General features: G+C 43.0%; 2 protein-coding genes across 4 annotated transcripts; one reads left to right on the top strand and one right to left on the bottom strand.

The window, feature by feature from the left end:
• The first annotated feature begins 24,510 nt into the window (after positions 1-24,510).
• Positions 24,511-35,671, top strand: LOC107401187 (disks large homolog 5-like). Its single transcript, XM_076544325.1, has 7 exons — positions 24,511-25,073; positions 27,674-27,836; positions 29,064-29,192; positions 29,851-30,034; positions 33,793-33,908; positions 34,858-34,954; positions 35,116-35,671. Exons 1-6 carry the CDS (start codon positions 24,944-24,946, stop codon positions 34,943-34,945), a joined length of 810 nt encoding a protein of 269 aa, XP_076400440.1. The 5' UTR covers positions 24,511-24,943; the 3' UTR covers positions 34,946-34,954; positions 35,116-35,671.
• A 21,001-nt stretch (positions 35,672-56,672) lies between these two features.
• Positions 56,673-66,961, bottom strand: LOC143267240 (disks large homolog 5-like). 3 transcript variants are annotated; one of them, XM_076544293.1, is made up of 7 exons: positions 66,598-66,905; positions 65,512-65,946; positions 62,021-63,551; positions 60,989-61,169; positions 60,029-60,162; positions 57,891-57,987; positions 56,673-57,729 (listed from the first exon to the last, which is right to left on the bottom strand). In XM_076544293.1, exons 3-6 carry the CDS (start codon positions 62,122-62,124, stop codon positions 57,900-57,902), a joined length of 507 nt encoding a protein of 168 aa, XP_076400408.1. In that variant the 5' UTR covers positions 62,125-63,551; positions 65,512-65,946; positions 66,598-66,905; the 3' UTR covers positions 56,673-57,729; positions 57,891-57,899. The 3 variants fall into 3 exon arrangements, 1 of the variants encoding a protein (XP_076400408.1); XR_013042193.1 differs by lacking the exon at positions 65,512-65,946 and having other exon boundaries at positions 66,598-66,961; XR_013042192.1 differs by lacking the exons at positions 65,512-65,946; positions 66,598-66,905 and adding an exon at positions 64,410-65,504.
• Between the last annotated feature and the right edge of the window lie 4,803 nt (positions 66,962-71,764).

Raw genomic sequence — 71,764 nt, 5'->3', positions numbered from 1 at the left:
AGTGTTGTCCCTTGCTCCCCATTCTTGCCAACATTACCTGTCATTTGTTTTATTAATCTTATTCATTCTGACTCATGAAACATGAAATCTCAAAATAGTTGATTTACATTGCCCTAAAGACTAAGGATACTGCACATTTTATGTGTTTCCCATACTCTAGAATTTCCACTAGTGAAACTTCTTTGTTTATATCTATAGCTAGTTTTTAATTGTTAGTTATTTTCTTGATATACAGTTCTTTAGTTCTATATATACTTTGTATATTAGCCTTCTATTGGATATGTACTTGATGAAAAACAAAAACAAAAACAAAACCTTTTCCCATTTTGTCGGCTGCCATTGGAAAAAAAACACTATTAATGGCAGAACAGATAATGCTATGTGAGTGAACCCACAAGTTGACAGACATATTGGGGTTTATCAAAATTCATTAAAGTTATATAAGAAAATATCCCTATAAAATAATACATTTTTACAATAATAATTTAATGAATATACTTTAATTTGTTCTTACTTGTTATTTGAGAAATGCATAGGATGCATTTTGAAAATATTCACTACCCAGTTCCTCTCATTTTGTCTCCCCAAGTCTGCCTCTACATCTGTGATGCCCAATTCATATTTTCTTCATTACATTTTAATTACGTTTTAATAATCCCAGGGGCAGACTCTTAAAGAAAACTGACCCAATTTGCTGGAAGCCATTATTTGTCCAAAGCTCATCAGTTAGGAAGGAGTATGGACTCAAGGACCCTACCCACTCAATGCTTGAATATTGACTGGCTTGATATTGGACAAGTGACCACAGCAGCTATGAGTCAAGAGTGCAATAGTCCTGTCACTCATGGCCAGAAGACACTGTTTACTCTAATCCTCCCTGACCTCTGGCTCCTACAGTCTTTCTTGCCTCATCTTCCATGATGGTCTTTGAGCCTTGTGGAAGGTTGTGATACAGATCTTCCATTAATTATGACTGAAATCAATGAAAGAAAAACAAAAATATGAAGATACAGTGAAACAAAGAGTCAGTTCTTTGAAGACATTAACAAGAAGGGCACACCTTTAGCCAAATTAAATAAAAGGAAGAGGAGGATGAATATAATGAAACAAAGGAGGAAAAAGGAGACATGGAGGGTATTTAATGCTTTAAAAATTTACACTCCACCAAACTGGAAAAATCTTTTTAAAGAACTGATGAATTTTAGATGCTTGTAATCCACCAAAATTATATCAAGATAACATTGAATGGTTTAAATAATCTAATACTAATAAACGGTATAGAAGCCATAATTAAAACCCCCCCAACTAATAGAAGCCCAGAGAAGGACAAATTCAATGTCAAATTTGAACAGACTTTTAAAGAACAACTAACAATCCAGAGATTATTCCATAAAATAGAAAACGAATGAGCTCATTCAAATTCTTTTTTAAGCCAGGGATACCTTGGTGTTAAAAGAGGAAGACATATAGGTAGGGAGATAGATAGATAGATAGATAGATAGATAGATAGATAGATAGATAGATGGATAGATTTTATACATAGATATATATATATACATACATATATATAGATATATATATACATAGATATACATACATAGATAAATAGATGTATAGATAGATAGAATTATAGGCCTATTACCCTGATGAACATATACACACAAATTCTCAATTAAATACTTGTATATCAATTATAGGATCACATCCAAAAATATAATCCACGATGGTCAATTTGTCTTCACCTCAAACATGCAAGGATAATTCAACATACACAAATCAACATATTTATTCTACCTCATAAAATGAATAAAGGACAAAAACATCATGAGCATCTTTGTATATGAAAAAAAGGCCTTTGTTTAAATTCAACTTTCACCAATCATAAAAGTCCTGGAGAATCTAGGGATATGGAGGATATAATTCAACACAATAAAGTCATCATCCAACAAACCCACAGCAACTTATTGCTAAATAGAGAAAAACTCAGAGCAATTCCAAAAAAGCAGAAAGGGGAAATGATGTTCACTTCTTCCACTCCTATTCAATATAGAATTTAACTCTTAACAAGAGCAATTAAGACAAGTGAAGGAGATAAAGGGGATACAAATGGGAAAGGGAGAAGTCAAAATGTCCTTATTTACAGATGATATGATTCTAAGCGAATAAAGCTAAAAATTTATCAGAAGTCCCTTAAGCCTGACAAATAGATTCATAAAAGTGAAAGATTCTAAAATTAACACACAAAAGTCAGTGTCCCTCCTGTATACCAATCACAAACATCCTGACAAAGAAATCAGGGAAACAGTTCCACTCACAAAAGGCTTAAAAATGTATGACAAGCCATTTTATATAAGCACACTTTAAAAGCATGCTATTAATAAAATTGCTATGAAGTACTCAAAAGCAATCCTAAATACATGCAAGACATTTAAAGCTGATATTCTAAATGATGCTAAAGACTTAAATGAATGGAAGCTTTAAAAGTTTTGTGGATAAGTATGTAATATAAAAGGTCAATTTTGCTAAATTAATAATATAAACGCAATAGATACTGAAATGTAAATACAATATATCACCCATTTCTGTGGAACTTAATAATGTGACCATAGATGTTTTATTATTGGGAAAAGGATAATTTTTTAAGTGGAACAGGCAGGAACATCCAGAGATAATTGCAAAAAAAAATTAAAGTAGGGAAGCATGTCATATTAGAGAGAAACATGGCATATGAGATAAAAATAAAAAAATACTTTAATAGAGATGTTTAAGCAGTGGGTGCATGATAGAGTAGATATTGCAAGTTTCCAGAAATTTTGTAATTGTTGAAAAAAGAGCTACAGGCTGGAAGGATGAGGATGGATATGAGAGCATGCCTTGAGAATATGGCAAGGGTTCTAGTTAAGTTTATATTGTGATGAAAGTCTAAAAAGCCAATCTGGGAAAGTGAAGGATTTATTCATCACACAGTTTGCAGTCTATCATCAAAGGAAGCCAAGACAAGATCCCAAGGCAGGGGTTTGAAACCACAAAGAATGCTGTTTAAAGCTCTGTTTGGATAGCTTTCCTCTGAGGCCCAGGATCACCTGCCTAGGAATGGCACTACCCACAGAGGGCTGAGCCACCCCCCATTGGTTAGCAACAAGAAAATGCCAAGGAATCATGGTTGCAAGCCAGTTTGATGGAATCCAATCCTCATTTATGTGTCATGTAGACAGCCAAGATTAGCCATTACAGCAAGCCAGAAGGGGAAAATATAAACCTCAGCTTATTGCAAAGAACATTAACCCTCCATGAAAAGGATTCTATGTCCATAGTGAAATTTCACCTGTAAGAAGGATAATTTAAAGGGATTTATGTCAGAAATGAAATAATAAGTCAAATAATGAGTGACAATAAACACAAGTCCGAAAGGAAAAGTTGGTAAATTTGACTATTGAAGCCTCTTCTGGAGGCTGCATTGTGGACATGGGGAGAGGCTGCTGGCTGACAGTACCTTTGACCACCCTTCCAGTGTTTTGGTGGAGGAGTTCTTATCAAAAACCCAACCTCTTACTACAGAAGCTAGGTCCCAAATACAAGCCTGAATTGTCAGCTGCATGCCAGAGCTTATGTTCTAGAGAAACAGAGAAGTCCATTCTGCTTGATGATTTGGGGAAGGCTAGATCCCATTTTGAGGCTCATGGATGTTGATTTGTTTCCTATTGCTGCTGTCTCCAAATCCTACCTCTTTGACCATCAGAGAAATTTCAAGTCTTAATAATCCATTTTGCTCTTAAAGAAACAGAAGGCTTCTAGCTGCTGTTTATAATGAAGACCCCACAGAGGGGGTTTCCTGAGTCTTCCAATTTAAACAGGACTTTTTTCTTTCTGAAAAAGAATGGAGTGAGCAAGATGTGTTCTGGAGGAGTTCAAGTCCAAATTCATGTGGCCCTTCCTGACACCCCACTCTTTCTTAAAGATACAGTGTGTTTGTATTCTTCTTTTTTCTTTAAAGAAAACCCATTTTCTATTTCTTGAACCCTTTCTCACCACAATTACTATCAGCCATAACATAATTATTTGAATTTCAAATCTATAATTATAGAAAGAGACCAGATAGTTTTGTATTTGGGTTTCTAGCTAATCCCCCCCTACCCACGAAAGCAAAGACTGGTATCTCATCCTATAATAGCCATCCACGTCCAAAAAGGCCACTAAAAGTCATCATGACAATGAGATCTACAGATGACTCACATGTGATCTTGATTACTGTTACTCCTTCCTTTCACACTCTACGTGAGCCTTTTTCTTATGAGTATTAGTGAAGATGGGAATAAGACTGTGATGGGTATTCTTGGTTGTCAACGCAACTGTATCTGGATTAACAAACAACAAAAACCAGAGGGCACACTTGTGGGAGATCTCTGCTTATTTTGAAGTATGAAGACCTAATTCTAGTTTGGATCTTTGAAGGAGGAAGTCACAGCTTTAATTCAGATCTTTAATCCAGATTATATCTGGACAACTCCTTTTGTTGGAAGGCCTTGGAAAAATGAAGTTCTTACTATTTCTCTGCTTGCTCTGGCCTTGTTAGCACAACCATTCCTTTACTGGCATTAGAGCCTACTTCTTTAAGATTCCAGCACATACTGCAGACCAGCTGAGACATCCAGTGTTGTGGCGTGATCATCTACTGGATCTGTGGCCTTTCCATTCACAGCTACATATTGTTGGATTAGATAGAGCACGGCCTGTAAGCCATTCAAACAAATAACCTTTCCTTAAAGAATCATTGTATTACTTCTGGAGAATGCTGGCTAATACACCAGGCTTGTAGAGAGGACATTCTAGAGCAGTTAGGGTCTCATAACAGTCCCAGCTCACTTACAAATTCCCAATAGTCACCTTCCCTTAACCTTAGCCTTCCCCACATGCTTGTTCACTTCAGAGAACTCAACCCTCCTCCTCAATGATCATGACCAAATTCTTTGGCATGCTTTATTTTTCATGTTATTGGGTTTGGATGTGAGGAGGATAAGTGCCAATGTTAGGCAGGGTTTGTAAAGTGAGACTTCAATTCCACATGGGTGAATTACTGAAAAAAATTCTTATGAAGCAGAGAGAAATCACTAGGTTTGGATTGAAGATGTACTGAATGACTTCCCCTGTGTCACAAGAGAGACTCCTGGAAATTAAACCACAGCTTCTGGTCAGTTCATGGAGAACTAATTAGCAAGGAGGCAAAGTCTGTACCCCATGACATCAGCAGACCCTTTGCTGGACATTCTATTGTATCCTGGACAGCTCTTGGAATCCCAGTGATGTCAGTAGTGTTGTAGCAACACTGACTGCCTTGAGGTCAATTGTTCAGTGACCACAAGCTTGGCCTCTAGACATGCTTTCCAGACTCAGAGGTCTGTTTGGCAGAGGGAATGGACAGCATGGAGAGACCAGAGCGAGGCAGAAGGAAGCTGGTACAGAGTCTCTCTGGAAAACATGGAGAAAATGGTCCTGGGGAAGAGGCAGTGAGTTTTGGGAAGGGTCTAGGGAGCTTTCTGGATGTAGTGGGCTTCAACTTTCCAGAGCGAGGGCTCAAGAACTGGGAACTTCTTGGAAGGAGGCAGAGGAATTAATGAGATTTATGTACCATGACTGTGTTTCCCAGCCACTGAAGTCCTTTAGTTATGTGCCAGTGATAATAGGGAAAGGAGAGTACCCTGGAAACCCTGAGGTTCTCATACTTGACATCACAATCACTAGTATGGCATGATAGATGAGGACATCATGGGAATAGGAAGAGGCAGGGTGCTGGGGAGGCTCTCAGGAATCCACAAGGATGACCCCACCTGGGAGTGCTGGCAGCGGTCTAGAGGGTACCTGGACTGGTCTACACTGGTGACCGGTCTAGTGAATACCCTAACCGCCATCATGGAGCCTTTGTTCAGTGACTGATGGAGGCAGATGCAGAGATCCACGGCCAGGTGCCAGGCTGAGCTCCAGGAATCCAATTGATGACAGAGAGGAGGAAATTTTTTTTGCAGGCGAGGGACTTCGAGAACATGATAGGAGGATGTGCAGAGATGACCTGCCACATTAGTGTAAGCCCCTACACTGTAGACTAGTGGCTGTGGAGCCCCCATGGGACTGGACTAGGCCCTCTGGATATGGATGATGGTTGTTTGGCTCGAACTGTTTGGGGGGCACCCAGGCAGGGGGATCGGAATCTGTCCCTGGTGCATGGGCAGGCTTTTGGGAGCCCGGGGCCTGTGGTGTGATGCTTTGTGCAGCCTTGGTACAGTGGGGAGGGGCTTGGACCTGCCTAGACTCAGTGTGCCGGGCTCTGCTGACTCCCCATGGGAGACCTTGATTTGGGGCCTGTGGGGATATGGGGTGGCTTTGGAGGGAGGGTTGGGTGTATGGGAGGAGGGAGGAGGTGGGATCTGTGGGTGGTATGTAGAATGACTAGAAAATTTCTTAATAAAGAAAAATCTAAAAAAATTAAAAGAAAAGATTTCTCAGATCCAGAAACTTCACCCAGATTGGACTCTTAGTAAGCTATGGGCTCTGAGTGACAATCAGGTAGTGTGTTCCCCAGTTGTGGTAAATACAGCATTAAGAAAAAGGGGGTCTTACCAAATAACAGAGGTCCTGCTACTGTAATAATGCACTCAATAATGCAGTCAGTTGACTAATAAATGAAATATATATGAATGAGAAAGGCACATGAAAACAAAACACTGTTTTGTTTTTTGTTTGTTTGTTTTTAGGAAATGAGTTTATTTCAGTTTACAGTCCATCATTGAGAGAAGTCAGGGCAGGAACAAAATCAAGGACTTGAAGCAGGAACCATGGAGGAATGCTGTTTGGTGGCTTGCTCAGTTAGCTTCCTTACACAGCCCACAATGGAGTAGGCTACCCTAAATCAGTGGAAATCAAGATGTCCCACATAGACATGCCAAAGGGCACTCTGATCCATGTAGGCTCTAGATTGAGATTCTCATCACCATTGTTGCTGGGCTGTTTCAAGTGGACAGATGAAGTTTTCTAGGACTCGGCATTCCTTGTCAGCATGACACATACACACACACACACACACACACACACACACACACACACACACACACACACCCTGAATGCCATAATCATTTATTTCTTGTTCTCCAAATTTTTGTGTTAATATCATAATATAAAATGCAGTGTACACTTTTAAAACTCCACACACTTTAAAACTTAAAACATTTCAAAAGTCCAAGGTCGCTTAGGAAAAAAGTATCTTAATTTGGTCTGGTCAAACAAACCAAAAAAATTAGATATTTTCTTATTCTACAATAGAAGAATGGAGCACAGAAATATTCAGTAGGGAACATTACCAAAACCCAGTTTTAAATACCAAATTCCTATAGCCCAATGCCCACCATCTGATATTCAGGAGATCTTCTGGGCTCCAAATGGATGGGGCATTTCTCCCTCTCCAGCTACGCTGCATGCAACATATTCAGTGCTGTGGGATGTTAATGTATGTCCTGTGGGAGCCCTTCTTGCGTTCCTTGTGGCGTTACCCAGCAGGTTTGCATAGAGGATGATTAGGACCATGGGCCTGAGTGCAGGTGTCTGAGATGGTCTGCACTTGGCTGTACTGGGGGATGTTCTGTATGTCAAGTTGCTCTGATTGGTCAATAAATAAAACCTGATTGGTCGTGGCTAGGCAGGAAGTATAGGCGGGACTAACAGAGGAGAAATAAAAGAACAGGAAGGCAGAAGGAGACACTGCCAGACACTGCCAGGACAAGCAGATTGTGAAGATGCTGGTAAGCCACGAGCCGCGTGGCAAGGTATAGATTTGTAGAAATGCGTTACTTTAAGATGTAAGAACAGTTAACAAGAAGCCTGCCACGGCCATACAGTTTGTAAGCAATATAAGTCTCTGTGTTTACTTGGTTGGGTTTGAGAGGCTGTGGGACTGGCGGGTGACAGAGATTTGTCCTGACTCTGGGCAAGGCAGGAAAACTCTAGCTACATATTCAGTGCAGCTTTTCTCGGGGTTAGGCTGGCCCCACTCCATATCTGTGCTTCCCCTCAGTAGATGGACCATGGTCTTGCCATCTGCAGTATTCTGTGGCACTATTTTTACTTCCTCTTCCACAGGGTTCCTCTTCCAAAGTCCTGAGGGGAGGAATTGGAGTGGATATGTTCTGTTTAGGGTTGAGTGTTCCAAGATATCTTACTCTCTGCCTATAATCTACTGAGGGTCTCTGTATTTGTTCCCATCTGCTGCAGGAGGAAGCTGCTCTGATGAGGGCTGAGAAAGGCATTATCTTTGTTACAGCAGAATATTGTTAGGAGTCATTTTATTGCTATGCTCCTTAAGTACAACAGTAGTATTTGATTTTCACTGTGGTCCCTGGCCTGTCTAGTCTCAGGCCTTGTCCACCCACACAGTGCTGGTTATGGGTTCCATCTCATGGAATGGCCTTTAATCAAGCCAGATATTGGTTGGTTTCTCCCACACACTTTGTTCCACTACTGCACCAGCATATCTTGGATGTGGTCACTATTGTAGCTGGGTTGGTGTTTACCTTTCTCCTTTGATAGTGAGCAGAGTACTCTTCAGTGCCATGAAATCTAGTCCGTAAGTGGTGAGGGCTCTAGGGAGACACCAGCTTGACTTCTCCATGGTCAAAGAGTTGTGTCATTATCATCTTCAGGAACAGCACCCCGCTGTCAGTTTATGGAGAGCAACCAATAGACTTGCAATACCTTGGGTTGTTTGGGATCACCATTGGACACCTTTCACCTACAACTTGACTAGATGTAACCCATTGCCAGTACTGCAAGCTTCATTTGGTAACAAGAGATATCCAGTTGGGGCTCTGTGTCCTACACTCTGGTTTCTGTTTGTTTTGATTTGTTTATTTGGGTTTTTGGGTTTTTTGGGGGGAAAGTATTTCTTCTTTCTTTCTTTCCTTCTTTCTTCCCTTCTTTTTTTCTTTCTTTCTTTCTTTCTTTCTTTCTTTCTTTCTCTCTCTCTCTCTCTCTCTCTCTCTCTCTCTCTCTCTCCCTCCCTCCCTCCCTCCCTTCCTTTCTTCCTTCCTCCCTTCCTTCCTTTCTTTTTTTTTAAAATAGGGTTTCTCTGTGTAGCTTTGGAGCCTCTCATGGAACTCACTCTGTAGCCCAGGCTGGCCTCGAACTCACAGAGATCCACCTGCCTCTGCCACCCGAGTGCTGGCATTAAAGGCGTGCACCACCTCCACCAAGCTTTCTTTTTTTGGGGAGGGGGTATTTCATCTAGATCTGCTTCATATATGTATATATTTTAGAGTGGTTCTACTCTATTAGTTTTCCATAAGATCCCTCAAATGGCCCTTAATTTTACATCTCCCTCCCTATATTTATTTGCCCCTTCACTCTCCCTCCTCATTTGACCATCCTGTTCCAGACTCCATTCCTCATCCATCCACAACAATCTATTCTATTCCCCCTATATGGAAATCTGTACCTCCCCCCTAGTCCCTTACTCTATACCTAACCTGTGGTTATACAAATTGTAGCTTGCTTATCTTTGACTCAAGAGCTAATATCTATATATAAATTTAAACATACCATATTTGTCTTTCTAGTTCTGAGTTATCTCAATCAGGATGATTTTTTTTCTAGCTGCATCCATTTACTTGCAAATTTCATGATTTCCTTTTTCTTTCTTTTTTTTTAAAATATTTATTTGTTATGTATACAGCATTCTGTTTGTATGTATGTCTCCATACCAGAAGAGGGCACCAGATCTCATTATAGATGGTTGTGAGCCACCATGTGGTTGCTGGGAATTGAACTCTGCACCTCTGGAAGAGCAGTCAGTGCTCTTAACCTCTGAGCCATCTCTCCAGGCCAAACCTCTGTCTTTTTTTTCTTCAAGACAAGGTTTCTCTGTGTAGCTTTGGAGCTTTTACCTGGAGCTCACTTTGTAGACCAGGCTAGCCTCGAACTCGCAGATATCCACCTGCCTCTGCCTCCCAAGTCTGGGATTAAAGGTGTGTGCCACCACCACCCGGCCCCTTTTTCTTTTTTTAACTGCCGAGTAATAACCCATTTCTGTAACTGTACCTAATTTTCTTTGGGCATTCATCTGTTCATGAATACCTAGGATACCTCCAATTTCTGGCTATTATAAATAGAGCAACAATGAACATGGTCGAGCAAGTAAGTGTCTCTGTGTTAGGGGAAGCATCATTTGGGTGTATGCCAAGAGAGGTATAGCTGGGTCTTGATCAATTCCCAGCTTCCCAAGGAACAGCCACACCTCTTTTCATAGTGGCCATACAAGTTTGCATTCCCACCAGCAATGGATGAGTGTTTCCCTTACTCCCCATTCTTGCCAACATTAGCTCTCATTTGTTTTATTAATCTGATTCATGTATTATCTATTCTTATTCATGTAAAATGAAATCTCAAAATAGTTTTGATTTACATTGCCCTAAAGACTAAGGATACTGCACATTTTAAAGTGTTTCCCAGAAACTGGAATTTCTACTAGTGAAACTTCTCTGTTTAGATCTATACCTAGTTTTTAACTGTGTTATTTATTTTCTTGATATACATGGTTTTTTTGTTTTATATATAATTTGTATATTAGCCTTCTATTGGATATGTAGTTGATAAAAAAAACCTTTTCCCATGTTGTAGGCTGTCTTTTGAAACAAAACACTATTAGTGGCGGAACAGATAATGCTCTGTGAGTGAACCCACAAGTGGACAGACATATTGGTGTTATCAAAATTCATTAAAGTTATATAATAAAATATCCCTATATAATAATACATTTTACAGTAATAATTTAATGAATATACTTCATTATATTTTTAATTAATCTTTGAGAAATGCATAGGATGCATTTTGAAAACATTCACCACCCAATTCCTCCCATTTTGTTGTCATCCCAAGTCTGCCTCTATATCTATGATGCCCAATTTGCATCTTCTTCATTACGTTACTTTTTAACAAACCTAGGGGCAGACTCTTTTTTGTTTGTTTGTTGTAGATGTAACCAATGATCTTATTAATAAGAAACACAGAGCCAATATAAAGATAAAAGCCCAAGAGGTCAGAGCTAAGAGCCTTATCCTTCCTGCTTCAGCAATCCTCTTCAGCCAAGAGAGACCTACTTCCTGTGTGTTTGTCATTAGATAGACTTTCTGTTCTGCCTTTTCATTGGTTGTAAACCCAACCACAGACCTCCTCATCCCTGCCTGTCTGTAAAGGCCTCCATGTCTTTTATGGTTGGTATTGAGATTAAAGGCATGTGTCTCCAATGCTAGCTGTATCCTTGGCCACACAAAGATCTACCTAGCTCTGCCTACCAAGTGCTGGGATTAAAGGCGTGCACCATGAACGCCCAGCTCCGCTATGGCTTACTATTAGCTCTGATCCCCAGGCAACTTTATTTATTAAAATACAAATAAAATCACAATTCAGTACAAATAAAATATCACCATAGTTTGTTTGTTTTTTTGTTTGTTTGTTTGAGACAGGTTTTCTCTGTGTAGCTTTGCGCCTTTCCTGGAACTCACTCTGTAGCTTTGGCTGGCCTTGAACTAACAGAAATCCACCTGCTTCTGCCTCCCGAGTGCTGGGATTAAAGGCGTGTGCCATGACCGCCTGGCCAGAACCAGACTCTTAAAGAAAACTGACCCAATTTGCTGGAAGCCATTATTTATCCAAAGCTCATCAGTTAGGAGTAAGGGCTCAAAGACCCTTCCCACTCTATGCTTGAACATTGACAGGCATTGGACAATAACTACAGCAACTCTGAGTCATGAGTACAGTGGTTCTGTCATGGTCAGAAGACACTGTTTGCTCTATCCTCCTGACCTCTGGCTCCTATAGTCTTTCTGCCTCATCTTCCCTGATGGTCTTTGAGCCTTCTGGAAAGGGTGTGATACAGATGTCCCATTAAATAGGACTGAAATCAATGAAATAAAAACAAAAACATAAAGATACAGTGAAATAAAGATTCAGTTCTTTGAAGACATTAACAAGATGGGCACACCTTTAGCCAAATTAAGCAAAAGGAAGAGAAGGATGAAAATAATAAAACAAAGGAGGCAAAGGGAGACACGAAAGGAATTTAATTCTTTAAAAATTTATACTTCACCAAACTGGAAAAAAAAATCTTTTTAAAGAACTGATAAATTTTTAGATGTCTGTAATCCACCCAAATTATATCAAGATAGCATGAATATTTTATTTTTATTCTTTTCTTTTTTTCTTTTACAATACTATTCACTTCTACATAATAGCCACAGATTCCCTTGTTCTCTCCCTTCCTGCCCCCTCCCCTTCCCCCCAGCCCACCCCCTATTCCCACCTCCTCCAGATCAAGGTCTCCCTGGAAGACTGAGATTGACCTGATAGACTCAGTCCAGGCAGGTCCAATCCCCTCCTCCCAGATTGAGCCAAGCATCCCTGCATAAGTCCCAGGTTTCAAACAGCAAACTCATGCAACAAGCCCAGGACCTGGCACCACTGCCTAGATGCCTCCCAAACAGATCAAGCCAATCGACTAAATCACCTATTCAGAGGGCCTGATCCAGTTGGGGGCCCCTCAGCCTTTGGTTCATAGTTCATGTGTTTCCATTCGTTTGGCTATTTGTCCCTGTCCTTTATCCAACCTTGGTTTCAACAATTCTCGCTCATATAGACCCTCCTCTTTCTCACTAATTAGACTCCCAAGGCTCCACCCGGGGCCTAGCCGCGGATGTCTGCATGCAGATTCCTCAGTCCTTGGATGGGTTTTCTGGCACAACTATTAGAGTGTTTGGCAATCTCATTACCAGAGTAGGTCAGTTTGGGCTGTCTCTCCACCATTGCCAGCAGTCTTTTGTGGGGATATCTTTGTGGATTTCTGTGGGTCTCTTTAGCACTTTGTTTCTTCCTTTTCTCATGTGGTCTTCATTTACCATGGTCTCCTATTCCTTGTTCTCCCTCTCTTTTCTTGATCCAGCTAGGATCTCCCACTCTCTTTCCCTCGACCGTCGCCCTTCATTGCTCCCACTCATGTCCAGGCTGTTCATGTAGATCTCATCCATTTCTCCGTGTCTTTCTTGGGGTCCCGTTTTCCAGGTAGCCTCACTGGTGATGTGAGTAGCAGTCCAGTCATCCTTGTTCCACATCTAGTATCCTCCTATGAGTGAGTACATACCATATTTGTCTTTCTAAGTCTGGGTTACCTCACTCAGGATGATGTTTTCTAGATCCATCCATTTGCCTGCAAACCTCATGATGTCATTGTTTTTCTCTGCTGAGTAATATTCCATTGTGTATATGTACCACATTTTATTTATCCATTCAGTTGAAGGGCATCTAGGTTGTTTCCAGTTTCTGGGAAGACCTGACCAACTTGGCCCCAGGTTCTGGACACTGGGCAGGTTCCCTTCTAGCCCTACCAGGAAGGCTCCTCTTTTCCAAGACCCCCAGCATTGTTGGGAACCAAAAAATGGATGACTGTGCCTTGACCTTTCTTGCTTGGATGATATGACGTAACTACACCCTTGACAACCATTACTAAGTTATTTGGAACCTGGGGCTTATGCAGGGACACTTCTCTTAGCCTGGGAGGAGGGGAATGTACCTGCCTGGACTGAATCTACCAGGTTGAGCTGAATCCCCAGGGCATTCTTTGCCCTGGAGGAGATGTGAGTCGGGGGTGGACTGGGGGGAAAGGCAGGGGCAAGGAGTGGGGGAGGACAGGGGAATCCGTGGCTGATATGTAAAATTAAATTTTTAAATAAAAAATTTATTATTGTTATTATTATTATTATTATTATTATTATTATTATTATTATTATTTTACAATACTATTTGGTTCTACATAATAGCCACAGATTCCCTCGTTCTCTCCCCTCCAGCCCCCCTCCCCTTCCACCCAGCACACCTCCCATTCCTACCTCCTCCAGATCAAGGCCTCCCCCGAGGACTTGGATCAACCTGATAGACTCAGTCCAGGCAGGTCCAGTCCCCTCCTCCCAGATTGAGCCAAGCATCCCTGCATAAGTCCCAGGTTTCAAACAGCTAACTCATGCAATGAGCCCAGGACCTGGTACCACTGCCTAGATGCCTCCCAAACAGATCAAGCCAATCAACTGTCCCATCCTTTCAGAGGGCCTGATCCAGTTGGGGGCCCCTCAGGATTGTTCCACGGTTCATGTGTTTCCATTGATTTGCCTATTTGCCCCTGTTCTTTATCCAACCTCGGTTTCAACAATTCTCGCTCACATAAACCCTCCTCTTTTTCATTATTTAGACTCCCAGCACTCCACCCGGGGCCTAGCTGTGGATTTCTGCATCCAGATTCCTCAGTCCTTGGATGGAGTTTATGGCACAGCTATTAGGGTGTTTGGCCATCCCATCACCAGAGTAGTTCAGTCCCGGCTGTCTCTCGACCATTGCCAGCAGTCTTTTGTGGTGGTATCTTTGTGGATTTCTGTGGGCCTCTTTAGCTCTTTGTTTCTTCCTTTTCTCATGTGGTCTTCATTTACCATGGTCTCCTATTCCTTGTTCTCCCTCTCTTTTCTTGATCCAGCTAGGATCTCCCGTTCTCTTTCCCTTGACCCTCGCCCTTCATTGCTTCCACTCTTGTCCAGGCTGTTCATGTAGATCTCATCCATTTCTCCATGTCTTTCTTGTGGTCCCGTTTTCCAGGTAGTCTCACTGGTGATGTGATTAGCAGTCCAGTTATCCTTGTTCCACATCTAGCATCTTCCTATGAGTGAGTACATACCATATTTGTCTTTCTGAGTCTGGGTTACCTCACTCAGGATGACATTTTCTAGACCCATCCATTTACCTGCAAACCTCATGATGTCATTGTTTTTCTCTGCTGAGTACTGAAAGAAAAAAATTTTTAAAAATCCAACTTTTATCAACGATAAAATCCTGGAAAATCTGGGGATATAGAAGATATAATTCAACACAATAAAGTCATTGTACCACAAGCCCACAGCAACATGATGCTAAATAGAAAAAAAACTCATAGCAATTCCAGAAAAGCAGGAAGAAGAAAATGATGTTCACGCCCTCTACTCCTGTTCAGTATAGAACTTTAACTCTTAGCAAGAACAATAAGACAACTGAAGGAGATAAAGGGGATAAAATGGGAAAAGGAGAAGTCAAAATGTCCTTTTTTGCAGATGATATGATTCTAAAAAATTAAAACTAAAAATTTATCAGAAATCTGTTATGCCTGATAGATAGATTCATAAAAGTGAGAGATAGAAAAATTAATACACAAAATTCAGTGGCCTTCCTGTATACTAATCACAACCATACTGACAAAGAAATCAGGGAAACAGTTCCACTCACAACAGGCTTCAAAATGTATAACAAGACTTTTTATTTTATTTTATTTTACAATACAATTCAGTTCTACATATCAGCCACGGATTCCCTTGTTCTCTCCCCTCCTGCCCCTCTCTCCTTCCCCCCAGCTTTCCCCCATTCCCACCTCCTCCAGGTCAAAGCCTCCCCCAAGGACTGAGATCAACCTGGTAGACTCAGTCCAGGTAGGTCCAGTCCCATCCTCCCAGGCCGAGCCAAGGGACACTGCAGAAGCCCCAGGTGTCAAACAGCCAACTCATGCACTGAGCACATGACCCAGTTCCACTGCCTGGATGCCTCCCAAACAGATCAAGCCAATCAACGGTCTCACCCATTCAGAGGGCCTGATCCAGTTGGGGGCCCCTCAGCCACTGGTGCATAGTTCATGTGTTTCCATTCCTTTGGCTATTTGTCCCTGTGCTTTATCCAACCTTGGTTTCAACAATTCTTGCTCATATAAAACCTCCTCTTTCTCGCTAATTAGACTCCCAGAGCTCCACCTGGGGCCTAGCCATGGCTCTATGCATCCAGATCCTCCAGTCATTGGATGGGGTTTCTAGCACGACAATTAGGGTGTTTGGCCATCCCATCACCAGAGTAGGTCAGTTCGGGCTGTCTCTCGACCATTGCCAGCAGTCTATTGTGGGGGTAGGTATCTTTGTGGATTTCTGTTGGCCTCTCTATCACTTTGCTTCTTCCTATTCTCATGTGGTCTTCATTTACCATGGTCTCCTATTCCTTGTTCTCCCTCTCTGTTCTTGATCTAGCTGGGATTTCCCGCTACCCCATGCTCTCTTTCCCTCCAAACTCACCCTTCATTACCCCCACTCATGTCCAGGTTGTTCATGTACATCTCATCCATTTCTCCATCATTGGGCGATCTCAATGTCTTTACTTGAGTCCTGTTTTCCAGGTAGCCTCCCTGGTGATGTGAGTAGCAATCCAGTCATCCTTGTTCCACATCTAGTATCCTCTTATGACTGAGTACGTACCATGTTTTTCTTTCTGAGTCTGGGTTACCTCATTCAGGATGATTTTTTCTAGATCCATCCATTTGCCTGCAAACCTCATGATGTCATTGTTTTTCTCTGCTGAGTAGTATTCCATTGTGTATGTGTAACACATTTTATTTATCCATTTTATTTATCCATTCAGTTGAAGGGCAACTAGGTTGTTTCCAAGTTCTGGAAAGACCTTACCAACTTGGCCCCGGGTTCTGGCCATGGGCAGGTTCCCTTCTAGCCCTACCAAGAAGGCTCCCTGTCTCCAAGACCCCCAGCCTACACTGCAATCCACCCCCTGCCCCTTTGCCCATCTGCCCGAGACTCCAGCCACTTCCTGAGACTTAGAGACTGGCCCCTACCTCCCATCCTGCCCCAGACTTCCCATCTGTACAAGAGCTCCCATCCTGCCCTGGACTTCCCATCTGGACAAGAGAATTCCCATCTGGATAAGAAAGAGAGACTTCCTGAATCTGTCAGCTTTATCTGGACCATGTGCGCTGATAAGACCAAGAACAAACCACAAGGAGATGGGCAGACATCAAGGCTGAAGTACATACACCAAAATGAAGAGCAATACAGCATCACCAGAACCTAGCCCGCCTCCAACATCCAAACCTGAACATCAAAAAATTGGAAGAAGCAGAAGAAAACAGCCTTATGAATAACATCATGGAGAAGGTAGAGGCTTATATAGAGGAAAAGACAAACAAAAATGGGAAGAATGCTATAAAAAACTAGAGGAAAGGACAAATAAAGTAGAAGAAAACAATAAAGCCCTGGAAGAAAATCATGAAAAAGCAATGAAACAGATGAAGGAAATAGTCCAAGGCCTGAAAAGGGAAATAGAAAAAATGAAGAAGACACAAACAGAGGGAATGCTCAAAATAGAAAATCTGAGTAAACGATCAGGTACTTCAGATGCAAGTATAACCAAGAGAATGCAAGAGATGGAAGAGAGGATCTATGGCATTGAAGATATGGTAGAAGAAATAGATTCATGGGTCAAAGAAAACACTAAAGCCAACAAAGCCATGAACCAAAATGTCCAAGAAATTTGGGACACCATGAAAAGACCAAACCTAAGAATAATAGAGAAAGAAGAAGGAGAAGAATACCACCTCAAAGGCACAGAAAATATATTCAACAAGATCATAGAAGAAACCTTTCCCAACATAAAGAAGGAAATGCCTATGAAGATACAAGAAGCCTATAGAACACCAAACAGACGAGACCCCAAAAAATCCCCTCACCACATAATAATTAAACATCTAAACATACAGAATAAAGAAAGAATATTAAGAGCAGCTAAGGAAAAAGGCCAAGTGACTTATAAAGGCAAAACCATCAGAATAAAACCTGATTTCTCAATGGAGACTTTAAAAGACAAAAGGACCTGGACAGATGTAATACAGACACTAAGAGACCATGGATGTCAGCCCAGACTAATATACTCAGCAAAACTTTCAATCATCATGGACGGAGTGAACTGGACATCCCCAGACAAAGCCAGATTTAAACAATACTTATCCACAAATCCAGCCTTACAGAAAGCACTACAGGGAAAATTCCAACCTAAGGAAGTCAGATACACACTCAAAAACACAGGCAATAGATAAAGCCACAGCAGTAAACCCCAAAGTATAGAAGTACACACACACTACCACCAAAAAATAACAGGGATGAACAATCACTGGTTGTTAATATCCCTTAATATCAACGGACTTAATTCACCTATAAAAAGACATAGGCTTACAGAATGGATAAAAAAGCAGGACCCATCTTTCTGTTGCATGCAAGAAACACATCTCAAATTCAAATATAGACACTACCTAAGAATAAAAGGCTGGGAAAACACTTTCCAGTCAAAAAGTCTTAAGAAACAAGCAGGTGTAGCCATCCTGATATCAAGCAAAATAGACTTCAAATTAATATCAATCAAAAGAGATCAAGAAGGGCTTTACATCCTCATCACAGGAAAGATCTACCAAGATCAAGTTTTAATTCTGAACATTTACTCCCCAATTACAAGGGCACCCACATACATAAAAGAAACATTACTAAAGCTCAAACCACATATAAAACCCCACACATTAATAGTGGGAGACCTCCACACCCCAATTTCACCACTGGACAGATCTCCCAAATCAGAACTTAACAGAGAAATAAAGGACTTAACTGAAGTCATGACTCAAATGGATTTAATAGATATCTACAGAACATTCCATCCTAACAAAAAAGAATATACATTCTTCTCAGCACCCCATGGAACCTTCTCTAAAATCGACCACATACTTGGCCACAAAGCAAATCTCAACAGATACAAAACAATTAGAATAGCCTCCTGTTTTCTATCAGACCACTATGGTTTAAAGTTAGATTGAAACAACAACAAAAACTACAGAAAACCAACAATTATTGGAAAATAAATAATGCTCAATGGAATCACCAATGGGTTAAGGAAGAAATAAAGAAATTTAAGACTTCCTAGAGGTCAACAAAAATGAAGATACAACATACCCAAACTTATGGGACACTATGAAAACAAGACATTTTATATAAGCACACTTTAAAAGCATGCTATTAATAAAAAGTGCTATGAGGTACCCAAGAGCAATCCTAAATACATGCAAGACCTTCATCGCTGATGATCTGAAAGAACCTAAAGACTTAAATGAATGGAGGTTTTAAAGGTTTTGGGGATAAGTAGGTAATAAATACGATCAGTTTTGCTAAATTAATAATATTAATGCAATAGATATTGAATTAGAAAATGTGAATACAGTATATCACCCATTTCTGTGGAACTTAATAAGGTGGCCATAAATGTTCTATTATTGAGCAAAGGATAATTTTTAAAGTGGAACAGGCAGGGACATCCAGAGATAATTGTAAAGAGTAAAGTAGGGAAGCATGTCATATTAGAGAGAAGCATGACATATGTGATAAAAATAAAAAATACTTTGAGATGTGTCAGTAGTGGGTGTGATTGTTAGAGTAAATACTGCAACAGATTGCAGCATCCAGAAGTTTGTAATTGTTGAAAAAAGGGGCTACAGTCTGGAAGGAGAAGGATGGCTATGACAGCATGCCCTGAGAATAAGGCAAGTGTTCTAGTTAGCTTTCTATTGTTGTGATAAAAGTCCAAAGAGCCAATCGGGAAAGTGAAGGGTTTATTCACCTCACAGGTTGCAGATCCTCATCAAGGGAAGCCAAGGCAAGATCCCAAGGGAGGGGCTTGAAACCACAGAGAATGCTGTTTACTGCTCTGCTTGGCTAGCTTTCTTCTGAGGCCCAGGGTCACCTGCCTAGGAATGGCAGTACATACAGAGGGCTGAACCATCCCCTATTGGTTAACAACAAGAAAATGCCAAAGAAGCATGCCTGCAAGCCAGTGTGATGGAGTCAAATCCTCAACTATGTGTCAAGTAGACAGCCAAGATTAGCCATCACAGTAAGCCAGAGGAGAAAATATAAACCTCAGCTTACTGCAAAGAAAAATGTCCCTCCATGAGTAGGATTATATATCAATAGTGAAATTTCATCTGTAGGAAGAATAATTTTAAAGGATTTATGTCAGAATGAAATAATCAGTAAAATAATGAGTGACAATAAACCCAAGCCAGAAAACAAAAGTTGGTAAATTTGACTATTGAAGCCTCTTCTGGAGGCTTCAGATGGACATGGGGATGGGCTGTTGACTGATAGCACCTTTGGCCATCCTTCCAGTGTTTTGGTGGAGGAGTTCTTATCAGAAACCCTACCCTTTACTACAGAAGCTAGGTCCTAAATACAAGCCTGAATCATCAACTGCTTGTCAGAGCTTAGGTTCTCGAGAAATGGAGGAGTCCATTCTGCTTGATGATTTGGGGAAGGCTGTATCCCATTTCAAGAACCATGGATGTTGAAAGCTTCTAAAGCAGCACCAGGCACATTGTCTATTGTCATTATTCTTGGTGACACACACTGCAGTGCCCACACTCATCAAGCTAATGTCAGTGGTGAGCTCTGTACAATTATTTAACTCTGGAGTATGATTTGTTTCCTATTGCTGCTGTCTCCAATCCTGCCTCTTTGACCATCAGAGAAACTTCAAGCCTTTTTTGTCTTTCTTTTTCAGAGCTGAAGACCAAACCGAGGGCCTTGCACTTGCTAGCCAAGTGCTCTACCACTGAGCTAAATCTACCACTGAGCTAAATCCCCAACCCCGAAACTTCAAATCTTTTTTTAAATTTTATTTTATAATTTAATTTAATTTTACATATCAGGCACAGATTCCCTTGTTCTCCCCACTCCCACCTTCTCCCCAGCCCACCCTCCATTCCCATCTCCTCCAGGGCAAAGACTCCCCTGGGGATTGAGTTCAACCTGGTAGATTCAGTCCAGGCAGGTCCAGTCCCCTCCTCCCAGGCTGAGTGAGCCAAGTGTCCCTGTATAAGCCCCAGGTTCCAAACAGCCAGCTCATGCACTGAGGCCAGGTCCTGGTAAAATCCACAAAGATACCTCCACAATAGACTATTGCAATGGTCGAGAGAAAGCCAGAACTGACCTACTCTGGTGATAGGATGGCCAAACACCCTAATTGTTGTGCTGGAAACCTCATCCAATGACTGAGGGAACCGAATGCAGAGATCCACAGCCAGGCCACAAGTGGAGCTCCAGGAGTTCAATTGGTGGAAAGAGAAGGGTTTGCATAGGCGAAAATTGTTGAGACCAAGATTGGAAAAAGCACGGGGACAAATAGGCAAACGAATGGAAACACATGAACTATGAACCAATAGCTGAGGAGCCCCCAGCTGGATCAGGCCCTCTGGATAAGTGAGACAGTTGATTAGCTTGATCTGTTTGGGAAACTTCAAATCTTAATAAACCATTTTTTGCTGTTAAAGCAAAAGGAGGCTTCTAGCTGCTGTTTACAATGAAGACCCCATAGGAGGCTTTCCTTGGTCTTCCAATTTAAATAGGCGTTTTTCCTTTCTGAGAATGCATGGAATGAGCAAGATGTGTTCTGGAGGAGCTCAATTCCAAATTCATGTGGCTCTTCCTGACACCACACTCTTTTTGATAGGTACAGTCTGTTTCCTTTCTTCTCCTTTCTTTAAAGAGAACCCATTTTCTATCTCTTGGACCCTTTTCCACCACAGTTACTACCAGCCATAACATAATTATTTGAATTTCAAATCTACAATTATAGAGAGAGACCAGATTGCTTTGGGTTTCTAGCTAATCCCCTCCTACCCACAAAAGCAAAGACTGGTATTTCATTCTATTATAGCAATCCATGACCGAAAAAAGGCCACTAAAAGTCATCATGATTATTGTCACTCCTTCCTTTTACACTCGAAGTGAGCCTTATTCTCATGAATATTAGTGAAGAGGGGAATAAGACTGTGATGGCTATTTTTGGTTGTCAACGTGACTGTTTCTGGATTAAGAAACAACAAAGAATAGAGGGCACACCTGTGGGAGATGTGTGCTTATTTTGAAGTATGAATATCTAATTATATTTGGATCTTTGAGGGATGAGGTCATACCGGAGGCTGTGGCTTGGTCTGCTTCTCTGTCTCCCAGCATTCACCCCAATACCTAGCTCCAGGTTTGATTTTATTAAGAATAACTTTGAAGATTCCTGCTACATCTGGCACCCAACATTCATGGGTAGAAATTCACAAAAAAGCTACTTACCTGTGGCCATGTGAGCCCCAGGTCAGGCCCAAGCTACACATTGCCAGTTGTGGTGGCACACTGGTTGGATTTACAGAAGGAGGCAGAGGCAGGAGTATCCCGAGTTTGGGGCCGGCCTAGGAGTTTTGCTAAGGAGAAGCTAAGGCCAGGGCCCAGACACAAACAGTGGCAGTGGGACCATGGAGGCAGCTGCTTCTGCCCCAAGTTGCTATATCTCTTCGTGTTGGTGATGCTACTACCTGGGACAAAGGGTTTACTACTGCTTGTTCGGAGATAATTGCCTGAAACATCGTGTTACAAGAAAGCATCAACAAAGGTCAATTTGGAAAAGTTTGGCAAGACAAATGTTGGGGAGAAATTGCTGTGAAGATTTTTCTCTTCTAGGGAAGAAAGTTCATGGTCCCGAGAGACAGACATTTATGAGACTGTGATTGCTCCAAACCACAGAGGAGGCACACAATAAAATGTCTGCAGGGAACCATGACCTGGGTCTTCCAATTTAAACAGGGTTTTTTCCTTTCTGAGAATGCATGGAGTGAGCAAGATGTGTTCTGGAGGAGCAAATTTGAAATCTTCAAAAGGATGACGGGACCCCACAAAGATGATTCCACATGGACTGTAAATTGTAAAGCCATTAAGCTGATTAACACCACCAAAATATTGACTTTGGACTACAGACTACTCAGGACAATTTTGAGATGGCTAGCTGAGATGATCCAGCCTGACAGACTACTTGAACAAGGACTTGAAACAAGCCCTGCACTTTCTCATTATGCAGCGACTGGACAAAAGATAAAGGACTTGACAATTAACCCAAAAATTATCTTTTCAGGATCCCCTAAAGATGTCTTCATCCCCAGAAAGCAGGAAGTAATTTTAAGAAAACGATGCCCACATTCTCAAGAGGTGGGATGGGAGGTTTTTGGTCATTTAATGAGTTTTGGATATTGTTATTGTTTACAAAGGTTGGTTACAAGTTGTTAATTGTTAATGGTTAAGAAAAAAGCTGGACAAGGAGATTAGATTCAGAGTTTTTGTTTGAAAAAAGAAAGAAATAAAAAAGAGAATAGATATATGAGGTAGATTATCGAATATACTCTGAGAAAAAAGATAAATAAATAATAGAATAAATGGGTAGATCATTAAATCTACACTAAAACAAAAAAGGGGAAGATATAAAAATGACAAAAGGTAGATTACTGAATCTATTATGAAAAGAAAAAGAGAGAGAATATAGATATGATAAGTTAAAAAGTGAGATTATGGAATCTAATTTTAAAAAATTTCCTTGTTTTAAATAGGATAAGTAATGAATTTTTTGTCTGAGTTTATCAAATGTTACTGGACTGGACATTGTTAATATATTAATGGAATTTTTTGTCAAATGTTAATGGACTAGACATTGTTAATGTAATCTTGACAGTGTATATTGTATATACTTATTGGATATAATTTTTCTTGTATTAGTTATAAGCTTTTTTAAATTTTAGACAAAAAATGGAAATGTGCTAGCATTGTGTACCCCAAAATATTGTGCATGCTAATAAACTTGTCTAGGGTCAGAGAATGGAACAGCCATAATATTAAACATAGAGGATAGGCAGTGGTAGCACACACCTTTAATTCTAGCATTCCAGAAACAGAAATCCGTCTGGATCTCTGTGTGCTCAAGGATACAGCCAAGCATGGTGACTCATGCCTTTAATCCCAGAAAATGAGCCTTTAATCCCAGGGGGTGATGGCAGAAAGCAGAAAGGTATATAAGGCATGAAAACCAGGAAATAGAAGCATTTGGCTGGTTAAGTTTTAGGCTTTCATTGAGCAGCAGTTCAGCTGAAATCCATTTGGATGAGGACACACAGGCTTCCAGTCTGAAGGAAACAGGATCAGCTGAGGAACTGGCAAGGTGAGGTAGCTGTGGCTTGTTCTGCTTCTCTGATCTTCTAGTGTTCACCCCAATACCTGGCTCCAGGTTTGATTTTAAGAATAAGAACTTTGAAGATTCCTGCTACACACACCTTTAATTCAGATCTTTAATCCAGAAGTAATTTGGGCAATTCCTTTTGTTGGAAGGACTTGGAAGAATGAAGCTCTTACTCTTTCTCTGCTTGCTCTTGCCTTGTTAGCACAACCATTCCTTGACTGGCATTAAAGCCTACTTCTTTAAGATTCCAGCATATACTGCAGACCAGCTGAGACATCCAGTGTTGTGGAGTGGTCATCTCCTGGATTCTTGGCCTTTCCATTCACAGCCAGATATTGTTGGATAAGATAGAGCACTGCCTGCAAGCCATTCTAACAAATATCATTTCCATAAAGAATCATTGTATTACTTTTGGAAAATGCTGGCTAAGAAACCAGGTATGTAGAAAGGACATTCTAGAGCAGCTAGGGTCTCATTACAGTGTCAGCTCACTTACAAATTCCCAATAGTCACCTTCCCTTAACCATAGCCTTTCTCAGGTGCTTAATCACTTCAGAGAATACAACCCTCCCCCTCAATGATCATGACCAAATTCCTTGGCATGATTTATTTTTGATATTATTGGGTATGGATATGAGGAGGGTAAGTGCCAATTTTAGGCAGGGCTTGTAAAGTGAGACTTCAGTTCCACATGGGTGAATTACTGGAAAAATTCTTATGAAGCAGAGAGAAATCTCTAGGTTTGCAAGGAGGAGGTGCTGAGTCACATGAGAGACTCCGGGAAAGGAAACAACAGCTTCTGGTCAGTTCATGGAGAACTAATTAGCAAGGAGGCAAAGGCTGTGCCCCATGACATCAGCAGACCCTTTGCTGGACATTCTGTTGTATCCTGGACAGCTCTTGGAATCCCAGTGATGTCACTAGTGTTGTAGCAACACTGACTGCCTTGAGATCATTTGTTCAGTGACCACAAGCTTGGCCCCTAGACATGCTTTCCAGACTCAGAGGTCTGTTTGGTAGAGGGAATGGACAGCATGGAGAGACCAGAGTGAGGCAGAAGGAAGCTGGTCCTGGGTCTCCCTGGAAAACATGGAGAAAATGGTCCTGGGGAAGAGGCAGTGAGTTTTGGGAAGGGGCTGGGGAGCTTTCTGGATGTGTTGGGACTCAGCTTTCCAGAGCGAGGACTGAAGAACTTGGAACTTCTTGGAAGGGGGCACAGAGGAATTAATGAGATTTCTGTACCATGACTGTGTTTCACAGCCACTGGAGTCCTTTAGTTATGTGCCAGTGATAATAGGGAAAGGAGAGTACCCTGGAAAACCCTGAGGTTCTCATACTTGACATCACAGTCACTAGTATGGCAGGAGCCCCCAAGTTCTTCTGTCTTCCAATGACCTCTAAGGTTTCTGAATTTCCAGCTGTTGATGGCACACAGGTCTCCAGTTCAGCCTAAGAGCTGTTAGATTCAGTGGACCTGGACTGAGACTGTCCCCTTCCTGCCAGCTCTGGGTGTCCTGGACTGTTAGTGAGGATGACTTTGTGAATCTGTTGACTATGTTTTGCCCCTGCATGGCTTTTCCATTAACATGAACTCTGAATCACAGAGCAAGGGACTTGGGCATCCCTATACTACCAAAGTGATTATAACAGTAGCAATTCCCTCCTGGCTTCTGAAAGTACATGGCTGAGGGCTCTGCAGCGAAAGAGCATCCTGTACCGCTGTAAGACTTAAGAGGTTGTCCACTGGGTCCTCTTGTGCAGGGAGATGGAGGAAACCAGCTGATTTCTGAGCTAGCCACCTCCCAATAGAGAGATGGGAAACTGATACCCACAGAGAAGGAGACTCAAGTCTGAGTTTTCAGAACCTGTCTCGGAAAAGTTTCTTCTGTCAGTCACTTTCTGTTCATTCTTCAGTGTGTAAGGATTAACTGATAAGAGGAAGTGTGTAGGGCAGGTGCTGTGCTTTGACTTCTAGAATTTGGTATTACTGAGATAACTCACATTGTCTAGCATGATTTGTCCGTGTGAAATAACATCTGAAAAGACATAGTTTGCCTCACATCACTCATTTTCTGAAAATGCCTTTGCATATATGTGGGGCCTCTCACTAGCCGTTCATCTTTCTTTAAACTTAAATGTAGGAATGGCACATCCTTTGCTCTTGTGTTGAGTGTTCCCACAGGGAATTCTGGTTCTTAGTATCTCCAGAATGAAATGCCATTAGTTTACCACACTATTGGTATCTTATGATGGAAGGAATGAATTTTGCTGAAGTTCAAGAGTAATTTTCATCAACTACAGGACTTATCTTTGTTCTGACAAGACACTGAGTATCTCCCACCATACTAACAGCTTTGTGGATCCTCCACAATGTGCTTGTTGGCCTCAGGGGACTGAATTTTCCTTCCTACCATCCTTACTTAATTACCTAGAAAACTTTTTTTCTTATGTTATTGACTAGAGTTTTCATGAGTTGGATGAGCCATTTCCTTGGATATGTTTGGAAGAGAGTCTTCAACTTCCTGTACATAAACTAGTGAATATATTCTAATGAAACAGAGAGAGATCCCTGTGTTTGTAATGAGGAGGTGATAAAGGTCATCCCTTGGGTTTTTTGAAGTCTCCTGTGAAGGGCAGTATGGCTTCCAGTGAATTGCAGATGATGTAATTTGTAGGTAGGTGAGGGCTACTGCTGGTGAACCCAATAGTTCCTTCTCATGACTACCTATTGAATTCTGAGGAGTCCTTGGCATTCTCTTGATGTCACCATTGTTGTGGGAACACCAGGTGACTGTGGGGTATTCTTCCACTGCCCATAGACATGTCAGCAAGACTGAGAAGGCTGCTTGGGAGGGAGAATAGAGAACATGGGAAGACCAGAGAGAGGCAGAAGGAAGCTGGGCTTCAGTCTCAGTGTAAAACATGGAGTAATAAATGGTTCTGGGGAAGGCACTGTGAGTCCTGAGCAGGGCTTGGGAACTTTCTGGAGGAGGTGGAGCTTGAGCTGGGCCTTCCAGGAGTGGGGCTTAGCATCTGTGAATTTCTGGGAAGCAATGGACTTATCCTGCTTCCCTGGGTTCCCTAAGAGCAGACCCAGATTAAACGATTTCTGATAGTTTGGAAGAGCCATGGATTTTCAAGCCTGCAGCACCTTTCTGGGACATACTTAATCTCATTCTGAGTGGAAAGGAAGGGCCAGCAGGAACAAAGTGGTGACTAATTAGGTGTCCTTCTCTGGGTAGGGTGTTGCTGCACTTCATCCTAGTGGATTCCATCAGTTTCCATGGGAATCTGATGCCAATAAGAAGGGAGGGAAACTCCCCTGGCCAAGCAGAAAACTTTCAGTCATTCCCATACTTTGTCCTGGATACATGGGATGAGGACTTGGTACTGCTAAGCTCTAGGGACAATAGGACTTACCTACACCACATCATATATGAGCTGACACTGTCCTCCAAATCTATATGGCTGGGCTATCTTATATCTTCCAGGTCCAGGGAACTGCATTAGAGAGAAAGGCACATGCCTATCCATGATGGTTGAGGACAGATACTTAGCTCATGGGTACCTATTTGAGGATAGGTGGCCTACTCTTTGGCGTGCTCAATGGGTACCTAACATTTCCTCTTCCTCGTACTTCCTCTTGGAACTAGCATGAATTCTCCTGGCCCTATGTATATTCAAGTATACAAGATCACTTTGCTTTGTCTTCCTGCAGGGACTACCAGGAAGACACCAACCCAAGGCTCCACCTCCATAGACCAGGAGAAGCAGATGACAAAGTTGGAGAAACTAACCCTTCAGCTACAGAGTACAACATACGAGCACATTGAACTGCATGGAATCCTGGGCAGTTATATAGACAAGGATTTGCAGAACAGGTAGTCATTATGTGCAGTTCTCTGCTGACCATCTTGACCCCACAGTGTCTACCTAAGCTTTCCTGAGGAACAGGAGGCTGAAGCTCCGGGGTGTCCTGGTGCTTAACAAATTTTCCTGAGTGCATAGAATTTGGAACCTTGGTAGGTATGAGATTGGGACACAGGCTATTCTTATTCATTCAAATGAAAAGCAGAGCCTATGGCCTGTATCACAGTTTTGGGATATGGACAGTAGTGTGTGAGCTCTCAACATGCATTTCAAGAGGCCTTGGCAGGTGTTGGCTTGTGGGAGATGCTAGGTCCTGTGAGTTTGTGATGAGTCTTTGTACTTGATGAGTGGATGATGTGTGCTTAAAAATCCTGGAGGGGCCTGGTTCCATTCATCCATCTCAGTTTGTGTCTGGAAGGCCTGGTGCTTATCATTGCTTCTCTTTTGTCCTCCTCCTTATACTCTGAGGCTGTTCTAACTCTTTGCATTTCATGGGCATCCTGACTATATGTGGAATGTTTGTAAAGTAAAGGCCTGAAGCTATTCTTGGCTCCTCCTTATACTCTGAGACAGTGCAAACTCTCTGTATTTCATGAGAATTATTATTTTTATGTGGTGTGTGTGTGTGTGTGTGTGTGTGTGTGTGTGTGTGTGTGTGTGTGTGTTACTCCTGGGAGTTTAGAGTCTGTGGCAGGGCCCAAGGATTTGCCATTTTCACATTTTCCAGGGGATGCCAGTGATGACACCAGGGAGCTTCACTTTGACAAGCTCACGTCTTGGCCACTCTTCTCACTTTGGTGGAACATTGGAATCCCTTGTGAAGTGTATAATGCCTTCCTGAAGTTGGGACTCCTCCCTTGAAATGCTCAATGAATGCTCTGATCCTCTGTGTAGTATATAGGCAGCTAGGCATGAGAGTCCCTGTTGTAAAGACAGGAAAATGTCACCATAGGTTTCCGGTGGCACCAGTATGTGGTACAGACTCCTGGGGTCTCCTTAGAGAGATCATCTATTGCTCCAAGTCCACTGAGGGTGCTCATGTAGTCGTGGATAACTCCTTCTTCTTTTGGCCTGGGGACATGATAGGAAGTTTATTAAGCACCAGGAGGACCTATTGTATAAGTGCCAGGCTGTGTCTTTCATGACACTGAGGAGTCCAGAGCATAGCCTGATTCCATATGATCCTTGTGGCCTGTGTTCATGGGGTCCTTTTCTCCTGGGGCCATGCCCTACCACAGGCTGAATTCTTTTGAAATCATGAAAAAGGAGCATAAGCAGGTGATGCTGGACTTACAGAAAATGCCAATGGAAATAAGTGACGGTGTGAACAAGGTCAAACATCTGATTGAAGAGAATGTGTCCTACAGGTATGTGCCTGATTTAACTTGGGAGAGACTGATTCTGCCATGTTTCTCTTTGACTCATGTGAGAGCTCTGGTTCTTGCCTATCTGCCTCTTAGCAAGCAGCCTGACATGTGGTCCTTGGCCTTGTGCCTCTTGGACTCAGTTTTGCTAAGTGTGAAAAGACACTATTCTCCTCCAAGCAATGTCCTGCCAGCTTCAGCAGCCCCTTGATAAAAAACAAATGGTTTGAACCGTGAAGGGAGTGTCAGGTATCCTAGTACTTCTGTGGCTCTGACCAGGGCTTCCCAGAGCTTGTTTCCATGGTAGCCATAGACAGAATTGATTCTGGTTGGGGCTTTTTCTATCCTTCTGACAGTGTTTGCCCTCAACCTGCTGATGCTTTCCCAATGTCATGAACAGTTAAGCACAGGTGTGGGCTGGACCCTGTTCTCAGAGGCACAGGATCTCTTTTGGCATCAGGAATTTCAGAAGTATTTTGAATCTTTTTGCAATTTTGTTACTCTCTGGATTTGGCTTGCATCTGAGTGATGCTGCTTGGCTACTGAGAACTCCATTCTTGGGCTTTCTGGGGGTCTGGGACTTTTCAGCATGGGTGGTACTTGGGGGTAGGAATGGCAAAGGAGGCTGGCTGGGTCTCACCATGTTTTGGTGTTTGTTCAGTTACCTCCACGGCCAGGTCCTCCGAGATTGCACTGAGCTGAAGGAAAATATACATGTTTTAAGACTGAAGAACAGATTGCTGTGGGAGGAGCAGATTGAAATCCAAGAGTCCTGTGAGGAGCTGAAGAGGCTCTTGAAGGAGGCTCATGAGGTCATCTGTGACCCTTCTGCTGAGCAGCAGCAGGTAGGCTGAGGCAGCAGGGGCAGGTGCCCACCTGTCCAACCATAAACATAGAGACACTCATATACCATCCACACTCATCCAGACCCCCACCTATATACCATCCAACTGTTGATTTCTGTGATCATTCCCGAGTCGTTCTAGAGAGTTAGCCTCTTGCAAGAATCTGGATAATTGGCAAGGGAAACCTCCTGCTCTGCTAGAAGCTGCAGTTCATTGAGAACTGGTTCAGTCACATATCATCCACCTACATGTCATTAGGATCAGAGGTCTGCTATGCAGGGAGCTCCTTAGGGAACAGCACAAAGCTTTCATTGATGATGTCAGTGGCCTGTGGCTCATTTGCTTTGCAAGGGTCATGTGAGATCACAGATAGGAAGCAGCCTGCAAGGACTAGAGCTCATTGTCAGTGCCAAGTGAGTGGTTCTCATTGTCAATGTTTTGTGTGGCATGTGGTCTTCTCCTTAATTCCTGCATCCCAATGTGTTCTCTTCCTTTTGCCAAGCTCTTGGTTCATAGTGACAGATGCCTGAGTACCCCCTTTTCAGCCCTTTTTCTAGGCATGGTGCTGGACAGTTCTCCCATCCTGGAGCTTCCAGTCTGGAACTGAATGGTTGACCATAGATGTGGAAGGCCTTTGACAGGCTGAGGGTTGGGGTGACAGATTTGAAGCTTCAAGAAAACATTTTCTGCTATCAACTCAACATAGCATGAAGAACTTGTGTGCTCTCCTAGGAATTTTTAGTCTCCAAAGGATAGATAGCAGTGTTGTGGGTCTCACTTGAAACACCTGATGTGCATATTTTTAATTCAACTGTTCCTACAGCATGATGCCCTCACCATTGTTTTCTGCTCACTTCCTATTTCTGTGGTCTGTGTGTTATCTATACAGGCCTGTGTAAATGTGTAAATCGGTTTGTAGGTTCAGAGGCTACAAAATGAAATCCCATGTTGTCATCTGTTGCTCTTCCCTTATTCCCTTAGAGCCCAGGTTTTCATTGAACCTGAAATTTTCTGTTTGGGCTAATCTGGCTCCCAGTTCTCTTTAGATCTCCTGTCCTCCAAGGTAGACCTTCTGTCTTGTTTTGTCTTATCCAATGTTACAAGTTTAAATATACACAGAAAGAGGAAGGATATATTTGCTTTCTCTTTTGTTTATTTACTTTTATTGTTTTGATACCAATGTGTTTTTTAATAAATAACAAAATCAAACACTACAGCTTTTTTTTAACAATAAATAGCAGGCTTCTTTGCTTTCACTGCACAGAGCTAAGACCACAGGAAATGTCTTGTTTGTCTCTGGTTTCTCAACCAAGATTCCCACAGTGCATCTCCTTGCTGACATTGTGTTGCTGACTATATCATGTGCATGGCTGTGTCTCAGAACAGATTCCCTCTCATAGTTGTGCAGAGTGCTGGGTTCCTGACAAGCAGTGCAGGTGATGTCACTGGCCTCCTTCTGACTGACATTGCACTGCATTCATATCATATGCACTGTCTTCTGTTGAAAACTTCCTGGTGTTGACCATGTGTCCCTTTCTTTCTCTTGGGTTATCAAGGTCATCTGTGGAGGAGCCAGGATAAGTTTAGTGAAGAGACTATGATGGGTGAACTTGGAAAATGTGGAGTCAGGGGGTTTTGTGATGGATAAAATTTATTCAAGGAAAAGTTAAGTGCAGGCCGGGGTAGCAGTGCCTTGCTGAGTCTAAGAGCCTTGTAGACAGCATAGAGGACCCGCTACCTCTATATACATCAGAAAAGGTGCTGCAAGGCAACAGTCCTCTCTCACTGACCATTCTAGGTTCAGGAAGTGTGTGTGTGTGTGTGTGTGTGTGTGTGTGTGTGTGTGTGTGAGTGTCTTGGGGTTGTTGTATATTGTGTGTTGTGATTTTCTGTGCATCTCTCTATGTGTTTGTGTGTTTGTGTGTGAATACTGTCTATTGCTTGCACAGAGGTGCTCCTTTGGGTGTGTGTATGTGACCATGTGTGGTTGAGTGTGTATGTGTGTATGTGCCCATGTTCCCTGTATGTATAGGGGTAAATATTTGAGTGTGTTTGCAAGTTCAGTTGCTTATATGTGCAAGTGTGTTTGTATGTGTGGATTTGTAACTTCGTGTGTGTGTGTGTGTGTGTGTGTGTGTGTGTGTGTGTGTGTGTTTATCTATATTGGTATGTTCATTTACACATTTTTAATGATGATGGAACCAACTTTTCTGAAAAAGTACTGTGACCCCTCACTTGGCATCCATCAAATATTGTATGCTGCTGCCCATCTTTCTCCATGTCCTCCTAGCTCACTAGAACAAAGGGACACAAAAGCTGCTATAACTCAGTGATTTTCAGGTATTTGTAGAGACAAAAATATATATCTGAAAAGAAATCCTTGGAGCAAACCAAAGGAATGTAGTACATGGAGGTTAGGAGGAGACCACTGTGGCAAATCAAGGTATCTGAGAGGCAGGATAGGCTGGGTGAGGGTTTGTGTCTCTTCTCGGCTCTGGGTGAATGGTGACTGCACACTCAATGGTCAGGTGGCTTGCTGTGTCTTCTCTGTATCCTGTTTTGTCCTCATCCACATTGTCTGCTACCACTTGCTTTTCCCCTTTCCCTAACTTGGGCTCGGTTAACCTTGGCCTTGGAACTTAGGCTGGATGTTAGTCGTTGAGAGATTCTAACTTGCAGTGTGCTTCAAGCTGCATCTCAGTCCAGCGGAAGTTCCCTAGCCAGGATGTGGTATGAGAATGGGGCTGTCTCAGTGCACCCCACTTAGATTCCTGAGGGTATTGGGCACGCTATATGCTGGGTCTGCAGCACTCAGTAACTGCTTTTCTCCAAAGTTGTTCATTCTGAGTTAAAATCATCCTAATGGAGGGTTTGGAGAAATGAGGACCCTCAGACATTGCTGGTACTGTAAAATGGTACAGCACAGTAACAAGCTACACACAAGTCTTCAGAAAGTTGAACTGCATTCCCAGGTGACCCAGTGATGCCAGAACATGAAGTCAGTGTCCACAGAGAAACTACGGGGTCTCAGGGATTTATCAGCTTTCCTGAGTGTAGCTTCATGATGCCCATCATTCAAAGAGTGAAACAGTACAATGTGGTCAGGCTCTTCCATGGAATATTGTTCAGCACAAAATAATACATAAAATCATTTGGCACTGACTTAGTCAGCCATTTGTTACTCAAACACATCCATGGCTCAATCACCTCAAAGGAAGGAACTGTTTCTTTTGGATGCTGGTTATGGAGATTTTCTAGTTTCCTGAGATTCTTTGCTTTTGGTCCAAAGTTAAGCAACCTGTAGCACAGAGAGCCCTTTTTGAAGGAAGTTGCTCACATTGGGGGAACTGGGAAACAGTGAATAAGACCAGTGGGGTTGTCCATGACCATCCAGTAGTCCTTTGCTGGGGAACATTCCTATACTGCACAGCCTGGGGAACTTCCTAAGCAGGGTTAGTTAACGGACAAGGACCCCTGAGGCCACCTGTCTCTGCATTAGGTTGCAAATAGGCTCTTCACTGACTGAACTGCCTCTCTCCCATGTTCACTGGCTTCTCTCTTCCAACAGGTTTACCTTGTTTTCATTAGTATCCCTGGTGGTTGCTCCTTATGTTAGTATTAACTGTGAAGCTAAACATGTTACTGCATTATAGTGTGCTTGTATGTGTGCATACATGTACTTGTGTGTGTTCATGAAATTATGTGTGTGCATATGAGTGAGCAAGCCTCCACTGAGAACACAATCTTCTAATGAACAGGAGCAAGAGAGCCTGGATGAAAGACCGAAGGACCTGCTGAAGCAGAAGGAGCTGGTCACCCAGGAAGAGGACTTGGCAGAAAAGCTGCAACATCACTTCAGTGTCTCTGAGATGAGGTAAGAGCCCAAGCTGGGAGAGAAGTTAGAACTATGTGTGTCACCTGTCCCTGGATCTCTGTCTTTTTGGGATTTCCACCATCTGAATAGCTCCAAGCCACAGCAAGAGAAAGAATGCCTCAGGATATTGTATTGGCCTGGCCAACAAGAACCTCTCCAGGAAGCACTATGTTTGATCCTTAGTGTTTCTGGGGAGTGTCTACCCCTTACTCCCATCTGAGCTCTCTGGAATCTTCTCAGTGTCCCCTGTTTCTCCACACAAATCTCCCTATGGTAGTCCTCAACCTAGCAGGGGGCGAGTTAGTTGTGGAGGACAGTGTGTGCTCCTGCCACTTTATTTTCCTTCCAGAACATCACCTTTAGAGAAGTTCCTGCCTTTGGGTAGATCTACATGAAGCACACTCCTGCAGATTACAGGCTCACTACTGTGTGAATCCGTTTCCTGTGAAAAGATTTTTCTATTATAAGAAGATTTAGGAGTTGAGGAGTTGAACTGAGGCCAGTTTCTGCTCTTTAACAATAATCAGATCCTTCACTGCTTTTCTTTTGTAGGCTCCCCTAGAGTGTCTACATTTAGTTTCTCAGGTGGCTCACACTCATTGCCTGTATCTAATCAGATTCGTGTAGATATGCCCTCTACTCTTACTCAGACATTGCTACTTTGTTTTTTTTTTTCTGTCAAAATAATTTATCTAGACAACTGGAGAAAAGTCCTGATTATCATGCCCAGCACAGTGTAGTTCTCAGTTCATCTTCTGGTATATTTTAAAAGCTGAGAATCAAATCCTGGTCCAGGTCCATTCTGACCCTCCTCCCTTAGGAAATGCAGGAAATGACCTCAGATGAAAGGTAACACTGGACTCTCCAGCTGACTAGAGCTGGTTCAGGCTGAACAGCTGACATAGCAGGTCCCTACCAGGCCTGTTACCTAACTGCCTTCCTCCTCTAGGTTAGACCATCACCAATATGAGTTTGAACAGGCCACAGCCCAGGATGAGAGCCTCCTGCAGACAGAGCTGCTGCAGCAGGAGCACTAAGTCTCACAGGCAAGTGAGCCACCAATGCATCCACCCTCAGCAAAGATGGCATTGGTGGGAGGCTGGGGGCTCTTGACCTTGGCTTCCAGTGTGAATAGGTCTTGATTTTTTTCTAGCCTGTGGCCCAGTCAGGCTCCTTCTGTGTCTGAATGCCTTTCCTTCTCATACAGCAGATCTTGGGAGAACTGAGGAGGCCAAAGAAACCACAGATGCCTTGAACCTATGACCTGCTATACTCTCCGATCAAGGCCTCCTCCTCCTCAGAAGACACTCCTTTAGAGCTGTGAACTCAAAAGCTTCCCAAGGGGTACAACGAATGCTCTAGAAAGGTCTCATTCTTAGTCTCTGTGAGAACTTGACCTACAAACCCAAAGGAGGCATGGCTATACTAGTTTTTAAAACGCTTTTTACAATCGCTGTCTGCCTTCCTACCATGTTTCCAAGGCCAGCCACAGACTGTAGGTCTCTGCTGCAAAATGTGCACTGAAAGAATGCTTGTGACCTTAATTTTTTTGTTTGGTTTTGGTTGGGTTTTGTTTGCGTTGGGATTTTTGGTTTTCTTTGTTATGGTTTGAGCTTTTGCTATTCATTTGTTCTTACTTTTGTTCTTGTTGTTATTTAGGTATTTTACTAAAGATATTCACTGTTTATTGACTAATTTCTTTAAGCTCATATTGAGTAATATTACTAAGTTTTTATTAATAATAAAGTGATTTTGAACTTTTCTGACTTAGAAGCAATTTCTTTGGTGAGGTGTGATGTCTCACTCTAGTAAGCCCCAGAAACTCCAGTAACATCAGATCACTTGTGTGCCCAGCTTGAGCTACAACAGTGGGTTCTCAGGAAGCTAGGGCTACACAGGTCTTTGGATGCAGATGGTGTTGTCAACTCCATGGATTCCCATTGCGTAATGGAAAAAGTATCCATACTGTATCCTTGTGGTCATATATTTATTCACCCTAGCTATAGCATTCTGTATACCCATTTCAGGATGTGATCATGTGCACCACATGAATTAGAAAAACAACAGTATTGCTATAAAGCCTCTCAGGAAATGAAAACATTTACTAAAGGATTATGAAAGAAATCCATAGCCTGCTTGCCACCTGGGGCCATGATGATATCCATGCCTGGTCTGCTGCCAAGGGCCATATCCTGTCCATGGCCCTGACAAACTGTTGGAGTCTGTGTTGATACCCATGCATCCTCTGCCAGTGAGGGCCTGGCAGCAACCTGCAGTCTTGGCCTCCACCTATGACCATGTTGTTGTCAAAGGGATATGCCCCCAAGTGGACAGATGTGTCTTAGAAGCCTGTACCACCACCTAGGACCATAATGACATCAGGACCAGGGCTGTAACTGAGGGGCATGTCTGGATCCATGGCCCTGCTGTAGCCAGGGTCGGTGTTGATATCTCAGGCCCCTGTTGCCATCAAAGACAGTGCCTAGAATCTGAGCTACCACCATGGGATGTGGTACTGCTGGGTCCCTGCCAATCTGTGTGACCTTCATTGCCAAGCAGAGCCATGGTGGTATCCAGGCCTGTGCTAAAACTTGGGAACATATCTGTATGCATGTTGCAAACACAACCAGGATCTGTGTTCATATCTATGGCATGTACAGCCACCAAGGCTCACACAGATGTAGGGAGGGGTCTGGGCTGTCACCTAGGACCATGGTAGTTTCTAAGGCCTGTGTTCTCTTTGGGGCCATATAGATCTGAGTGGCCTGTGCTGCCACCAGGGACCCTGGTGTCCTCCAGGCGTAGGCTGCTGTCAAAGGCCTTGTCTGGTCCATTGCCCTGCCATAGACTTGGTCTATGTTGATGTGACTGGCTCCTTTTACTGCTGAAGACAGGATAGGGATGCAAAGAGTTAACCCTACTCATCGCTGGCCTTAGCGCTAGTGAGAACTGGACCTGCCCCTCACCCACTGCAGTACTGCGGAGAGTGGGTTCTGCACCTGGACTGAGCAGCACAGTAGAGCTGACCCTGTTGTTTGTGGTGTCAGTGATCTGGCCCTGAGGCTCTGAGAGCAGAAGAACTCAGTCCACCCTCTTCTGCGTTGTGTAGGCAAGGGCAAGGAAAAGATGCCCTCCTCACCTGAGCAAATGCCACCTGCAGCTGGTGGGAGAGTGGGAATCTGGGGCTTGAGAACAGAAGAGCTGGGTCAGCCTCTCAGCAGCTGCAGCAATTGGGTTTGTGGACTTGGCACATCATCTCACAAAACACTAGAGCTGTTCCTTTGCTCTGAGTGTGGGTAAGTCAGATTCGAGTGCATGAGGAATGGACAATTGGCCTCTCTCCATTCTGCCCATTACATGGGGTGAGCTAGGTGGGACAGTGCTGGAGAGCTTGCTGGGGTGTGGAAGATGAAGGAAACCTGGCAGTCGGATCATCCCAGGTAACACCAGCCCAGAACCATGGCTATGAATTATCCCACCCTAACTTCTTTATCCATGGACTGCTGGAGCAGGTAAACGGCCCAGTTTCTGAAGATCTAAAGCTTCAGGATCTCTATGACACAAGACATCATTAGGATATCCAAGAGTAGGACCACAAGTGAAGGTCCATCATCTATAGTGTAGAGAAACCAGAGAGGCCTGAAACACTTAAAGAAAAGATATATGTACTAAAGGGTATTTTGTGTGACTCACAGGGTCACACTAAATCTTCCTTGCTGAGACTTTGTTTCTTTTTAAAATTTGAGTTTTCAGTTTTCTTTTTAGTTGTTTTTTTGGGAGGGATGTTTTAAAGGCAGAGCTCAGGTGTGAAAGAATGGATAAGGGGAAAAGTTGGATTTTGAAGCATGATGTGAAACCAACAGAGAATAATAAAATATTTAAAATAAAAAAAGAAATTAGGAAAACCAGAGCTATCTGCCCACGGTTTCCTTGGAATATAGTATCAATGATAACCAGACTGCAAACATAATGAATTACAAGATATGTTGGGACATTATTTTTTTTGGTGCTTTTGTCCTTAACTGTGAATTGGTGCAATTTTTTTAAAAGATTTATTTCTTTTATTTATATCTATGGTTGTTTTGCCTGCCACAGGGCTGTACACCATGTTCATGCAATTCTACCAGTGGCCAGAAGAAGCCATCAGATTCCATGTGGATCTGGAGTTAAAGAGGATTTTTAGCTGCTCTGTTGGTCCTTTGGGAGAGAAAATACTCAAAATGCACCAGCCATCTCACCAGACCCTGCACTTGACTTTTGTCCATTTACTTATGTATGCTGTGTTAGTTTGAATGAATCAGCTCCAACCATTTCAGGAGACCTGTAGAGACAAGCATATGATGTAGGCATTGTAATTGTCTTAGGATGCCAGGCATTCATTCAAGGCATTGGTGGGTTCAAGATCCTGCTCGAGCATCACTTATTATCAGGGTTAGAGCAGACCTCTCACATCTCATCCTGGATGACAATGCATATTAGGGCCATCTGATGAAATGCAGAATTGATAAGACATTCCTGGTGGTGGAGTTGTGGTTAATGGTGCCTCTGGATGCTCCAGGTAAGTGTTGGGAGTAAGCTTCAGACCAGCCAGAGTGACATGCCTGTCATGTGGAGCATGTCTGTACAAGGCTAGGAAAGGAGAGGGATGGTTGATGGTGCTCTTCCACCACAGATGATCGCACTGTGTACAGAGGAAGGGCTTCTTCCAGATACTGCTTTATTTTTGGGAAGCTCCCCTGGACCGGATCTACCTTCTGAGACTGACAGAGAATCAGAGAGTTAATGTGTGGAGGAAGTAATCCTGTGGGATAACAAACTGGTGCTGTCAATCAAGCATAGAAATGATCTACTCTTTATGAATAAAAGGCATATATACACACACAACATCAATACAGATGCAAAGCTCATCAATTCCATGGATGATGTGATCAGCTGGAGAGATGGCTCAGTGGGCAAAGGTAACTGCTCCTAGGCCTACAGACCTGAGTTCCTTTCCTAGGACTCACATGATTGAAGGAGAGAACAAACCTCTGAGAAATTGTCCTATGATCTTAATAAAAGTGTAGGTACATGGTCATGGACCAATAAAGCTAAGCCTTTCTATTCCTAAGGCTTTCTATTTATCACTTACCCTAGAATCTTTCCATCTGATACACTCATTTTATTATATTACTATGCATTCCAATTGAGAGATTTGGGACATTTGCTATTTTACTCTTGTTGCTGAGATGTTTTAAGAACCAAGAAGGCCGACACCAAAGCACCACCTGAAGAATGGTTAAGGGAAGGTGGCCACTGGGAATTTGTGACATAGCTGAGACACAAACTACTCTAGAATGTCTTCTCTACATGCCTGGTGTATTAGTCAGGGCTCGCTAGAGTAACAGAAGTTATAAACTGTAGCTCTCTCTATTACAAAGGGAATTTATTTTAGAATGACTTTCAGGCTATGGTTCAGCCGATACAATGATAGCTGGCTATAATGGAAAGTCCAATAATCCAGTAGATGCTTAGTTCACAAGACTGGATGTCTCTACTGGTATGCAGTGTATGCTGGAATCTTAAAGGAATAGGCTCTAATGCCAGTGAAGGAATGGATGTGCTAACAAGGAGAGAGCAAGTAGAGAAAGAGTAAAAACTTCCTTCCTCCATGTCCTTCTTTAGGCTTACAGGAAGAGTGTTCCAGACTATATTTGGATTAAACGTCAGAATTAAAGTTGTGATTTCCTATGTCAAAGATCCAGACTAGAAGTAGATCTTCCTACTTCTAGTAGGTTAAGCAGAAATCTCCCAAAGGTGTGCCCTGTATGTTTTGGTTTTAGTTAATATCAGATGTATTCATGTTGACAACTAAGAATAGTCATCAGAGTAGTATTCTGCTCTTTACTAATATTCATGAACAAATGGATCCCTTAGAGAGTGAAAGGAAGGAGTGACAATAATCAAAAGGTACATCTGAGTCAGCTATAGATCCCATGGTTATGATGATTTTTATTGGCCTCTTTATGGCCATGGATGGCTGAAATAGGAATAAATACCTGTCTCTGGTTTCCTGGGTAGTAGGGGATGAGCTAGAAACCCAGTTACAAGTCTCTGGCCTTTCTATACAATTGGAGAATAGACATTGAAATAAGTATGACATGTGTGGTAGAGTCTGTGGTGGAAAGGGGTCCAAGAGGGACAAATGGGTCTCTTTGAAGAGAACGGGTAAAGGCCTCTCACAGCAAACATACTGGACCTGTCAGAAAGAGTGGGGTTCCTCAGGCCACATGAATTTGGACTTGAAATCCTCCAGACCACTTCTTGCTCACTCCATGTAGCCGCAAAAGGAAAGACAAAAGAGAAAAACAAAAAACAAAAAAAGCCTAAAACTCTCTTTAACAATACGGCCTAGGGAAGACTTCTGTGGGGTCTTCACTATATACAACAAGTACAAATAATCAATGTTTTCAAAGCAAAAATGGTTTATTAGGATTTGAAGTTTATTGAGGGTCAAAGAGGCAGGGTTTGAAGACAGAAGTAACAGGTAATAAATCATACTCCAGAGCCAAATCATATTGCAGAGCTCACCACTGACACTAGCATCTTGAGTGTGGGCACTGCAGTGTGTGTCTCCAAGAATAATGACAATAGACAATGTGCCTGGTGCTGCTTTAGAAGCTTTCAACATCCAGGGCTCTGAAAATGGGATGCTGCCTCCCCAAATCATCAAGCAGAATGGACTCCTCCAATTCTCTAGAACATAAGCTCTGACATCCAATTGCTGACTCAGGCTTGTATTTGGGACCTGGTCTCTGTAGTAAGTGGTAGGGTTTCTGATAAGAACTCCTCCACCAAAACACTGGAAGGGTGGTCAAAGTTGCGGTCATGCCACAGCCCCTCCACATGTCCACCCTGAAGCCTCTAGAAGAGGCTTCAATCGTCATATTTACCAACTTTTCCTTTGTGGCTTGGGCTTATTGTGACTCATTATTTTAAATATTGTTTCATTTTTTCTCCATAAATTCTATTAAATTATTCTTCCTACAATTGAAATTTCACTTTGGACATAGAATCCTATTCATGGAGGGTCAATTTTCTTTGCAATAAGCTGAAGTTTATATTTTCTGCCTTTGGCTTGCTTCTGGCTATTCTCGGCTGTCTATTTGAGACATAGTTGAGGAACTGACACCATCTGACTGGCTTGCAGGCATGCTTCTTGGGCATTTTCTTGATTGCTAATTGACAGAGAAGAGCTCAGTCCTCTGTAGGTAGAGCCATCCTTAGGCAAGTGAGCCTGGGCCATAGAGAAAAGGTAGCTGAGCCGACTAGTGAGCAGTGTTCCTCTGGTTTCAATCCCCTGTCTTGAGATCTTGCCTAGGTTTCCCTTGATGATAGACTGTAACCTGTGAGGTAAATAAACTCATCACTTTTTTAAATTGAATTTTTACTTTTATTATAACAATAGAAATCTGTCTAGAACTTGCCATATTCTCAGGACATTCTCTGATGGTCCATTCTTCTCCTGCCAGCCTGTATCTCTTTTTTCCCCAGTGTACAAAGTTCCTGGACACTGCAATCTATTGCAATATCTACTCTGACAACCATACCTCACTGCTTATATAACTCTATTATGGTATTTTGTTAGTGTTATATGACATGTTTCTCTAATATGGCATGTTTCCCTAATTTTCCCTCTTTAAAATTATCTCTGGATTTTCCTTCTTTTTCCACTTTTAGTATCCTTTGCCCCACAATAGATCATTTATGTCAGATTATTAAGTTCCACAGAAATGGGTGATTTATTGTATTAACATTTTTCAATTCAAGTTTTAGAAAAGCAAATTAGAACACTGTACTTGCTGGGTTTTATGTGTGTGTGTGTGTGTGTGTGTGTGTGTGTGTGTGTGTGTGTGTGTGTGAAGGAGGGCACTTACATCCCACAGCTTATATATTGTGAGGTCCCTTTTTATGACAACATGACAAAATCTAGGGTTCCAAGAGGAGGGGGCCATATTTCTCAATTTTTCCTTATGATCAGGGTGTAAGAAAGCCTGTAGAGCATCTTCCTAAGTATTGATTAACATGGGAGGGACCAGCCCATTGTGAGTGGGGTCACCCCTGCTCTGTTAGTCCTGGGCTGTTTAAGAAAGTAGGGTGAACATGCTGTTGTGAGTGAGCCACTAAGCAGCACCCACCATGGGCTCTGCATTAGCTCCTGCCTCCAGGATCCTCTCCTGTTTGAGTTCTGGTCCACTTCCTTCAGTGGTGAACAGTGATGTGGAATTGTAAGTCAGATTAACACGTTCTTTTTCAATTTGCTTTAGTCATGGTTCTTCATTGAAACAACAGAACCCTAACCAGGACACTGTGCATGTCAAAAGACATCGTTCAGGAGTTGGCTCTCTCCTTCTACCTGTTGAGACAGGTCTCTCTTGTTTCTGGGATGTACTGTGTACTCTAGTCCAGCTGATCTTCCAGTTTCCAGGCAATTTCCAGTTCTCTGCCAGGAGTGAAGCAATCACAGATGTCTGCCACTGTTCTGACTTTTTACGTGAAATCTAGGGTTGAACTCATCAGACTTGTACAGCCAGTTTCTTTCTCAATTAAGCCATATGACCCCAGCCCTTACTTTATTTTAAAAGCAAACAGCTAAAACACCCAAAACAAATGCAGGATTTCGGGACTCATGATGAATGGATGTCTCACAATCAACATGCAGATTTAACAGAGGACTTTCTGGTTCAGAAGCCCCTCAGGTACCCCATCCAATGGCAATGTTCTGTCTCCCATCAGTAGCAACCACTTTGCTGAGTCTTATAGTCACTTAATATCTGTTGCACGAATCTACTGCTGAATCCTCAGGCCAATTGGAAGGCGAGATCCTATCTCCAGGAATCCTCTGACTGAAAGCCTTTGAGTTCTTAGCTTGAAAGGCTCTCCAGCTGAATAGCCTCTAGCTGAAAAGGGTCTAGTTCCTGTATCCTCATGCCTTATATACCTCCTGTGCCCAGCCATATTACTTCCTTCCTAGCACTGGGGTTAAAGGTGTGTGATTCTCAAGTACTGGCATTAAAGGTGTATGCCACTACTGTCTAGCTCTGTTTCTTTCCTAGACTGAATCAATCTCATGTAGTCCAGGGTGGCTTTGAACTCTCAGAGATCCAGATGGATCTCTGCATCCCGAGTGCTAGGATTAAAAGTGTGTGTCACCATTGCCTTACTTTTTAATCTATGGCTTGTTCTGTTCTCTGATCTTCAGGCAAATTTTATTAGGGTACATAATGTATCACCACACATAACTGTCTTTATTGTCATCAAACTCTAAATCCTGAGTCACTTTCTTGTTCTTGAAGTTACTGTTTTTGTTTTCATAATACTCAGAACCCACACATTTCCCTTCTGTCTCCTTTGTCCATGACAGTTCATCTGAGATGTGGGAGAACTCAAACTATTTGGTATGTAGTTCCTCATGGTTTAGGTTTTGTGACTGCATGCTCTATCTATGAAGTCTAACATGTCCATCATATGTCCTGAGCACTGGCAGCTGAATGGGGATAGGGATCATATTGCTGGTATAACTCAAGTCCATAGGTACATTCAGGCTAGGTGCTTTGCTGTTTTATGAGAAGTCCCCATAATTGCAGTTGGTGAACTTATTCAAAATTCACAAGACCAACAATAAAATTATTCAAATATTTAAACCTATAATTGACAACTGACATTTGGACTTGGACATTTTAAAGTCTTACAATGTTATTACATTTGAGATTTTTCTATATACAAAGAAGGTAAAATAGCTCATGTGTTCATAATGGTACTTGGGGTTCAAAGCCATGGCTTTGAATTTTGATTTCTTAGTTTTCAGGGATAAAGTGTTAACAGTATCATACTATTAATATTTTTAGTTTTTAGGCACAGTATATGCATATAGTAACTGAGACAAGGCAGAGTATAAACAATGTGTGTTGTCTAGCTAATGAAATTAGTATTGTGTCATTAAAGTGATGTAAAATTGTATATGTGGAAATTAGTATACACACCAATGGATTGATTCATCCTTGACTAAAATCAGAATCAGCATCCAAGAGGAGGCCACACTGCTTCAAACAGGACTTTCAGGGGAATGTTAGGAAGTTGGAAGTCCAAATGCTTTGTGAACTGAAAGGGTGGTACTGCCATTCAGCCTTTGTCTAGATGGGGAAGGAAGATCTTAAGTAAATATTTATAGTGCCATTTGCCACACAATGTAACTTGAATCCATTATTCTGCCTCTTGTCATATTATTGCCCCTAAGCCATCAAAGTCTCTTCATTAAATTGAGCAAGTACTTCCTCTAATATTTGAAACTGTTTTTAATAGTTTCATGACTACTCAAGAATGAATATTTGATAATAGCTTTTGGAATGAATACTATAGGGAACTGGGCTTGTTTATAGAAAGCTATAAGCTATGTTTGCCATCTGGGGCTGTTTTTGCCATGGATGTATTTTACTTAGGTAACTGGCTGACTATGATCTCACTGAACTGGCATTTTCAAGTAAAGTTAAAAGATGAATTTCAGCTGTACTCATAACAAATACTTAACTCTACCTCAACTTTTATATGAATTATTAGTGTTAATACATGGACTGTGGACCAATAGCTGTGGAGCCCACATGCTACTGGACTAAGCTCTCTGGATATAAGAGACAGTTGTTTAGCTTGAACTGTCTGGTGGGACCCCAGGCAGTGTGATCAGGATACATCCCTGGTGCACAAATTGGCTCTTTGGAGCCCAGTGCCTATAGTGGGATGATTTTGCAGCCTTGGTGGAGGGAGGAGGGGTTAGACCTGACTCAACTGAATGTACCTGGCTCTACTGACTCCCCATGGGAGACTTTGCCTTGGAGGAGGTGGGAATGGGAGGTAAGTTGTTGGGGGTAAGGCTGTGGGGCAGGAGCATAAAGGATAGGAGTAATCTGTGGTTGGTATATAAAATGAATAGAAAATTTAATAAAAAAATAAACAACTTCCTAGTATGGAGCCTACAGAAATTACTTCGGGAAGATAATATGCAGCTTATTTAATTCAATCCCCATCTCCCACATTGGAGCTCAATACTGTCTTTAATTCCAGTTCCTGGATATCTGACACTTCCACACAGATATATAAGCAGTCATGTAGCTAGAGTTTTCCTGTCTTGCTCACAGTCAGAACAAATATTTGTCACCCGCCAGTTCCACGGCCGCTCAGTCCCAACCAAGTAAACACAGAGACTTATATTGCATACAAACTGTATGGCCGAGGCAGGCTTCTGTCTAACTGTTCTTATAGCTTAAATTAATCCATTCCCATAAATCTATACCTTGCCACGTGGCTTGTGGCTTGCTGGCATCTTCACATGCTGCTTGTTATGGCAGTGTGGGGCAGTGACTCCTTCTTCCTTCCTGTTCTTTCTTTTCTTCTCTCTGTTAGTCCCGCCTATACTTCCTGCCTAGCCACTCGCCAATCAGTATTTTATTTATTGACCAATCAGCATAATTTGACATACAGACCATCCCACAGCACAGGCAGAATGCCAACACATAAAAATAAATAAATTTAAAAAAATAAATAAATTTTGTTTATTTTGTTTATCTGTGCAGTGATCATGCACCCTTTTGATCCCAGGACTCAGGAGGCAGAGGCAGGAAGAACTCTGTAAATTGGAGGCTAGACTAATCTATAGAGCAATTTTCATCACAGCCAGGGCAACAGAGAGAAACTGTGTCTTGAAAAACTGTACAAGAGGAGGAGGAGATGGAGGGTGAGGAGGAGGAGGATGAAGAAGATGAGGAGAATGAGGAGTGGAGGTAGAAGAGAAGGAGAAGGAGAGGTGATGGAGGAGGAGGTGAAGGAGGAGGAGGTGGAAAAGGAGGAGGAGGTGAAAAAGGAGGAGGAGGGGGACTAGGAGGAGGGGGGAGGAGGAGGAGGAGGGGGAGGAGGAGTAAGAGCAGAGGAGAAAACAAGTCAGGCTGGGTAAATGGCTCACTGGGTAAAGTGCTTTCCATTCAAGCGTGAATCCTACATTTGAAACCCAGAACCTATGTAAAGCTGAGTGTGGAACGTGTTGTATCTCTAATCCTAGTGTTCCTATGGTGAGCTGGGAGACAGAGACAAGAGAACCAATAGAAACACAGCCCACTTTTCCAGGCACACACAGTGGCAAACACAATAAAGGGAACCAACTTAGATGGTTCAGCTGGTAAAAGAATTTCCATGAAGCCCGATGACCTAATTTTGTTCCTTGGAACTTGTGTAAAGTTGGAAGGAGAGGATAGACTCCCAAAGTTCTCCTTTGATCTCCACAAGCAAGCAATAGCATGCACACACCTCTCCCTATACCGACTAAAAATACATTCCAAAGAGGCCCAGTCTCTTGGTAGAAGGTAAGAAGCAACACCTGAGGCCATCCACTGACCACAACACCCATGCTCACACTCACAAAAACACATATGCACACATATCACACACAAAGACATCACACAAATCACACACACACACCCACACCACAGTTTTTTTTAATTAGGAATATTTTTATGTATTTATTTTACAATACTATTCAGTTCTACATAATAGCCACAGATTCCCTTGTTCTCTCCCTTCCTGCACCCCTCCCCTCCCCCGCACCCGCACACCCCCCATTCCCACCTCCTCCAGATCAAGGTCTCCCCCAAGGACTGGAATCGACCTGATAGACTCAGTCCAGGCAGGTCCAGTCCCCTCCTCCCAGATTGAGCCAAGCGTCCCTGAATAAGTCCCAGGATTCAAACAGCTAACTCATGCAACGGAGCCCAGGACCTGGTACCACTGCCTAGATGCCTCCCAAACAGATCAAGCCAATCGACTGAATCACCTATTCAGAGGGCCTGATCCAGTTGGGGGCCCCTCAGCCTTTGGTTCATAGTTCATGTGTTTCCATTCATTTGGTTATTTGTCCCTGTGCTTTATCCAACCTTGGTTTCAACAATTCTCGCTCATATAGACCCTCCTCTTTCTCACTAATTAGACTCCCAGCGCTCCACCAGGGGCCCAGCCATGGATGTCTGCATCCAGATTCCTCAGTCCTTGGATGGGGTTTCTGGCACAACTATTAGGGTGTTTGGCCATCCCATCACCAGAGTAGGTCAGTCCCGGCTGTCTCTCGACCATTGCCAGCAGTCTTTTGTGGGGGTATCTTTGTGGATTTCTGTGGGCCTCTTTAGCTCTCTGTTCCTTCCTTTTCTCATGTGGTCTTCATTTACCATGGTCTCCTATTCCTTGTTCTCCCTCTCTTTTCTTGATCCAGCTAGGATCTCCCACTCTCGTTCCCTTTACCCTCGCCCTTCATTGCTCCCACTCATGTCCAGGCTGTTCATGTAGATCTCATCCATTTCTCCGTGTCTTTCTTGGGGTCCCGTTTTCCAGGTAGCCTCACTGGTGATGTGAGTAGCAGTCCAGTCATCCTTGTTCCACATCTAGCATCTTCCTATGAGTGAGTACATACCATATTTGTCTTTCTGAGTCTGGGTTACCTCACTCAGGATGATTTTTTTCTAGATCCATCCATTTGCCTGCAAACCTCATGATGTCATTGTTTTTCTCTGCTGAGTAGTATTCCATTGTGCATATGTGCCACAATTTATTTATCCATTCTTCAGTTGAAGGGCATCTAGGTTGTTTCCAGGTTTTGGCTATTACAAACAATGCTGATATGAACATAGCTGAGCAAGTGCTCTTGTGGTATGATTGAGCATTTCTTGGGTATATGCCCAGGAGTGGTATAGCTGGATCATGGGAGAGATTGATTCCCAATTTTCTGAGAAAGCGCCATATTGATTTCCAAAGTGGTTGTACAAGCTTGCATTCCCACCAGCAGTGGAGGAGAGTTTCCCTAGTTCCACATCCTCTCCAGCATAAAGTGTCTTCAGTGTTTTTGATCTTAGCCACTCTGACAGGCGTAAGGTGGTATCTCAGAGTTGTTTTGATTTGCATTTCCCTGATGATTAGGGATGTTGAGCAATTCCTTAAATGTCTTTCAGCCATTTGGGTTTCCTCTGTTGAGAATTCTCTGTTTAGTTCTAAAGCCCATTTCTCAATTGGACTGTTGGTCGTTTTGATGTCTAATTTCTTGAGTTCCTTATATATTCTGGATATCAGTCCTCTGTCACATGTGGGGTTGGTGAAGATCTTTTCCCATTCTGTAGGCTGTCGCTTTGCCTTGTTGACCGTATCCTTTGCTCTACAAAAGCTTCCCAGTTTCAAGAGGTCCCATTGATTGATTGTTTGTCTCAGTGTCTGCACTACTGGTGCAGCTATACCACTCCTGGGCATATACCCAAGAAATGCTAGATGTGGAACAAGGATGACTGGACTGCTACTCACATCACCAGTGAGGCTACCTGGAAAACGGGACCCCAAGAAAGACACGGAGAAATGGATGGGATCTACATGAACAGCCTGGTCATGAGTGGGAACAATGAAGAGCAATGGTCGAGGGAACGAGAGTGGGAGATCCTAGCTGGATCAAGAAAAGAGAGGGAGAACAAGGAATAGGAGACCATGGTAAATGAAGACCACATGAGAAGGGGAGGAAGCAGAGAGCTAGGGAGGCCCACGGAGATCCACAATGATACCCCCGCAAATGACTGCTGGCAATGGTCGAGAGATGGCAGGAAATGACCAACTCTGGTGATGGGATGGCCAGAAACCCTCATAGTTGTGCCATAAACCCCATCCAAGGACTGAGGAATCTGGATGCAGACATCCATGGCTGGGCCCCTGGTGGAGCACTGGGAGTCTAATTAGTGAGAAAGAAGCGGGTTTATATGAGTGAGAATTTCTGAAGCCAAGGTTGGATAAAGCACAGGGACAAATAACCAAATGAATGGAAGCACAGGATCTATGAACCAAAGGCTGAGGGGCCCCCAACTGGATCAGGCCCCCTGAATGGGTGAGACAGTCTTTTGACTTGATCTGTTTGGGAGGCATCTGTGCATTGGTGCCGGGTCCTGAGCTGGTTGCATGAGTTGGCTGTTTGAATCCTGGGACTTATGCAGGGATGCTTCGCTCGGTCTGGGAGGGGGGGACTGGACCTGCCTGGATTGAGTCTACCAGGTCGACCCCGGTCCTCGGGGAAGACCTTGATCTGGAGGAGGTGGGAATGGGGGGTGGGCTGGGGAGAGGGGGAGGGGAGTGAGAGGGGGAGAACGGGGGAATCTGTGGCTATTATGTTGAACTGAGTGGTGTTGTAAAATAAATTAAAAAAAAGAATTAACTGAGAAGAGTAGTGTATAGGAAAGTTGCTGTGCTTTCACTTATAGAATTGGGTATTACTGAGATAACTCACCTTGTCTGGCATGACTTGTCAGTGTGATATAACATCTAAAAGGACAGTTTGGCTTATATCACTCATTTGTTCTGGGATACACCAAGTATACTTCTGAAGCCACAGTCTAGACTTCTGGTGAATTTTCAATCCAAACCAAACATGGTGCTAGTTCTTCATTTCAGGATTATCAGTAAATTGAAAAGTGTGAAGTGGGGCTCTGGGAAAGGTCTATGGTAAAGGACCCCCAATAATCAGTCCTCTTGTGCCCTTTGCCTGCATCTCTCATGCTCCAATGGATGTTGTAATTTAAGCTGGCTGTGTCACCTTTCCTAAGGGCATGCACATTGTCACAGGTGTCTCCAGTCAAGGAATTTGGCTTTCATATAGTGAAGTTCCACAGTGGTGACACACTACATACTATCCCCATGACTATGACACATTTGATTTTCTGTAAATGCCATTGTGTATCTGTTTGTGGCCTCTCAATAGCTATTCATCTTTCTTCAAACTTTAATGCAGGAATGGCCCATCATTCTTCATGGGAGTTTTTGCTCTTGTGTCTGAGAGCTCCCCTGGAGAACTCTGGTTCTTATATCTCCAGCCTTACATGTCACTAATTAATCACACTTTAGATATCTACAATGGCTGGAATGAATTCTTCTGTAGTTCAGGGGCAATTTTCATCAACTATGGGACTTACCTTTGTTCTGACAGGACATCCACAATCTCCCATCACACTAACAGACTTGTGCATCCTCCACAATGTGTTTGTTGCTTTCAGGAGACTGAACATTCCTCCCCACCATCCTTACTTAGTTACCTAGAAATCTTTTTTTTTCTTGTGTTATTGACTAGAGGATTCATGAGTTGGATGAGCCTATTCCTGGAATATTTTTGGAAGTGAGTCTTCAACTGTACATGAAGTAGTGAATATAATCTGATGAAGTACAAAGAGATCCCTGGGTTTGTAATGAGGTGATGAAGGTCTTCCCTTGTGTTTTTGGGAAGGCTCCTGGGAAAGGCAGTATGTCTTCCAGTGATTTGCCGAAGATGTAGTTTGTAGGTAGGTGAGGGCGACTGCTGGTGAACCCGATAGTTCCTTCTCAGGGCAAGCTATTGTATTCTGGAGAGTCCTTGGCATTTCCTTTATGTTACTTGTGTTGTGGGAACACCAAGCGACTGTAGGGTATTCTTTCACTGCCCATAGACATTTCAGCAAGACTGAGAAGGCTGCTTGGGAGTGAGAATGGAGAACAACGGGAGACCAGAGAGGTGCAAGAAGCTGGGCTTCAGTCTCAGTGTCAAACATGGAGAAATAAATGGTTCTTGGGATGGCACTGTGAGTCATAGGAAGGATCGTGGGAGTTTTCTGGAGGAAGTGAAGCTTGAGCTGAGCTTTCCAGTAGTGGGGTTTAGCTTCTGTGAATTTCTGGTAAGCAATGGACTTATCCTGTTTCTTTAGGTTCCTGAAAGCAGACCGAGAGTCAGCAATTTCTGATGGTTATTTTGGGAGAGCCATGAATTTTCAAACCTGAAGTGGCTTTTCTGTGAGATCCTTAATCTCTTTCTGAGAAGAAAGCAAGGTCAGCAGGAGGAAAGCGGTGATGAATTAGGTGTCCTTCTCTGGGTAGCATGTTGCTGCTCTTCATCCTAGTGGATTCCATCAGTTTCCATGGGAATAGGATGCCAATAAGAAGGGAGGGAAAAACTACCAAACTCTCAGACATTCAGATACTTTGGTCCTGGATACATGTGATGAGGACTTAGTACTGCTAAGCTCAAGGGACAAAAGGACTTACCTGCACCACATCAGATATAAGGTGACACTGTCCTCCAAATCTACATGGTTGGGCTATCTTTTGCTTTCCAGGGCTGGGGGACTGCATTAGAGAGGGAGACACATGCCTACCCATGGTGGTTGAGGACAGATACATAGCTCGTGGAACCAATTTGAGGATAATTGTCCTACTCTGTGGGGCCCTCAGTGTGTCCCTAGCATTTTCTCTTCCTGGGGCTTCCTCTTGGGACTGGAATGGATTCTCCTTGCCCTATGCCATTCAAGTGTACAAGTTCACTTTGCTTTATCTTCCTCCAGAGACTACTGGGAAGTCACCAACCCAAACCTCCAACTACACTGAGCAGGAGCAGCAGATGACAAAGTTGGAGAAAATCACCCTTCAGCTACAGAGTATAACATATGAGCAAATTGAACTGCATGGGATCCTGGGCACTTATATAGACAAGGATTTCCAGAACAGGTAGTCATTATGTGCAGGTCTCTGCTGACCATCTTGACCCCACAAAGTGTAGCTAAGCTTTCCTGCCAAACAGGAGGCTGAAACTCCAGGGTGTCCTGGTGCCTAAACGAATTTTCCTAAGTGCACAGAATTTGTAACCTGGGTACGTGTGAGATGAAGACACAGGCTATTCTTATTCATCCAAATGAAAAGCAGAGCCTGGGGCCTGAATCACAGTCTGAGGATAAGGACAGTAGCATGTGAGCTCTCAACATGCATTTCAAGAGGCCTTCGCAGGTGTTGGGTTGTGGGAGATTGCTGTGGGATGGTCTGTATGTCAAATTGCTCTGATTGGTCAATAAATAAAACATTGATTGGCCAGTGGCCAGGCAGGAAGTAGGTGGAAAAAGGAAAGAGGAGAATTCTGGGAAGCAGAAGGCTGAGATAGAGAGACACTGCCAGCCACTGCCATGACAAGAAGCATGTGAAGACACTGGTAAGCCACCAGCCACGTGGCAAAGTATAGATTTATGGAAATGGATTAATTAAAGATATAAGAACAGTTAGCCAGAAGCCTGCCTTGGCCATACAGTTTGTAAGCAATATAAGTCTCTGTGTTTACTTGGTTGGGTCTGAGTGGCTGTGGGACTGGCAGGTGACAAAGAGTTGTCCTTACTGTGGGCAATGCAGGAAAACTCGAGCTACAGGAGATGCTAGGTTCTGTGAGTTTGTGGTGAGTCTTTGTACCTGACCAGCAGATGATTGTGACAAGCAGATGAACGGACGTTGTCCCATTCATTCATCTCAGTTTGTGGCTGGAAGGTCTGATGCTTATCATTGCTTCTCCCTTGTCCTGCTCCTCATACTTTGAGGCAGTTCCACCTACCTGCATTTCATGGGCAACCTGACTGTATGTGGTGTTTGTGTGTGTAGGAAGTAATAGCCTGATAGTTTTCTTGGCTCCTCCCTATAATTTGAGACAGTGAAAACTATTTCATGGGCATTCTGAGTATATATGGTGTATGTGTGTATGTGTGTATGTGTGTTGGTGTGTGTGTGTGTGTGTGTGTGTGTGTGTGTGTGTACACGTTCGTGTGTGCGTTCGTGCATGCATGCATGTGCGTGTGTGTGTGTGTGTGTGTGTGTGTGTGTGTGTGTGTGTGTGTGTGTGTTAGAGGGCAGGAGGGTGTATGTGTATACTCCTGGGTTTCTAGGGTCTGTGGAAGGGCCTGAGGATTTGCCATTTTCACATTTTCCAGGGGATGCCAGTGATGACGCCAGAGAGCTCCACTTTGAGTAGCTCGGGTCTTGGCCACTCTTCTCACTTTGGTGGAACATTGGAATCCCCTGTGGAGTTTATAACGCCTTCCTGAAGTTGGGACTCCTCCCTGGAACTACTCAACGTATGCTCTGGTCCTCTGTGTATAAGGAGGAGTACCCAGACATGATAATTCCTGTTATAAAGACAGGAAAATGTCACCATAGGTTTCTGGTGGCACCAGATATGTGGCACAGATTCCTGGGGTCTTCTTGGAGAGATCATCTATAGCTCCAAGTCCACTGAGGGTGGTCATGCAGTCCTGGATAACTCCTTCTTCTTCTGGCCTGGGGACATGATAGGAAGTTTAATAAGCACCAGGAGGTCCCTGTGTATAAGTGCCAGGCTGTGGCTTCCATGACACTGAGGAATCCAGAGCATAGCCTGATTCCATATGATCCTTGTGGCCTGTGTTCATGGGGTCCTTTTCTCCTGGGGCCATGCCCTACCACAGGCTGAATTCTTTTGAGATGCTGAAAAAGGAGCATAAGCAAGTGATGTCGGACTTGCAGAAAATGCCCATGGAGATCAGTGACGGTGTGAACAAGGTCAAACAGCTGATTGAGGAGACTGTATCCTACAGGAATGTGCCTGATTTATCTTGGGAGAGACTGATTCTGCCATCTTTCTCTTTGACTAAAAGTGAGAACTCTGGTTCTTGCCTGTCTGCCTCTTAGCAAGCAGCCTGACATGTCGTCCTTGGCCTTGTGCATCTTGGACTCAGTTTAGCTAAGTGTGAAAAGACACGGTTCCCCTCCAAGCAATGTCCTGCCAGCTTCCGGAGCCCCTGGATAAAAACAAATGATTTGCACCATGAAGGGAGTGTCAGGTATCCTAGTACCTCTGGGGCTCTGACCAGGGCTTCACAGAGCTGGTTTCCATGGGAGCCAAGGACAGAATTGATTCTGGTTGGGGCATCTTCCCTCCTTCTGACAGTGTTTGCCCTCTACCTGCTGGTGTTTTCCCAATATCATGAACAGGTAAGCACAGGTTTGGGTTGCACCCTGTTCTCAGGGGGACAGTACCCCTTTTGGAATCAGGGTTTTCAGAAGTGCTTTGAATCTTTGTGGAATTTGGTAACTCTCTGGATTTGGCCTGTATCTAAGTGATGCTGGCTTGGCTAATGAGAACTCTATTTGTGGGCTCTCTGGGAGTCTGGGACTTTTCAGTGCTGATGGCACTTGGAGGTAGGAATGGCAAAGGAGGCTGGCTGATGCTCACCATGTTTTGGTGTTTGTTCAGTTACCTCCACAGCCAGGTCCTCTGAGATTGTACTCAGCTGAAGGAGAACGTATATTTGTTGAGACTGAAGAACAGACTGCTGTGGAAGGAATGGATTGAACTGCAAGAGTCCTGTGAGGAGCTGAATAGGCTCTTGAAGGAGGCTCATGAGATGATCTGTGACCTTTCTGCTGAGCAGCAGCAGGTAGGCTGAGGCAGCAGGGGCAGGTGCCGACCTGTCCAACCATAAACATAGAGACACTCATATACCATCCACACTCATCCAGACCCCCACCTACATACCATCCAAGTGTTGATTTCTATGATCACTCCCAAGTCTTTCTGGCGAGTTAGCCTCTTTCAAGAATCTGGATAATTGTCAAGCAAACCCTCCTGCTCTGCCAGAAGCTTCAGTACATTCAGAGAGATGGGTCAGTAACATATCACACACATACATGTCATTATGATCAGAGGGCTGCTATGCAGGGAGGTACTTTGGCAACAACACAAAGCTTTCATTGATGATGTCAGTGGCCTGTGGCTCACTTGCTTTGCAGGGGTCATGTGAGATCACAGGTAGGAAGCAGGCTTCAAGGAGTAGAGCCCATTGCCAGTGCCAAGTGGGTAGTTCTCATTGTCAACGTTTTGTGTGGCATGTGGTCTTCTCCTTAATTCCTGCATCCCAATGTGTTCTCTTTCTTTTGCCAAGCTCTTGGTTCATAGTGACAGATGCCTGAGTAGCACCTTCTCAGTCCTTTTTCTTGTTATGGTACTTGACTGGTCTCCCATCCTGGAGCTTCCCGTCTGGAGATGACTGGATGACCATAGATGTGGGAAGACTTTGACAGGCTGAGTGTTGGAATGACAGATTTGTATCTGCAAGAAAATATTTTTTCCAATCCCCTCAACATAGTCCGACTAAGCTGTGTGATCCAGCTCTGCTAGGAATTTTCTAGGCCCCCAAGGGATGGATAGCTGTGTTTGGGTTCTCAGTTGAAACACCTGATGTGCATATTTTAAATTCAACTGTTCATTCAGCATTATGTACTCTTCACTTTTTTTCTGCTCACTTCCTATTTCTGTGCTCTGTGTGTGACCTATGCAGTCGTGTATAAATGTGTACATTGGTTGGTGTGTTCAGAGACTACATAATGAAATTCAGTGTTGTCATCTGTTGCTCACTCCCTTGTTCCCTTGGTCGCACTGGAATTTACAAGGATAATTGCTTCCCATATTAACTCTCTGACTTACTGTGAGTCTCAGGTCAGATCCATTCCAGGAGAACTTCAGAAGAATAAAGCCCACATCTGAAAGAAACCTTTCCTCAATACACAATGACTTCTGCTGTGGTGAAAGAGTAGCATCAACCATCCCTCTCCCTTTCAAGCCTTGCAGAGATACACTCTCCGTGAGAGGCATGTGGCTTTTGCTGCAGATACCATCCACCCAGACAAATGTGAAGTTTCTACGTAACACTGCTTAGCTGGTGTATCACAGGTATATCTTATCCCATCTCCATCCCCAGGCGGGTCTTAAAAGTCTGCATTTCATGTGATGGGCCTACTCTGCATTGTCATCTCTAAATGAGAGGTGACATAACTGCTCTAACTCTGACTTAAGAGATGCTGAGCGATGATCCTGAACCCGGGAGCACTCTGCTTGAATGCCTGGCATCCCAAGTAATCTCCCACGCCTACCTCATGGTCCTGTCCCTACAATTCTCCAGAAATATCTCTCTTCGATTAGGTGTAATCCAGTCCAACTAATACACTAGAGAGGCTGGAAGGACAAAAGTCAAGTGCGGGGGCTGGAGAGATCATTCATCCTTTAAGAGGATGTGTAGCTCTCCCAGAGGACCCAGATTTCAGCTAACAATCTTCTGTGACTCCAGTTCCATGTGGAATCCATTGCCCTTTCTGGCAAACTGATTGCTTGTGGTGCATAGAAAACAGGGAAAATACCCATATTCATAAATTCAAGTAAATGAATCTCAAAAAATTCCATGCAAAATGAATGGTCAAGGCAACAGCACATTAAAAAGACCACATCTCAATACGTCTTAGAGGGTTACTAGCCCTGCATTGCCACTGTCACTGGTGCTGTATTTCAGGAAGAGAAAGGCAGATGGCTATAGGTTTCCTCATTTCTTCTATACTCCTGTAACAAATGTTCTCACTTCCTGAGATGCATTAGAAAACATAGGTGTATTTCTGAAAAATCTGGTATCAATGATCATGTCACAAACATGTGTGTATCTATTCTCTGTTTTTTGAAGTAGCTAGACATGTGAAGTCAGGTGTTTAATATGGATCTTTTTCCATCATGAAGTGGATATTCATGGAGTAGGCCATGTGATTCACACCCAAGATACCATCTTGGTTTGTAACCCTGTTTAGCTGAGAACTCACAATGTAGCCCAAGCTTCCTGGGACTTGTAGAGATCCACCCCTGTCTGTTGAGTTCTAATGTTACAGGAGTGTGACACCACACCTGACTACAAAGTTACTTTCAGAATGAAGAGAATGTACCAGGTTTAGCTGTCCCCTATGGGAGAACTTACCCTGTTGGAGGAGGGCAGGAGGAGTGGGGGGAATGTGGTAGGCAGGAGAGGGAGGAGCAATGAGAGGTGGATATGTGGTTGGTAGGTAACTTCAATAAAAAATTTAAAGGAAAGTATGAAGAGTTGGAAGTAATTTTTTATTTGTGAAATTACAGAAATTTGACTGAATAGGGAGGGCCTTAAAGGGGTGCTTAGTATATCCAGTGTATAGATTTAGCAAAATATAAAATCAAAGAAAGAACAAAGAACAAATAAAAAATAAAAAAACAGCAAAACAAAACAAAGAACAACAAAACCTAAATTCATGAAAACCCGAAAACAAACCAAAACTATTTACATAAGAAGTTTTTTCTTCATGCAGATGTCCTGCGCTCTGTGGCTGGCTTTGGACACAAGTTGAAAGAGAATCCTGAACTGAAATAACTTCCTCAAGACAAGTGCAGTCATGCCACTTTGGGGCTTCTAGGTTAAGTCCTTGCCAAAGTTGATCTTATGCCATGTTGCCACTATATGATTCTGTCTGCCAACATATGTCTGTGTGCCCATTCAAGAGTAAAAAATGACACAGGGAGCATCTCTTACCAAAAGACATAAAAGCTCATGGTGACATCCTTCCTAAATCATCTCTCAGAACAATTCTCTTCACTATCACATGTGCATGAAATTGAGTAGGTCCAGCACTGTACTGGAGTGAGAATATGCTTCCCTTGTGTGTTCTGTCTGGATAGCAGCATGACATCAACACAGTCTCCGTTGACATATGTCCCTCCACATATGAAGGGCTCAGGACTCAGCCAGCTACCAAAAGTTTGTAGCAATAAACTTTCAGAGTAACTATGAGTGGAATCATATTGTCTCTCCTTGTTGTTGTGGCCCTCACTGGGAACACTTGCTGGTAGATGTCAGCTTTTTCTGTATAATTCTTGGTGTTTACTTTTTTGAATCTCATGCATCTTCTTGATGGCTTCTTTATTCCATAACTAGTGAGTCAACAGACACATGGATGAGATTATGGATAGACGACCTGCAGGGCAGATGATATTTGCCTCACTGGTGGATTTCACAACTTGTAGTACATATCTTGTTCTGAGGAGGCCTTGATCATAGAGTGGAGAATGTCAGTGTTTCTAGTTGACTATGGATTCCTTCAGCCTCCTCAGTTCTCATAAAGGGTGCTGTGAGAGAAGAAAAGGCAATCAGTTCTAAAAACGCCCTTGCTGGGTCACTAGCTAGATAAATTCAGAGCCTATTCACACATAGGAAACCATAATCAAGGAAGAACTCCACCCACAAATGCCATGTTGCTGGGGATGGGATGTCATGGTGGCTCACTTACTTATGACATTTAGTGCTCCTGCTGCAGCAGCTCTGTGGTCAGGAGGTTCTCATCCTGAGCTGTGGATTGTTCCAGCTCATGTTGGAGTTTTTCTGACCTAGAGGAGGAAGTTAGTAAGGGCAGAGTCCTGGTGGGGATCCACCATGTCACCAGTCATTCAGTGATATCACAAAAACTAAATTGGGCTGGACAATCAACACTGATCTTTGGGAGCAGTCACTGTATATACCCCTAAGGAATAAGTGTCACACAATAGCTGGGCCTTGAATTATTTTCTGCCCTTAACAAGTATCAGATGTTGGTATGAGTATTGTATGTACTGTGCTCTAATGAGAAAGAACTCACGTTTTTCCTACAGTATAGAGACACCATTTAAACAAAAGGAGTAGCATATTAAAGTCATATATAATCACACAGTAGAGATACACAGACCGTTCATGATGAGTTTCTCATCAACTACCTCATTGTTTTCTTGTCCAATTTCTGTTTATTTCTTTCTAGGCAGGGTTACAATATGCATCTCTGGCTGACTTGATCCATATACTAGGATAGCTACAAGAGGCCAGAGATTTCCTGCCTGTGCTCCCAAAGAGCTTGAATTAAAGACATGCACCATCACATACACCTGTCCTTATTCCTGAATTTAATTGATATTATTTTATTTTCCTCTCCATGTTATACAATGCTCTCACAGGTTTGATAGAGAAAACCTTAAAATTCCAAGCTGTGTTCCTTCTTGTTGTTTTTAGAGGGATTACATGAGCAAGGGTGGTAAAGATCGTGTTGGGGAAATCTACAGAAACAACTGAACCAAGCCCAAAGGAACTCAGGAAGTTTAGACTGACAGTTGTGACCCTCTGCATATGGGGGACAGTTGTGACCCTCTGCATATGGGGGACAGTTGTGACCCTCTGCATATGGGGGACAGTTGTGACCCTCTGCATATGGGGGACAGTTGTGACCCTCTGCATATGGGGGACAGTTGTGACCCTCTGCATATGGGGGACAGTTGTGACCCTCTGCATATGGGGGACAGTTGTGACCCACTGCATATGGGGGACAGTTGTGGAGCTGGTTGTGTTTGAGGGGCCCCTGGCAGTGTGATCAGGATCTATTCCTGGTGCATGAGCTCTCTTTCTGGATCCCATTACCTCTTGTCGGACACCTTGCTCTTGATTGATAAAGTGGGGAGAGGCTTGGTCTTGCCTCAACAGAATGTATCAGGCTTAACTGTCCTACCATGGGAGAATTTACCCTGCTGGAGGAGGGGATGAAGGGTCAGGGAAGAAGGTGAGTCGGGAGTGGGAGGAGGGAAGAAAGGGGGATCTGTGGTTGGTATGTAAAATGAATAAAAAATAATTTTAAAAAGACCACCTCATTTTTATACATAGACTTAATACAACTTTGAAAACTAGACAGCTGAATAAGGTCATGTAAAAAGATCAGGCCTCCTGCCCAGAAGGCACCTTTCACCCAGGTAATACACAAGATGGAGCCTGTCATGCTAAAGTAGTATTTCTTGACCATGTGTCTGACAATATTGTCACTGCATGGTCTCTGGCAATAAACAAAAAGAGCTGTGTTATCCTTAGGCCTACAGCTGGGAATCTACATCCTGGTACTCTAGAGGAGTCTGTTATACAACACTCAGTGAAGGTTCTGAAAAATCCTCAGCAGACACATCTACCTGGGTTCATCCTGCCAATGACTAAACGTATTATATCCCCAGTACACTTTACATGGGAAATGCTCAAACAATGAAGACAGCCATTGTTACATCAAATAGTTACAAGGGTGTGAATCTGATCTTAGAGGTGCTAATCCTGTATAAAAATGTAGTTTCAGTCAGATATTATGAGGCACACTTGGTAGGCATAAGCAGGCAGAGCTCTGTGTTCAAGGAAAGCCTGCTGAGAACATACCAGAGAAACCAGAAGGGAGGGATGGGACACAAGTCTACAGACCCAGGGAGTATCAAACATAATGTTTGCTGGACAGAAGTTCTTGTTGACGGGACCAGCATAATTCTCTGAGTTCTGAGTTGGTCTACCCATGCTTGGAGAAGGGAGTCTTGCTGATAAGCAAAAGCCCACAAAGGACAGAGAGCCCTGGTACAGGGGACCCAATTGGCTCCATACCCCAACTTCAGCCTGGGTCTCATCTGGGAGACAGTCAAATGATGCTGCAGCTTTAATGCCAGGATTTTCTGCTGTGTGACCAGCTCCCTCTGCTTCAGCAAGCTCTGGAGTCTCTCTTCCATTCTTTGCTGCTCCTGTTCATTACAAGATTGTGTCCTTAGTGGAGGGTTGAGTATAGTATAGACAATACATTCTCACACAAGTGCAAACACACAGAGAATCCCAAGAGCTTGCTGGTCAGTCAATCTCATGAAATTAAAAGCTCCTGGGGACATGAGAAAGCCTGCTTCAAGTTCATAAGACAGAGATTGACAAAGAGAGACGCCCAGTCGTCTCCTCTAGCTGTCATCCACATACAATATGCACTATACTTCCCATATGCCTCTATTACACACACACACACACACACACACACACACACACACACACACACACACACCAGAGAGTGAGAGAGAATTAGAGAAAGGGGTAAGACGAATACAACAAAGTGATAGAGGAGCAGTTGTCTTTCGAATAAGCACACCAGCCTTTAGGAAAAGTCCCAAAATTCAGCTTCCCATTTTTGGGTACTAAAATGGCCTAGGGGAGCACACTGCTTGGTCAGTCTAAGTGGAGATGGATAGAGAATTTTTTACTCATAAACTCAAGTCTATGTATAGCAATCCTCCCATCATAATGACATGTAGCTGTGTGATGAGTGATTGATCTGTTTCTCCCCATTGACTACAGGTTCAAGAAGAGTATCAGGGATTACATGTCAATGACAAAGATTCTCAGAGGAGATTCACTTCCCAGAAATACTAATGCACAGATACAGAATGAACAATTTTATGTTATGAAGTGGGTGGATGGATGAGAAAAGTGATGAGATAGAGCACAGGTGTCTGGATGGGTAGATTTGGCAAGGATACATATGTAAATGATGCTGGACACAACTGTGACTCAGCTGCCTGTCCCTACCTCCTGTTGCTGGTTCTGGAGGTCACTGCTCTCTTCTTGATCCTTACTGAGCACTTGCAAGTCACCCAAGTGTTGCTTCAGCAGGACCCAATCCTCCAGTAGGTTCTCCTTCTCTTGCCTCAGCATATCCAATTTCTTTTTGAGCTGACTCTGCTCCATCAGGAGCCGGCTCTGCAGATCACTGGAAACACACTCCAAATAGTAAGACCATGTCAGCCACCTCTGGTCACCCACATCACTATGCCTCAACAACCCAGCCCTATCCTAGGTTCACAGGAAGATGTAAACAAGAACCTTCAACAGCAATGACAGTGGCACTCAAGGCCAAAAGCAGAGAACAGTTATTTCCTGCATGAATCAAACTATTTCTGAACCCCTCCCAAATAACAGAAATTCATGCACTTCCATAATCTAGAGGTGTACTCCACCTGTCCTAATCATTCCGCTGTCATGAGGAAACACCAGCAGGTAATGTGCAAGAACATTTGGGGAAGGAGGAGACCCAGAGGGTGCATAGATCCCATAGCAGTCAGCTCCTGCCTGACAACCCTCTTGTGATGCCAATTGCTCTTCTGAACCAGTGGTTCTCAGTATGTGGGTTGTGAACCTTTTGGGATCTAAGGAGCCTTTCACAAGGGATACATATTAGATGTCCTATGTAGACATTTACATTAAAATTATTAACAGTAGCAAAATAAACTTAAGACAATGCCTCAAAATAATTTTATAGTTTGGGGTCATCAAAACAATACAGCAATGTATTAAAGTATCCCAGCATTAGAAAGGTTAATAACCACTGATCTGGAGGCTACTGAATGACAATATGGTGCTTGGAAGAGCTAATAGTCTCTTTAAACCTTAACAGAACTGAGTAAAGAGGCATAAGTCCAAAGGCTGCTTGCTAATGCTGCTGGCTATGAAGCAGAAAAACCAGAAGTAAATCTACAGACTCTGCAGTTCAGAGACAAAGGAAATTGGAGTTGGCTATTGTACAACTGTTGGGATAGGATCCCTGCCAAGATAAGCACTTACCAAAGGAAGACTTTCTCTTTGGTCAGCTCACTGAGCTTCTGTGAGGCCTCCCAATTCTCATTCTCGAAATTCTGCAGGTCTGACATGACCTGCTGATGTTCCATCTTGAGCTTTTCATAGAAAGGATTTGGCCTGTGATAGGGCCTGGACTCAGAAGCAAAGAATTCTATGAATACAGGCCTCAAGGATCACATGAATTCAGTGTGTGTTCTATATTACTGGATTTAATGAGATGCCACAGTACTGGGACCTCTGGCTGCTTATTACACTTGCTCTTCTGGTCCCAGGCCTGCAGAGGCATGGTGTTAAGAGGGATGAAGCTGGGACTGAATGAACTCCCTCAGGAGTCCTGCATAACTTGGTATGGAATTGCCACGAGTCTACCACAGGTCTGGGCCCACCAGAAACTGTGATGTTTCTGCTGTCTTCAAATAAGAGATTCTCATTCCAGGATGCCTATATTGACATGGAGGCTAAAATCACATCATAAACATTTCTGAGGTTGGGATGCAATACCATGATAGCTTCATAAATTCCCCCAGGGCATTCCTAGTTGGCACCAAGGTGAACAGACTGGCAAAGAGCTATGCTGCTCAAAATGGGGCTCCGAGTCCACAACAGAGAGCACACATGGATACTTCTTCACGGTCAACCACAGACCCCTGATTGCAGGGTGAAGAGGGACACATATGCACAAACACACAAACACAGACAAGATAGAGGGATGAGAAAGAGAGAGACATAGAGACATAGAGAGTATCAGGGAGGGGAGGGAGGGAGGGAGGGAGAGAGAGAGAGAGGGAGAGAGAGAGAGAGAGAGAGAGAGAGAGAGAGAGAGAGAGAGAGAGAAACTGAGAGAGGGAAAGGTAATAAAATGCTTTCATTGAGATGACAAATTAATGCATGCAATTGTGTCATCTTAGAGAGGACCAAGAGCAGCAGACATCAGTACCAAGCCTTGCTGCCACATATTAGGATGTGGTACAAAAACCCTCCAGCTGCTACTAGAAGCATCCAGCACACAATGTCTTTCCAGGCAAGTAAAAAAAAAACAGCATTCTCACACTAGCCACCACTTTACAGGATCTCTCCAAATGCATGCTGGGAACTCCCACACTACTGCCTCGATCCCTGAGTCATGTGATTCAGGCCATAGGCTATGGCTTTCATTTGGAGGAAGCAGAACCATCTATGTCCCCATCTCATCCTGCCCAGGTTTGCTTCAGGGAAGCATTTAGAGAAATGGTGTTGGGCAAAGGGACACCCTAAAGGTGCATCCAACCTCCCAGAAGCCCATTTCTTAGACAAAATAAACTAAGGGTGAAATTGTGGAACTGAGACAGTCATCATGGAGTTTGAAACAGTAACCACCTGTTATCCAAGGATCCTTCGGTTACTAATATGAGGCGGTCTCTCAGATCATTCCGTTGGGCGGTCATCACCTGGAGCTGAGTGGTCAGGCTCTCCACCTTCTGCTTCACCTGCCTCTTTGAGAGCCTGGTTGGAGTGGGTGGTGGTTCCTTGGAGGCCCCTGTGGGTAGATGAATGAACACAAGTGAACATGCTTTGTGAAAAGACATAGAGAACAGGTCACCCTGAGACCTGAGAAGGTATTTGAGAAAGGAGGTAAGCAAGCAATTAAGTGATGCCCCAAAGAATTTTGCCCTGGATTGAGATGCCCCCGCTGGGCATCTTAGGTCTCCCATCTCTGTGTCTGGAGATAGTTGTCTCAGCCAGCTGGTTTCCTCTGATCCTTTAGCACATGCTTTAAGTAACTAAGGAGAGAGCTCCTCAGGCTTATTAACAGCACTGGACTCTGCATTCAACTTGGATGCAGTGTTCACTAGTCTGTGGCTTTCAAATGCAAGATAAAATTGACACAGTCCACAAGCACTCAGGTCATTAAAAAAGCAAAAATATCCTGACAGGTCACTCTAAGCACATGGCAAAAATGGAGAATCCACACAGGGGCAGAACATGGTCACCATCCTCACCAAGATGCCTTAGTGACAAAGGAGGGTGCATAGAGATGGTGGGCTGTAAATAAATGAAGACACTGAGGTTGAAGTACATTGATGACCTGCTTTTTGCTGGGCACAGTTCACTTGAACTTCCTACCCTAATGCTGGCCTTATTGTTCCCTCTCAACCCTTACCCTCCTGTAGGATTGAAAGGCAAGAGCTCCCAGCACAACAGCTTTGGCCTTCCTCGCTCCTGATTTCTGGGACAGACAAATTACTCTTCTGGAATCCTTGAATTTCAGGAGCCATGACAAGCAGGGAAGTTCAGTTGGTTCACAGAGACTCCTACCTCCTGTGTCCCATTACTGGAAGATTCAGCTCAAGCGCATGTCCTGCAGGAACATCCCAATTTCCTGCCCACAACTTACTGTACCATCTTCTGGACCATTTATTTCTTGTCGTTTTAAATGGAGGCTGAAGGCCAGATTGTGTCTGCCTCTCTTTGGTCTCTTTTCCTTCTCCTTTCTCTCTACCCAATAGATTTCTGAGTCTTCCCAACATGTTCATGGCTGAACTTTAAGGGCACTGAACCAACTGTCCAAGGGCAGTTGGTGTTGCTACAACACAGGTGACATCAGATAACATTCTAAAGTCTCCAGGATACAATAGAATGTCCAGGCATGAGACACCCCTGATGTCATGAGGAACTGACATTGCCTCCCTGCTAACCAGATTTCCTCATAACTCTCCAGAAGTCAGGTTTCCCATTCCAGGAATCTCTCTTGGCTATCAAGAGAAATGCTTCAGTACCCTTTTTTTCCATAGCCAGAGATTGCTCTCTGATTGTTTGGAAATGCCTCAGTACTTCCATGTGGGAACGAAAGTGAGTGTTCATCTCCTATTAAAGTATATGTCCAGAAGGTAACAGTATCATAGATATTTATGTGAGATATGACTCTCCACAAGTATCTGCATCTCCTTATTATCGAGAAGTGATAGACTTAATGATAATGGAAAGGACACTTTTAAACAACTTCCCAGTATGGAGCCTACAGAAATTACTGCCAGTAGATAATATGCAGCTTAGTTTATTTAAATTGATGTCCACTGGCAGATTGCATTAGCATATTACATGGGATCTATAGATAATCACTACCCAGTACATCAGCTTTTTAGAGTTTCTGAAAATGATAAATGAGTATGACCCAAAATTATATCTAAAAGTCTTGGAGAGTTTGCTCTTAGTGATTTTACAGATTGTTCTTTAAAAAGACAAGGACCATATATTTTATACACAAATTCTTCACACTCCTCAAAATGGTTAGTACCTTCCCCTGACTGCACAGCTCAACAGTCAAAACTTATTATATTCCATTAGGTTTTATTAGATATTGCTCAGTAATAGGTTACTTTTAACTCATATCATGTATATATTTGCACATGAAGGATAGAGTTATACTAAAAATGGAAACTGTAGTTGTTTATAGCATTCTTCCCATTTTTTGTCTTTTCCTCTACACAAGCCTCTACCTTCTTTATGATGTTATTCATAAGGCTGTTTTATTCTGTTTCTTCCAATTTTTGATGTTCAGGTATAGATGTTGGAGGCAGGCTAGGTTCTGGTGATGCTGTATTGCTCTTCAGTTTGTTGTGTGTACTTCTGCCTTGATGTCTGCCCATCTCCTTGTGGTACGCTTTTGGTCTTATCAGCACACTTGGTTCAGACAGAGCTGACAGATTCAGGAAGTCTCTCTCTCTTGTCCAGATGGGAGCTCTCTTGTCCAAATGGGAATTTCGGGGCAGGATGGAAGCTCTTATCTAGACGGGAAGTCTGGGGCAGGATGGGAGCTCTTGTCCAGACAGGGGGAGGGACTTAGTACTTCCTCAACTGAATGTGCCAGGCTCTGCTTACTCCCCATGGGAGGAGCTCTGACACTTTTGGAGGAGGGTGGATCGAGGGTAAACCTGGGGGAGAAGCAGAAGGAGGGATGAGACAGGGATCTATGGTTGGCATGTAAAGGAATAAAAATGTCTTTAGAAAAAGACATAAAAAAAGAAAAGCCAGACAAAAAAGATTCAGGAGCAGGAAGATGCTGGAGTGTTCAGTGTTACGTTCCTGCAGGGTCAGGGACAGAAAACTCCAAGTTCAAGTCAGAGATGAAACAGCAGTCAGATCTATCTGTGTCAGGAGACACTGGCAGGTACTGTGAGTGGAACTGGAGGCAAGTGGGTTCTTGGTGAGGAACAGCAGTCTGACTTCTGTGTGGATGAATTTCTCTAACAACAGGCCAAGGCAATGGCTTCCCTCACATTTGCCAGCTGTGATGATTGTATTTGTATAACACTGCTTTCCATGTAAGTAGAAATGGGATCCAACTGTATAAATGATTGTGATACTGAGAAATGCCTGACTATGCCCTTGAGTATAAACCCACCACAAGAAAATATGTTCATCATGAATGTTAGCCCAAAAGAGAATTTGTTTTGTAAGTCAAACATGATTATCTATTTTCAATACATATCACAGTCTTACTTATTCTTTTCTCCTTTCTCCTTAATAACAGAATCCTAGCTGTGAGTATGCCGGTTGCATATTTGTAGAGTGGGTTCATTTACCTTGTGCTACAGCAGTAGTAACAACAGCTGTAAAGGCATGCAGCAGAAGCAGCTGCAGCAGAGCCTGGAGCCTCTGGAGAGGAAGCAGAAGCATGAGAAGCAGAAACAGCAGAAGCAGGATCAACAGCAACAGATGTGGAAGTGGAAACAGAGTCAGAAGCAACAGTTGAAGTGTTTCTGTGACCAGAGTACTCTAGAGTGTTCTCTGGTTCCTGGAGTCAGTACTTACTCTCTTCTTGAGCCTTTAAGGACAATTTGAGATGTGTTATTTTTCATAAAAAGGGAATGTTACACTGTCATTCATTTTATCACTTATCAATGCCATGGTCTCCATTTTCGTCCACAAATATCTGTGTATTCCTTTCAATTTTATCATTAGAGACCACTGACACTTTGTAACCTCTGCTTCTTTTCTGCTTGAGTAAAAGACCCATGGTTTTCAGAAGGGGACATGACCCGTCTGGCTTTTAAAAGTCTGCACTTTGTTACCTACCATATTCACTTCCTGCATGAGAAGAAGTATCAAGAAAGGGACAAAATGTGTTCACTCTAGTCTGTGTTACCTAGTGTTTAAACAGCCATATTGAGAGAACATGACAATGAAGTACTTCGAAAAAGAAAGAAACTTCTCCCTTCTGCACTATGTCAATTCTTTCCCCACAGCCTTTCACAATTGCCCATTTGGATTCTGGGATAGCAAAAGAGTGAAGGTGACCTATGAAATATATAAACCATGTGTGCCATAATCCAGAGCTGAAGTAAGCTGCTGAGATGTAAGTATGGATTCTGGAGATGCCTGTAGTGTGTAGCCATTCCAGCTTGGATCTGGAAATTCAAAGCCCCATTGAGACTCTGGCAACTGTCACACCTATGAGGCGGGGCCAGGAGAGGCGCCTGGAGACCCTAGAGCTGGATGGGCGAGCGCTCTCTGTGCCAGGACCCTGAACGGTGGAGGTGGACTGAGCAGAGCTCCAGAGAACACCGCTGGACTGTGATACACCTTCCCCAGACCCTGCGACCTACCTTTCCCTTTTTGTAAGTTGCCCACTAAATAAATCTTCCTTTTAACTAAGTGGAATGGCCTTAATAATTTCACCAATAGATGCCTTCTGACTTCTCACTACTTATCCATGATTGTTACACCTGTGATCTCCGGTAGTGTAATGACCTACTCTACCATTGTAGCGACCCACAGAGGTTTCCTAGTGAGAACTTACTCAGGATCCAAGAATCTGAGCTTGCTTTACCCAGCAGCACTGTCTAAGGAGATGATTTGACCACAGGCCTGGTTACCAGGTGTTTGGAAGGGTCTACACTTGACTGTGTTGGTATGCTTTGATCTAGCAAGGGGGAGGTCTTTTGCCCGGCCCACTTAGCATTGTTATAAGAAGAACTTTTGAGGAGGCAGAAGGGGCTAGTGGGTTTTAATCTAGGTCCTCTTGAAGCTATCCTGTGTTTCTGTCTTTCTCCTCTTCACTATCTTTCTAGCTAAAAGTTTCTTATCCCTCTCTCCTCTTCATAGGAACCCTTTTAAAAAGTGGGAGCTGACCTCCCACAGATAGCACCCAAAGAGGGACTTGTGTAAAGAGGAAGTAAGTGAGAATAGGGACCACTGCAGAAGCAGTTGGACATGTCCAGTTTTGTATTGAGGTTAAGGTATTTTATTCTTCAGGAGCAAAAACTGTATATAGAAAAGTTAGGCTTCAGCAAGTTTATCTCTCTCATCTCTCAATATCTATCTATTAAATTAGGAAAAAATATAGGGTTTAGATATAGGAATATTGTGTAGGAAGAAACTTAGGGTAAGAGCAGAATTTCCCTAGTGCTGGACCTGAAAACAGCATCTAGGAACAAGCAGCCACTCCAGACTTAGCAGTCTGAGGAAGGAAAACCACTATGGGGCAGGAAATAGTAAGTAGATGTTTGTATACTCGCTTGTAGAGAGTTTGGAAACTAGGGGAGTTAAGGCAGAACAGCATAAGTACAGAGGTTTTGGAGTTCATAGAGGAGCTGTGTCCTTGGATTTCTGACCATGGGAATCTGCATGCAGACTCCTCTGGGAGAATTGGAGTCAAAATTCAACAATATTATGAAGAGCATTGGCTGGAAAAGATTCCAGTGGAAGCGTTTGGCCTTTTGAGCATTAATTTAGGACAGCTTAGATCTAAGTCCTGAGTTGCAGGGGGAATTTTCGCGTTGGCAAATACAGACAGAACAAAACCCTCCACTCTGCCAGAGCTGCTGCTAGATGAGAATGCTTTTACATTGTTCAAACAGGGTCAGTTCACTCTTGGCCATAAAGCTGAGTTTAAGGCATGGAAGTCTTGGGATGAGACGAGGGAGTAACTGAAGGGCTTGAAAAACTTAGTTATTTCTCTTTCCCCAAAACTGGAGGCTCTTCACATCTCTCTTTCTCAGAGGGATATTCCTCTTCCTTCTGTGGGGGCAGAATTAGACTCATGGGGGAGGGGGTCATCTATCAGAATGGGAAAGTCACTCATAATTGCCCTGGCACAAAAACCTCCCAGAATATGGCAAACCCTTGCTGCTAGTCCTGTGTCTCCTCTTCAAGCCAGTATTAGAGAGGCAGCTAGTAGAGGAAAAGAGGTACAAGGCTTTCAAATAGTCCCCATAATTGAGCAGCAGGATAACCAGAAAAATGTCTTGTGAGTGCATGTTCTGATTCCTTTTTAAATAGTTAATAGAAGTGAAAGTGGCATGTAATCAATATGGCAGATGGCTCTGTTTACACAAACATTGTTAGAAAGCCTTTCTTTAGAAGCCTTGCCTCCTGGGGACTGGAAACAAATGGCCAGAGCTTGTGTGTCATTTGGAGATTACTTGCTGTGGAAAAGCAAGTTTGTGGAGCAATGTCAGGCCACAGCTAAAATAAATCAGGTCCAGCAGATTCCCATTAATTTTCATATGCTTGCCAGAGAAGATCCATATTGGGAGACAGGTCAACAGTTAAATTTTGGTGTGGCAGTGTATGCTCAGGTTAACTCAGCTGCCAAAAAGGCCTGGAATAAACTGGAAGAAAGACTGAGGATTTATCAAAAATAAGGCAAGGGCCTGATGAATTGTTTCAGGATTTTGTTTCCAGGCTAATGAAAACATCAGGCAGGTTAACTGAAGATTCAGAAGCTGGACTGGACTTCTGCTTATTAAACAGCTAGCCTATAAAAATGTTAACACCACTTGTCAGGCCACTTTAAGACTTTTTAGAAAGAAAAGAAACATCTCTAACTATATTCAACTTTGCTCAGATATAGGGCCTTCATAAAATCAGGGGATAGTTATGTCTGTGGCTTTACATAGAAAAACAGTCAAAAATGTTCTTTACCAGCAAAGAAATTATGGCTCTAAGCAAGAGAAAGGTGTCAAACCACTGGGAAGTTGTTTTGGGTGTGGTCAGATGGGACATCAAGTCAAGAGGTATCCTGAAAGGGGAAACAAGATTAAGAGCAAATAAGGAATCTGGGTTGTGCCTTAAATGCAAAAGAGGGACACATTGGGCTAAAAAATGTCTATCAAAGATGGATACCCAGGGGAATCTATTTCAGGGAAATGGATGGAGGAGCCAGTCCCAGGCCCCAACAAAGTAGATCTTTGGGGTGATCCTGCAGTCAGTCTCCCAGCAAAGAAATACATTCAGGAACTCTACAGAATAACCCCAGGTAGTGCTGGATTAGATCTCCACTCTTTCATCTGTATGGTTTTGACTCCTGAATGAGGATGCAGACACTCCCTCCTGGTGTTTATGGGCCTTTGCCAGCAGGCACTGTAGGGTTATTGCTGGGAAGAAGTAGCACCACCATACAGGTGATATTTTTAGCTCCTAGAGTATTGACACTGATTATGTGGGAGAAATTAAGGTAATGACTCATTCACTTAAGGGAATTTCTGTGATAAAGACAGGTCAAAGACTTGCACAGTTAATTTTACTTCCTTGTATACAAACAAAATATCCAGTAAAAAGGGATAAGAGAGGAGAAGCTGGATTTGGTTTGTCAGATGCTTATTGGCTACAAGCCATAGGTCCACAGCATCCAGAACTCACTTCGGTTATAAATGGAAAAAGTTTCTTGGGTCTTTTAAACACAAGTGCAGATCTGTCTGTTATCACTGCTAGTCAATGGCCTTCCATGTGGCCAAAGATGGAAACAATTACACAGCTAGAAGGGACTGGTCCCAACCAGATTAGCAATGAACTCTATTGGAAAGATGAAGAAGGTTATGAAGGAGCTTTTCAGCCATACATGGTCCCTCAGTTGCCTTTAAATTTATGGGGTCGAGATGTTATGAGCCGTAAGGGAGTATATTTATATAGCCTCAATACAGTCATCACTAAACAAAAGATTCCTGACCAGGAGTTAGTAAAAAAAAAAAGTGATGGTCAAATGTCATCTTTGCTCCCTAAAGAAAGGGCTAATAGGGATGTATTAGAGTATTTTTAGAAAGGGTCATTGAGCAGCCTGTACTCCATATAGATCTTATAACTTGGAAATTTGATCATCCTGTGTGGATAGATCAATGGCCCCTAACAGAAAAAAAAATACAAGCCATCTAGCAGTTAGTACAGAAACAAATGGTTAGTGGCTATATTGAACCTTCTAATTCTCCCTGGAATTCTCCTATTCCTGATCAAAAAGAAATCATGGAAATTGATATTATTACAGGATTTAAGGAAAATTAATGAGACCATACAGCCAATGGGACCTTTGCAGCCTGGATTGCCTACCCCTATGGTCATACCAGAAGATACTTATAAAATTATTTTGGATTTAAAGGCTTGTTTTTATACCATCCCATTGGCTCCCCAAGATTGTCTAAGATTTGCATTTAGCATTCCCACAGTTAACTTTAAAGAGCCCATGAAAAGATTTCATTGGAAGGTTTTGGCCCAGGGAATGGTCAATAGCCCAAAATTGTGTCAGAAATTTGTGGCTCAAGCTATTCAAAAAGTTAGAGATCAATTTCAGCAAGTTTATATTATTTATTATTATATGGATGATTTTTAGATGAAGAAATTTTGCTTGACACATTTGGACAGTTTCAGCACTGTCTTACTCATGCAGGGTTAATTATTGCTCTAGAAATGTGCAAAGAGAGCCACCTTTTCAGTATCTAGGATATATATTGCACCCTAAGGAACCAAAGCCTCAAA

The sequence above is a fragment of the Peromyscus maniculatus genome, chromosome 9 (assembly GCF_049852395.1).
Source record: "Peromyscus maniculatus bairdii isolate BWxNUB_F1_BW_parent chromosome 9, HU_Pman_BW_mat_3.1, whole genome shotgun sequence".
In the NCBI taxonomy this organism is placed as follows: Eukaryota; Metazoa; Chordata; class Mammalia; order Rodentia; family Cricetidae; genus Peromyscus; species Peromyscus maniculatus.
Note: the sequence above shows the minus strand (reverse complement) of the source record. Positions and strands in the feature narration are given on the sequence as shown.

What these genes read in the sequence shown, in the direction of transcription:
- LOC107401187 (XM_076544325.1), top strand. Translation starts at nt 24,944, where the DNA reads ATGCTTTCCAGACTCAGAGGTCTGTTTGGTAGAGGGAATGGACAGCAT. An exon ending in ATGGTCCTGGGGAAGAGGCA is followed by an intron (nt 25,074 to 27,673) that starts GTGAGTTTTGGG and finishes GTCTTCCTGCAG; the next exon opens with GGACTACCAGGAAGACACCA. An exon ending in TTCAGTGTCTCTGAGATGAG is followed by an intron (nt 33,909 to 34,857) that starts GTAAGAGCCCAA and finishes TTCCTCCTCTAG; the next exon opens with GTTAGACCATCACCAATATG.
- LOC143267240 (XM_076544293.1), bottom strand. Translation starts at nt 62,124, where the DNA reads ATGGAACATCAGCAGGTCATGTCAGACCTGCAGAATTTCGAGAATGAG. An exon ending in AAAGAGAAAGTCTTCCTTTG is followed by an intron (nt 61,170 to 62,020) that starts GTAAGTGCTTAT and finishes GTGTGTTTCCAG; the next exon opens with TGATCTGCAGAGCCGGCTCC. An exon ending in AGACCCAGGCTGAAGTTGGG is followed by an intron (nt 57,988 to 60,028) that starts GTATGGAGCCAA and finishes TTCCTCCTCTAG; the next exon opens with GTCAGAAAAACTCCAACATG.